General features: G+C 34.9%; 5 protein-coding genes across 16 annotated transcripts; 1 reads left to right on the top strand and 4 right to left on the bottom strand.

Moving 5' to 3' along the window:
- Positions 1-10,586: 10,586 nt before the first annotated feature.
- On the top strand, positions 10,587-16,671 carry LOC143436426 (olfactory receptor 10P1-like). Of its 5 annotated transcripts, none has more exons than XM_076920790.1 (4): positions 10,611-10,678; positions 11,762-11,893; positions 12,721-12,845; positions 14,838-16,671. In XM_076920790.1, exons 3-4 carry the CDS (start codon positions 12,755-12,757, stop codon positions 15,794-15,796), a joined length of 1,050 nt encoding a protein of 349 aa, XP_076776905.1. In that variant the 5' UTR covers positions 10,611-10,678; positions 11,762-11,893; positions 12,721-12,754; the 3' UTR covers positions 15,797-16,671. The 5 variants fall into 5 exon arrangements, with proteins under 5 accessions (XP_076776902.1, XP_076776905.1, XP_076776903.1 ...); XM_076920788.1 differs by having other exon boundaries at positions 12,677-12,845; XM_076920789.1 differs by lacking the exon at positions 10,611-10,678 and adding an exon at positions 10,691-11,057 and having other exon boundaries at positions 12,677-12,845.
- Positions 16,672-30,133: 13,462 nt separating this feature from the next.
- On the bottom strand, positions 30,134-35,850 carry LOC143436425 (olfactory receptor 6C2-like). The gene is made up of 3 exons (XM_076920785.1): positions 35,579-35,850; positions 35,205-35,377; positions 30,134-31,900 (listed from the first exon to the last, which is right to left on the bottom strand). The coding sequence occupies exon 3, from the start codon at positions 31,850-31,852 to the stop codon at positions 30,890-30,892; it is 963 nt and encodes a 320-aa protein (XP_076776900.1). The 5' UTR covers positions 31,853-31,900; positions 35,205-35,377; positions 35,579-35,850; the 3' UTR covers positions 30,134-30,889.
- Positions 35,851-42,010: 6,160 nt separating this feature from the next.
- On the bottom strand, positions 42,011-45,877 carry LOC143436424 (olfactory receptor 6C76-like). The gene is made up of 3 exons (XM_076920784.1): positions 45,748-45,877; positions 45,500-45,557; positions 42,011-44,076 (listed from the first exon to the last, which is right to left on the bottom strand). The coding sequence occupies exon 3, from the start codon at positions 44,052-44,054 to the stop codon at positions 43,119-43,121; it is 936 nt and encodes a 311-aa protein (XP_076776899.1). The 5' UTR covers positions 44,055-44,076; positions 45,500-45,557; positions 45,748-45,877; the 3' UTR covers positions 42,011-43,118.
- Positions 45,878-50,079: 4,202 nt separating this feature from the next.
- Positions 50,080-58,458, bottom strand: LOC143436423 (olfactory receptor 6C2). 8 transcript variants are annotated; one of them, XM_076920777.1, is made up of 5 exons: positions 58,322-58,458; positions 57,611-57,743; positions 56,511-56,595; positions 52,868-53,314; positions 50,080-51,501 (listed from the first exon to the last, which is right to left on the bottom strand). In XM_076920777.1, the coding sequence occupies exons 4-5, from the start codon at positions 52,954-52,956 to the stop codon at positions 50,556-50,558; spliced, it is 1,035 nt and encodes a 344-aa protein (XP_076776892.1). In that variant the 5' UTR covers positions 52,957-53,314; positions 56,511-56,595; positions 57,611-57,743; positions 58,322-58,458; the 3' UTR covers positions 50,080-50,555. The 8 variants fall into 8 exon arrangements, with proteins under 8 accessions (XP_076776892.1, XP_076776890.1, XP_076776893.1 ...); XM_076920775.1 differs by having other exon boundaries at positions 57,611-57,671; XM_076920778.1 differs by having other exon boundaries at positions 57,611-57,770; positions 58,322-58,453.
- Positions 58,459-65,464: 7,006 nt separating this feature from the next.
- Positions 65,465-68,120, bottom strand: LOC143436422 (olfactory receptor 6C75-like). Its single transcript, XM_076920774.1, has one exon. It carries the CDS (start codon positions 68,118-68,120, stop codon positions 67,152-67,154), a length of 969 nt encoding a protein of 322 aa, XP_076776889.1. The 3' UTR covers positions 65,465-67,151.
- Between the last annotated feature and the right edge of the window lie 3,969 nt (positions 68,121-72,089).

Here is a 72,089-nt window from a genome sequence, read left to right as displayed (position 1 = left end):
AAATGCTTTTTGTAACTGCCATTCGTTTTATCTTGAGATGTATCTGAATCCAGAGATAAGTAAGCCAAACCAACTACAGTTTAAATTACAGAATTTATTGTTCTGGACTTACAAGTGGCTGAGAGTGATGAATTGTGAGACTCTCCTTTTTGCTGGTTAGATACCTTCTGAATATAAATGGGGACATGACCTTTATTATATAGACATTGTCAAATATTCACAAAATAACTCCTATGTGTTTCATCTTGAAATTTTCTTTTTTTTTTTTTAGAAATCTAATTTCTACAATCTGAATTCAATTATTTCTGATCAGCATACATACAGGGAACACAACAACTTGCTATAATGCTTGCATGTATGTCACATTTTTGTTGTTATTATTTAATTTTCTCATTATAGGAATGACATATCTTTTTCTACTGGCTGCAATGACCTATGATAATTATGTGGTTATCTGCAAACCTCTGTGCTACAAAGCTATTATAATAATAAAGTGTACAATCATCTTACAATTGCCTCCTAGATGGATGCTTTTCTCATAGACTTTCCTGCCTCCTGGTGGAACTCTGTTACTGTAACATCATCCACCACTTCACCCATGACTCTTTTCACATGTTGCAGATCCATTGCACACACATACAAAGACTGAGAGCAGATGACATTTTTCTTAGCAGCTTTTACTCTTATAATAAGGTTGGCCTTGTTGATTCTCCCAAACACTCATCTTTACAACAATTCTGAAGATGCCTCTGAACAGCAAAGAAAAAAGTCTTTTTCCACTTGTTCCTCCCACAATTGTGTTTTTCTGTCATATTGAAGTTTCATTTTTATATATGTAAAAATATCTGTTATATAATGAATAGCTTTGTTACTCCCATGCCAAGTCTCTTCCTTTACTTCTTAAGGAACCAGTAGGTCAAACAGACACTTAACAGCTTCTCCAAAATAGTGGTCATCCCACACACACTAATCATTCTAAAATATGTGGTTGAAATCAAAGATATGTAATAATAGATAGAAATCCATTCTAGATAGTGGGTATTTACACACATGAGTAAAGAACACCAAGATCCATAAACTTGTAGAGTTTGTTTTTAGGAACAAGATACCCACATTAAACAGCCTTACTAGAAAAAGAAATAACCTAATATGTTGGTAAGTGGTAAATGTTATATAAGAAGAATGTGGATGGAGTGATGAGAGCAATTCAAATTGAGTATTCTGTTGTAACATTTCACATGCACTTTAAAGCTCCGTTATTTTTGAACATTCTAATACATGTTATACCCTTTTTAATTTTTTAATAACTGCAATTTCATTTTATGTTCATCACTTTCACAAATGTCAAGCACTTTGAGATTGTCAATCTTTGTATAAAATAAATAGCACTTGCTTTAAAAGATATACACAAAATAAATCCAGTCTTCATAAATATTAAATTCAGTGGGTGGATTAACTATGCCAGAAGCTTCTCCTGAGTGGCAGGCTTGTAATTCAGAGGAAATTCATTTTGTCACCTTTCATATGTAGGTGTGCTACTACAGGTGACACCATGAATAAGGATGCTCTGAAGACCTGAGATAATTACATGGACAATAATCCCTGGGACCCTTCCACAATCACTGGGTGGGAGACATGTGTGGAGAGATGAAAGTCAGACACTAACACACTAAGAGTTTAAAGCAGCAGAAGCTCAAACTGAGGAGTGAGGTAGCCCGTGGTCCTGACCTGTGGACCCTATGTGAATATGGCAAAGACTGGCAGCCCTGAGACTGTGGTCAGATGACTCTAGAACTCTGTCTCCAGAGTTATGTTCTGCCATGTGTAGTTGACTCCTGGCACTGAAATCTGTGAGCCCATACCCAGCATGATATTTCCTTTCTGTAGCCTCCTCCCTAGTGCAAGGTGGTTCAGCAGGGGAAGCTCTGGGTTGGATTTATTCACCTGCTCCAGGGAGGATCTCAGCTCTCTGTCTCCCTCACTCTCCAGTGCTTTGAGAAACTCCGTGGGATGAATGTTAGCCATTCCACAGTGCAGTCGGACAGCCTCTATAAGTAAGAATCTGCTTAGCCCAGAGACCACACAGATCAGCGTGACTGGCACACACATAAAGGTCACTTTTAAAGTGAATGCAGCTAAAACCGACCACTGTATCTTGACAGGTTTAGGCTCTAAACCAGCCTGAAGGTGAATACAGGGAAAAGAGTAATAAAAGAGCCAAGTTTCAATGCCCTACTCTGTTGATCTGGGGGTGGGGATTGCTTGAGTTTTAATTTTTTTTGTCTTACTGTTTTATTTATTTTAGTATGAGTGTCACTTTATTTTTCCAGTGATTTTAGGATTTAAAAAATTTGTTTTCTTATCTTTTTCTAAGTTTATTTACAAAGACTCATATCCTACAAGAAGATTTTTTTTCTCTCTTTATATTCTTCTTTTTCCATTCCTTCTTATTATATTCATAAATTCCTATTTTAATTTCATTCATTTATTGAAATTACTTTTACTTCAAGTTGCTTTTATGTAATAGCTGATCTGATTCTACATTGTTCTTGCCTCTTACCATAAATCTGCAGATGAGAAAGTTTGTGACTTTAATATTAATTATATTTCTATATATGGTTTGATATAAATATTGCTTTTACTCTCTGAGAAGCCTGAATATTACTTCAAAAAAAGACCAATTCTTCCCCAAAATAAAACTAAATTAGAAACCTATTCCAGTAGTTGCATAAATCACAAAACAGACATGTAAGAGACACGAAAATGCAAAAGAAACAAAGATAAAGAGACCATGGATTTGAAAGGAAAGAAGAAAGTATAAGGGAAGTATTGGAGAGAAGAAGGGGAAGAGAGAAATATATAATTATACTATAATCTCAAAAACATAAAATAACAAATTTTAAAAATAGAACTAGAGAGAACCTAAGATGAGCCATTTCTCACAACCTAACATCAGATGTGCCATCATGTTCTATGATTTTTATCAGTTAGTCATTAATTCTAACCTACTTTCAAAAGGATACTCTACTAAGTTTTCCCTTTTTGTTTAGCCTAAAAAACCAGACTATGGGATTATACTACTCACATTGGGTGTGGCTAGTCCTTCCTCAGTCAAATATCTATGGAAATATACTCGAATATATATAAAATCTTCTGACTATTTACAAATACAGGCTTATTGACAATAAAGATTTGCTTTCTCTACACCCGACCAAACTATGAACTAATATTTTTGTTCCTGTATCAATGGGGCTCAAGCCATTCTATGCCAGACAAAGCTGACTCTGAGTTAAGCCATCAAAGTTCTTCACAAAAGATGGCATTCTCTTCTCCACTGCTTCTCAGACAATATCTTTTTTTCTTTTCACTTCTTTTCTTTGTTGTTATTGTTGCTGTTTTTTGTTTGTTTGTCTTGTTGGTTTTTTCTTAATTGAAAATTTTGTTTTCATACAGTATGTTCTGATTACAGTTTCTCCTCCCCCAACTCCTCCCAGATTGTCCCCATTTCCCAGCCCACTCCAATCCATATTCTTTCTTTCTGTATCTCATGACCCTCCCCTCAGAGATCAAGAAACCATGTGGAAAGAGGGGAGAAAATGGTAGAAGATAGAGAGGATGGAAGACACCAGAATATATCCTGTTAAATCAAATAAGCAGTGTTCACATGGCCTCACAGAGACTGAAGTTGCAAACCTATGGTCTGCATGAGTATTCACCAGGATCCCTCCATATTAGTTTGGGGTTGGTGGAACTCATAACAGTGGGAAGTAATGTATCTCTGATATATCTGGCTCTTTTGCCTGCTTTTGAGACTCTTTTTCTCCTATTGGGATGCTTTTCTCGGCTTTGATACAAGGGCTTTTGCCTGGTCGTATTGTATCATTTTTTGTTCTGTTTGGTTGGCATCTCTTAGGCAACTGCTCATTTCTGAAGAAGAAACGAAGGGGGAGTGGATCTAGGAGAAGAAGGGAAGTGGAGAGGATCTGGGAAGAGTAGAAGGAGAGAAAACTGGTCAGGATATATTGTCTGATATAATATGTATTTTTAATAAAAAATTAACAAGCATCTAATAATAAAATATTTTTAAAAGCAGAATAGGATAAAGCAAACATAAATGGGAAAGAAAAAAGAAAGAAGGAAAGGAAGAAAGAAAGAAGCCAAAGAAAATTGTTCAGAAAAAAAAATTATGAGGAAAAAACTCAAAATATAACATTGAGTTTGTTTTGTGTTGTCCACCCACTGCTGGGCATGGGACTTGCCCTTATATGTTATTTTTATACCTAGCAAGATCCCATTGGAGAAAACTAATTTTTTTCCTTTGCCGACAGTTATCAACTAGAGATTATTTCTGGGTTACTGTTAGGGCTTATTTCTGTGTCTCACCTCACCTCTGGGATCCCACCTGGATCTGTGCATAGTGCCAAGTCTTTGTAAGTTCATATGTGCACCAGTACTGTTGTATCTTGAAAGACTTGTTTTCCATGTCTTCTATTCCCATTTGCTCTTAAAATATTTATGCCTCCTCTCATACAGAGTTTTCTAAACCTGAGGACAGGGATTGGATAGGACACCTCATTAAGGTTGAGTATTCCAAAATCTTTCACTCTGTACATTGTCCTGTTCTAGGTCCCTGTATTTGTTCCCACATAAGGTAGAAGGAACAGACTCTGATGATAACTGAGCAAGACACTGATCTGAGTATAGCAGATGTCATTAGGAATCATGTTTATTGATATGTTCCTTTAACAGAAGAGCGGTATTTGTTTTTTCCCTAATTCTATTTAGTATCAGGTTCTTGACCACCTGGGTAGTGTTCCATCTCAAGGAGTAGGCCTTAATTACAACCAGATTGTGAGTTTTCAGTCAGGTCACTGGTAGAATGCAGAATACATAGCAGTACTATAAACACCAATCAGTAGGTGTGAAGATTCTAGGTAGCACCACATAGTATTATGGACACAATCGGACAATAGTCAGTATTTAATCTGTTATATTGGCTTAAGAGGTTTCTTCTTCCATTATACAAGCTTAAAGTCAAAGGAGGGAAGAACAATATTACTATGGCACTATGCTCATTGAGAATAAAGGCTACTTACTGAAAGAATTCTTTTGTAATTTTTGTACTTTTTAAAGATTTATATTGTGTATACCTCTTCTGTCAAACAAATACATTATACTTCTGAGACTGGTTGTGCAGATTATTTTCCTTGAAGTTGGGTTTTGCTGTGTAGCCTAAACAGGTCTTCAACTCAATGTGTAGCCCAGGTTGAATTCAAATGTGTGACCCAACTACCTCAGCTATCATTGTCAGCTATATAGTTGTGTTAATCATATTACACTTAGGTCATGAAAGTGAGCTCAGATTGCATGCCATCTACTGACTCATAGTCAGGCATTAATTGTCTGCCAAGTAGCAAACAGAAATCTGCTTCTTAAAAATACACTAGCTATCTTTTAAGGTACATATTTATTATGAATACTTTTCCCTTCTGCAATTCTCTTGTGGTCAGGAACTTTCCACAGGCTCAAAATACCAATTCACCCACAGCCACTCTACAGCTTTCAGATCCCTGTACAAGTATAAAATCAAGTAGTAGAGATTTCTCCATTGATCCCTGGACAAACCAAAACCCAAATCTGCTATGGGACCATGGAAAAGCCTGTTTTATGTATTTAGAACTAAATATAAAAAACTAAACATCCAAAATCCCAACTATTTCTTTCTTCAATCTGTTCAGAGCAGTAATGAACAGCAGCTCAAGACACTATCATTGAATTTCATATTTCTATAACACTGTGCTAAGAAGGCACTAATAACATATAAATGACATTAAAGGCTATCATTTTTTGTGACTTCCAATGATATCTGGCTCTCAACATTTTTTTTATTATTATCAAATCATAATTTTTACTTTTTAACACAGGGGTTATAAACATGAAAATGCAGGATGTGGGGAAGGGGATGACACAGGAGCATAGGTGTTCAGGGGGAGTACAGATATCTTTCAGAACAGGGTATCAGCTGGGTGAAGGTTCAGGGGTCAGATCACTATGACTCTGCCTATGATTCACCTGTCCTTATCTAATTTGGCACTATCTGCTAAGGCTGCCTATTTACAAGGTCTATGACTACTCAGGCTGGTAGATTTCCACAAAAGCTGTCTGTTTACAATAGTTTATAGACATCTGTTTCAGTGTTTTTCCATAGAAACCCAAGACTTTGTGTTAGCAGGCATTTATGTCAGGCCTATTGCTGATTTTAGGCTTATGGCTGATTTTAGGCCTTCAGTGTATAAGCAGGGCTGCCCCTGACATCTCCTCCATTCTCTAAGTATAGAAGGGCTGTGGCGATTCTAATCTTGCCAAGGCGGGGATAGAGGCCTGACCTCCAGTAATTAAAGGGGACCTTGTAATGGCTCCAGTCCTCCTGTCGTTGTCCAGTAGACTCTCAACATTTTTAAACGCAGTGTCTTCTAATGATAGATCCTAAATTCCCACCTTGCCAACATATCTAATGCTGAACATTATATCTGTATATCAGCCAAAATTTGGTTGCAAATAAAAAAGTTCTCCCATAACTAATTTATTTAATTATAACATAATATGTTATAAGCATAAATATATTCAATTCATAAAATTAAGTGCTTATAGCACAAAATTAGAGGAAAGACTAGAAGGATGAATTCTCACCTAAGCCTCTAGTCTCACCAGCACTACAAAAAAGGCTTGACAACTAACATTCTACCACTGCCAATGTTAAGAAAATAGAGCAACTATACATCAGAAAGATGATTAATACACAGAATATATAAAGAACTCAAAAGAAGAAAAAATAACTCAGAAATATCTCAAAAGTGCCCATTGTCCATAGCAATTGGGGGGGAGGGGGACAGAGATTTCATCTCACTCCAGTCAGAATGGCACAGATCAACAAAACAACCAACAACAAATTCTGGTGTGAAACCCTTACTTACTATTGGTGGGATTGCAAACTACCACATCCATCTAAAAATCAGTGTGAAGAACTCTGAGTATACTAAAAGTAAATCTCCCCCAGGACCAAGCTATATCACTCGTTAGTATATGTCAAATGTCTCACACCTAAAAATGCATCTGTTACATTACGTATCTATACTTCTGGACACATGCAAAAAAGTACTCAGCATCATACTCTTCAGATACTTGCTCAGCCATGTTCATTGCTGCTCTATACCCAATAGCTAGAAAACCCTAAATTACCTTTGACTGATGAAACATGATGAAATTGTGGCACACATACACTATGGAGTGCTATTCAGCTGTAAATAAATATGAAACCATGAACACTGGAAGTAATTGGTAGAATCTAAAAGATTGTATTGAGTGAGGTAAATCAGAACCAGAATGATAAATGTTGCATCTTCTCTTTCATTGGAGGCTCCTATCTCCAGATCTTCATATCTGGGAACAACTGTAGAAAACAGTAGGATCCTTTGCCAGGGTAGAGATTGTTGGGAAGCAACATAGAGGAAAATAGCAAAGTTAAAAGCATAACCAGGGAAGTTGAAAAAAGGTGGTTTCTCTTCCTAGGGAAGAATGAGGAACATAAATACACAAGAATGAGGCACGATGGTGAAATAACAGTAAGGACATCATGAAAGCTCATAAGAATTATCTACTATTAATTATCTACTGAAAATCAAACATTCATAATTCAGTGTATAAATATACTTGTATAATTTAAAGTATTTTTCTCATCTAGGTTGATGATACTCTCTTCAAGAGTCGAAGATCACCTAAGAAAAACTGCAACACCAGGTTTAAAAAGCCATCTTTTGAGTTTTTACTCAAAGTTGTTCAAAAGGTGCCAAAAAAATTGCAGTCTCCTGCTCTTGCTCTTGGTTGTCCTCCAGTGGTAGAAGTTTACATACCTTTCAGAAAGATACCATGCACTTCAGAGAGAGGACCCAAAGATCCCTCAGTTATAACTGACCTGAATACCTCCTCCCTAAGGATTAGTGTTTAGGGTGCCAGAAGGTAGCATGTAAGATTCCAAAGGCAGGAGGCAATCATTAGGTTTACCTAGCTATGATGCCTATAAACCATAACTACCATCATGGCACAAAAAGCCTAAGGGTACAATACTGGTGCCTTGGTGATAACTAAGTGCCTTCTCATTAGACTTAAGACTGCTCAACAAGAGGAAACCAATAGCCAACTATTCAAAGCTAGTATTATGATGGGTCTTTGAGGAGTACCTACAAACATGATTTACTAAACCAGTATAACCTGTAAGCACTTATCCTTAAACCCACAGATAAGAGCAGTCCTCACACCTTATTAAGGAAACTTTTTTTTTTTTTTGCAACAGATGGATACCATTATAGAGAACTACAATGAATCATAATGCATAGTTGTGGATCCCTGCACCAATGGATACATCTACAAAACACTCCTATTTTAAGGCTCAGGGAACACATGGAAGAGGGGGTCAAAAGATTTTAAGAGCCAGAGGATTAGGGAGTTTGCTGTGAAACTATGACTCCTAGTAATGTCAGAATCTATACCCATGAAGTCTCACTAAATGTCTGAACAAAGACAATAGTCATGTCAGAGGGATGTGGAAAGATCATGAGGTTTCAAACACACATACACACATACACACACACACACACACGACAGGCAAATAAATGCTGAGAATGAAAGAAATAGTCTTCCCTAAGGAAGAGCATACCAATTTATTATCCAATGGTTATCCCTGAAAACATACATATAAGTAATATACAGACTGAGGAGGTTATAGTTAGGAATACATTTGTTTATAATTTTTAAATGGCCTTGACTTAAAAGAGTACAAGAAGGGTATAGGAGGAGTTCTGGAGGGATTAAAGGGTAAGGGGAAATGATCTAAACCTATTAAAATATCAAAACAGAAAAGAAAAAATTAATAAAGAGTAGGAGACACTGTTCCTATTATCATCTCCAAATCCATGTCACTGATGTCTTTACACATGCCTAGAAAATCGTATGTGTAGAAAATCCTAACTTGTGTTTTCACCCCATATGCTGTCAGCTCTGTCACCAGAAAAATCAGAGCTAAACTTTGGAGGGAAATAACACAAGCAAGAGAATCTTCTGCCTCACTTCTGCCTCCCATCACTCCTGCAAGAGTTTCAATATGGCAGAGGCATAACATATGGAGAACCTGAGATATGACCCAGCTTGGAAAACGTACATTTTAGCTTTCTAAATTCTAGAAGATATAAAAGCAGGTGTCAGTATGAGTTGGAATAGAATTAAATGAGAAATCTGCAATTTATGTGAAAACAAGCGATGTACTAGTCTTTCAACCCTAAAGTAATCACTATAAATAAAGAAAAACCTGTTTCTTGTAGTAGAAAAGAGCTGCACTAAACACCCAAATAAAAAGTAAGTATGATCATTAATTGGAGATGTGTGAAAATAACATTATGAAATAAGGTAGTCATGGTGTGTTCAAGGTCTTTTCATTTATTTGGGGGGGGGTTGTTGGTTATTTTATTTACTTACATTTCAAATGTTGTCCTCCTTCCTGGTCTCCCCTCTGCAAGCCCCCTATTCTATCCCCCTTACCCTTTACCTCTAAGAGGGTGCTCTTCCCACCCCCACTACCAACTCACCCCTCTAGCATCCCCCTAAGCTGAGGAATCAAGATCTGTTTAAATAAGCAGAATTTCAACTAAGACTTCAGTAATTAAAATTCATGTATGCATGCAATAACATCTAGTTAAAAGGACATATCAATTTGAAGAAGAAGAGGAGGAGGAGTATAGAGGAAACCTTGGAGGTAGGAAAGGAAATGGATACGTATAACTAAATTATAATTTCAAAAATAATAAAAAATATTTTAAAAATTGAAAAGAAAGGTCATGTAAAAATGGAGCTCCAACTCAATTCATTATAAGACATTTGGGGCAGAACTAAAATTGCTAAGTAGTTCAATACCAGGAAAGACATTAATTAAAAGTATTAGTCATATTTTGTCTAAACAATTGGGTGTAAATTGTACATCTACTTGGTGGAAAGCATGGGAGGGAAATAAGAATTATTAGAAACAGAGTAACTTTGGGATACATCTAAACCATCTAAGGTAAGATACTCAGTTGTATATATAATGAGAATCCAGGACCAGGACTTAAGTGTGGAAACATTGAAGAAAGTACTTCAGAAAAATCAGGCAACAAGTGTTACCCATATTAAGTAAAATGAAGATTTAAAAGTCACAGGTAGGCAGTGAAGGGCTGGTCGGTGATTTCAAAAAGAGATTTTATAAACATAAATGAATATACCAGTGGAGAGTCCATATATGAGGCAGGAAGGCCCTAAAATTTTATGTCATTTATGACCAAGTAAACACAAAAAAGAAAGCCATGACATCAGGAGAAGGAGCAGGAGAGAAGAGAGCAGGGGCAGCAATTAGAAAACATTTTAAGAAAAAGATGGATAGCTGACATTGGAGACACAGACACAATTATCTCATCCATGAAACTACCATAGCTCAGGGCCTCCGAGGTCCTCTGGGAATGAAAGCACTATACCAACCTCAAAATAGTTGAGGTCACTATAGAAATAAATACTTTGAAGAGGAGGAAGGAAAGGGTAGCCTCCCCTGTGCCCAGAAATCTTGCCCTAACTGGGGGACCATTTCTACATATCCTGGGTAAGGGCCCAACGCAATGCAGTATATACTTTGGACTTTTGTCTGATAAAGCTAGACACCATCAGAAACAGAAAGAGAAGGCAAAGGGAAAATTAGGACCTACTTGAGTCTTAGAACCCTGTGTTTGTAGACCAATAACTGTTCCTGAGCATAGGAGAAAAGAATCTTAGAGGGGTTTTCTGAGCCTTAACTATTTTCTTCACAGATGTGTGATTCAGAGGTCACCATACTTGCTTGGGCAGGGAGAATATCTTGAAAGGATATATAGAAAAGTGGGGAATTTCTTCCAGATAAAATTGCACATAGGAGAGAAAGGCATATATATATATATGCACACACACACACATACATACAGGGATGCAAACCTTTGAGGTATAAGGTAAGCAAATATACTATAGTTGGAAAGATACATCTAAACCTTGTGATGTGTTATAATTATATTCTGTGTATATTTGTGCTGTGTAGGGTGAAACAATGAAGTGTAGATGGGTTTGAAAATTTCTATGTGGCCTGTCAGGTGGTAATCATAGCTTCTATATTTCTATGACTAACATATTTCAGGGATCTCCTAATGGTCTCTATCTCAGGATATACAGATAGATTCTTATTCTACTTTGCTGTCCTACATCTGCCCTGATGTGTGTGTGCGCGTGCGTGCACACACACACACACACACACACACACACACACACACACAGTGCATGCACATGAATGCATACAAACAAGCTCACTTTACAGGTATAGTCACTATTGATATTTTAGGCAAAAAGTAAAATCAAAACCTGATAGACCAAAGAAGAAATGTCTTGCAGTGCTCCTAGCCCTTGTTGATCCATAAATGCTGTGTCCCTCTTATATCCACATTCCCAACTATTCTGCAGAACATCCTTTTCTTTGTACTCAAGATGCCCAACCTCACCTTCTAAGACCCTCAGTGTCTACATTCAGATGTAACAGGTCTACCAGATATCCACCCAGTCAGAAACACTGAGTTTTCACTAGCTGATCAAATTATCTGGCTGGTTGTGTTGATGAGAGGTTTTTGGTTTTGGTTTTTATGTTTGTTTGTTTGTTTGTTTTGAGGTACTGTGGAAATTTAAAGTGAAGAATTGTTGGTGGGTACAGTATTTTAGTTTTAAAAGATGAAAAATTTTAGAGATTTATTATAGAGAAATTCAACTCTACTCAACAATCCTGAAATATGAACATTGCATGGTAAGTTTTATGTGTTTACCAAAATCATAAGTAAAACTTTAAAACTCAGATAGGAAACTAATGATTTCATATAATGCATAGTAAGATCTTCTCTTCAAAACCAAAATAAACAAGTTAAAAAAGTAATCCTCACCTCTGTCTGTGGTTCAGAGTGTAGTAATTCTTTATCACATCTGGTTTTCTGTGGGAAATTTTGAAAAGTGGCCTCAATGCCAGAATCTATGTGGAGACTGCCTTACCATGTCAGAGAAAAGGTAGTTAAAACAAGCTTAAGAGACAATAAACACTCAAGTTTAAGAATTAAGCATTAAGAATGAGGCAGAGATGTAGAGAAGGGAAAGCTGAGGATTTGGAAAAAACCCTGGTATCCACCACCTTTTAGATGACATATTGAGGTAAAATATAGTTATAGGATTGAGAGTGAAGAAATAATTCAGTGTGACAAAATTGACAAAGGAGAAGAAAGACAGGTTTCCTCAGATTTCCTCAGGAACTTTGGGATTGCTTCCAGCAAATCTTTAGAAGTTTTTAAAAATATATAATACAGAAATAAAAAATCTATATTCAACCAATATATCAAGTTCTGGAAATTTACCCTACAAAAATATGTAAACAGAAATAAATAGAGATACATACAAAGATATTGTTTGTATCACATATATTATGCACAAAAGAGAACAGTTTGAATTGAAAAAGTATGCAAAGAGTTTGTTAAATGTTTTTTAGAGAAAACCAATACAGTACTATAAGAACAATGTCTTTATTCTTATTTTGTTTTTTAAGGGCCATTTAAATCACTGTGTAATTTTGTGATAAAATGTCTACAGAAAATATTGTCAGTGATTGGAAGAAGACAAGATAATGTGGATACTACAGTTACAAGCATGTATCAGGTGTTCTGTGGAACAAGGGCTTGAGAAAAAATTATATGGAGGAAAGAAATCCAGCAAAGGTGATCAAAATTCTTTATTACAAATATTTTAAAATATTTTATTTGAAAAAATAACATGAATATTCTGAAAAGGGGGGTTTATTACATATTATCCATGTGAATTTGGGTACTGGAAGGGTTTGTGATAACTGAGACTGGATACCCCTGTTTAAATGTACTCATTCGTTTTTCCAAAGTACATGGCTTAAATATACAATCCTGTTTCTGCCACCCACTATGTGAGCCTATATGTGTAGTTTAAACCTTGGAGGCTTTTGTTCCTTTTCTACTTGACAATTAGATTAGTGTCCATGTTTTTAATAAACAAATAATAAACCATAAAATTCCTAGCATGTATAAATCTCAAATTGTAGGTTTTAAGCAAAATGTATAGTAAAAGAACAAAGGGTGCTGCAAAGGTTAGATACATGAGTGATGGCAGAAACTATAGCCTCTTGCCTGAGTAAGAAAGTAAGTAAGCAAATAGTTGGACTAAACTCATGTAGGTGATGACCATAGGAAATGAATGACTGGTAAATCTTAGGACCTAGGCTTCTGGAAACTGGGGCACAATGTTTCATCTTTTCCTAACTAGTTACCTAACTTTAAATAAGTCACTTAATCTTTCTGTTCATGTGTTCTCTTCTATATAACTGGGATTCTTTAATTCATCTTGCATATGTCTGGGGTAGATATGATATGTTTCAAGTACTTCCTTAGTTGAATTAACCTCTGTGATATTTGATAACTTAGTGGCTATGAAGTTAGAAAATACAGACTCTAAAGTTAGAAAGACTTGAACTTGAGCCCAATCTTTCTCAGTAGGTAAATTGCTTGAGGGACATTACTAAAGCTGTCTAGAATTCCATTCCCTCATTTTCAAAACAGTAAGAAAAAGGGGGGCTCTGTGTTGTATCATGATTTGATAAATACTAAGCCCTAAGCAGAATACACTGCAGCAACGAGGCACTCAGGAAATGTTAGCAACCTCTCCCCACCTTTTCCTTTAGGGTCTCGCATTAGAAGCAACACTAAAAAATCCTGGGTCTGTGGCCATCTGGGTCTATCTCATGAAAGTATGGATAAAAATGAAAGCTTTGCTTCAAAAAGTATGTTCTTCAAATAGTTGAGGACTGTCGAGTAAAAGGGAGGTTAGGAGTTCAATAAGCTACTAAATGTTGTCCACACAAACTGTAATTGAGATTTTTCCTATAGGCTGAGGAGGCTAGTGCTCAGAGGTACTGCTTTATCCCATAGTGAGTCCCCTGTCATCATTCCTATGACACTCCTATGTTCAAATACACCAAACAACACCTTTCTAAATTGTTTCACATAAAATGTTAGTGTCATTCATACAAATATTTACCCCTTCATGTTTCCTTTAATCCTGAAATGCCATGGATAAATATTTCTCAGTATAGGGAATACACATGCAGCCATAGAACTTGAACTGAAGCTTGGAGGGTGATTGAAATTTCAAAAAAAATATTCATAGAGTATTCTAGGGCAGTGTACCTTGTATAGCTGATCACAGAGAACCAGACAAAAAGGCAAAAAAGAAATCATGGCAGGTAACAGAATCCTAATTATGATTTGTCTATACTGTTATATAACAAATATTCACATTATTATGGGGCATCCTAATTCTAGGCACATTGTGGTTATCATTAGACACTACCTTGGGCCTCACCCTGGTGTGATCATTTGAGTTTCAGTTTCAGTGTGTTGAGTACAAAGGTCACAACTGCTCTATCTAAAGTTCTCTATATGGAAGGTGAGACAAAGAGAGTGAAAGTGGCAGATACATAGACTGTATAGTCAAACGGCCTGGGTCAAGTAAAAGCCATACTATCTCCTCATTATTAGTCCAGCTGAGTTCAATCTCTGGAAATTTTGACTCATTTGAAAATGACTCATTGATTTGAGACTCTTGTTTTGAGAAGAGGCTGTATGCAAAGTGTTTTACTGCATTACAGAAATATTGGTTATTTCAAAACTATTTCTCTTTCTTAGCTGTGCAAAGCTTGTGCCCTGGAGTAATGGCTGAAGAAAACCAAACTACAATACCTCAGTTTCTCCTACTGGGGTTCTCTGACCTCAAAGCCCTTCAGGGGCCACTGTTCTGGTTGGTACTTCTGGTCTACCTGATAACCTTGCTGGGCAACTCACTGATCATCTTTCTTACACAAACCAGTCCTGTGCTGCACTCCCCAATGTACTTCTTCCTGCGCCATCTCTCCATGGTAGAGCTTCTCTACACCACAGACATTGTGCCCAGAGTCCTGGCTGATTTGACCTCCTTACATCCTCAGGCCATCTCCTTTGGTAGCTGTGCAGCCCAGATGTACTTCTTCATTGTCCTGGGTATCTCAGAGTGCTGTCTGCTCACAGCCATGGCCTATGACCGTTACGCAGCCATCTGTCAGCCTCTTCATTACTCCACCCTAATGAACCACCGGGCCTGTGTAGCCATGGTGGGAACCTCATGGATCATGGGCATCATCACAGCTACCACTCACACTTCCCTCATCTTCACTTTGCCTTTCCCCAACTGCCCCATCATCCCACACTTCCTCTGTGACATTCTGCCAGTATTGAGGCTAGCAAGCACTGGGAAGCACAGGAGTGAAATTTCTGTAATGACAGCCACAGTGGTCTTTATCATGATCCCCTTCTCTCTGATAATTAGTTCTTATGCCCGCATCCTGGGAGCCATTCTGGCGATTGCTTCCAGCCAGAGCCGCCGCAAGGTCTTCTCCACCTGCTCCTCCCACTTGCTTGTGGTCTCCCTCTTCTTTGGAACAGCCAGTATCACATATATCAGACCCAGAGCAGGCTCTTCTGTCACCACAGACCGCATTCTTAGTCTCTTCTACACAGTGGTCACACCCATGCTCAACCCCATTATCTATACCCTCCGCAACAAGGAGGTGATAGGGGCCCTAAAACACATGAGAAGGCAGGTTCCCTAACCCTAAAGGGGAACTGAGGTGTTTCTACTTGTTTACTGTTCCTGCTCTGAGCATTCAGGTGTTCAAATTAAACTTCAACCTTACTGGATCCATAAAGAAACCTCAAGTAAGTAAGTCCTCCTGGTAGAAGATGCTGGAATTGGGACATGGATGACCTGTGTCTTACCTCTTATTCCATATCCCAGATTCACTATCAAAGTGGGGTTTACTAAGAAGCATCAGAATAGAAGAGATCCTTGACTTAGGAATGAAATATCCTCTATATTGTCTGGATCCTGGGCAAGGTGACTGCTTTTGGCCATATCAGTAGCCAGAGAACCATGTAAGTCATGAAACTGACCCTTAGAACCCAAAGAGGAATTTACTAGCTTTTGGTTACATTTATTTCCATTTATCTATTTTGTGATGCGTTTGCTCTGCTGAGCCCTTCAAGAAGAAGAGTGTCTGAGGATACTAGTCACATTATTCCCTCTCCCAAAATACCTCTGTGAAGGGAAGACAGGTTAGTGTATGGGGGACTAGGGTTTGAGAAACAACTTTCAAGAGACCCTTCCAACAGCCCTTCTGCCTCATAGACATTGCCCTCTGGAAGAATAACTTAACCAGAAGAATCCTCTGTATGCTCACCTGTCTCCTATTCTAAGTTTATTTCCAGAATCTCCTATCCCCACAAATCTTCTTCTGTGCCTTCTCAAAAGCAATTGTTTCAAAATTTAGCCATATACATCTTAGCCATCATGTCCACTTAGCAAGTTTTCATTCATCCTGTAATGCTCACCTCAATATTCCTCCTTCAAATTTGTTGCCTCGATGTATCTAATTACTCTTATCATCCCGCAACCATTATAAACATTTTTCAATAAATTAAAATTATATTTTGTGTTTCTTTCCTTACTACATATGGAAAATGCTGATATTTGAATGTCACTTAAGGGAAAACTTAAATAGCTTTTAAGATCCAGTACATTCTTTTGCTTTATAATTATAAGTAAAATAAAATACACAATAATAATAGAGAAATCTTTTAATGATTTTATGTAAAACTTCCCCCAAAAGCTTGCCCCTGTTTTGTATGATATTTTGTACTTCAAAATTGTAAAAAAATCACTTCTTTGGTATATTCTTAAGTGACTAGGTCAGCATATCTCAAAGAGATACCTGTACATGTGTTTATTGTTACACTATCCATAATAGATACAAATCAATTGAGGTATACATCAACAAGTGAATGGATAAATAAAATATGATACATACACACACACATAATGGAGTTTTACTTAGACATAAAGAATAAAATTGTGCTATTTGCAGGAAAACAGATATTACTGGGGATCACCATGTTAAGGAAAATAAGCAAATTTCAGATAAATACATACTTTCACATACAGAATATGACCTGTATAAGTAAGACATTAAAATAAAGATATAACCATTTGGAAGGAGAAAAGGTACCATCAGTTGGGAGAGACAACAGACAGTAATAGAAAAAGTAAATATGATTAAAGCACATTATACACATATTTAAAAATGTTATAATGAAACCAATTTTATATAAAAATGATAATTAAAAAATAAAACATGTTAAGAGAAAAAATTAGTATGTTTAAAATATAAGGACTACTTGCAAGGTCTTAAGAAGTTCCTTCTTACTTCCAAGAACATGAATATTGTGATTTATTACTGCCAATTATTACTCTTGCATTCTGCATGCCTCTCCTGATTTGCTTTTTGACCTACCAGGATTTTTGTTTCCTTCTGTCCATAAAGACAGTCCTCTTGTATATAATAAGTAATACAGTTCCCTGCGGACTCCATGCTATTTTAAAATAGTTCTTGCTTTTAATTTTAAATTTGATGGGAGTTATCTTGAGATATGCAAGAAACTGAATTTAAGGTGCATATTTGCTAGGTTTGGATATATGTATACATTCAGCATCATCACAATCAAGTTGATAATAATATTCATAAGCTTCAAAACTCACTACATGGCTCCCATTTTCCTTGTTTTATAATTTAGAAAGAATATTTAACATGAAATATACAAAATGTTAGCTTAACCAAATGATCCAACCATTAGCCAGAAATGTACAATTTCTCTAATTCCTCATATCTGGCAACTACCATTCTACCCTCTGCTCTTAGCTGGATGCAGTGACTCCTGCATTACTTGTCAGTCTGTCCCAGGATTGTTCTGTTTAGAAACGTCTTCAAGTTTGTGTGTTGCATACGTCAAGACTTCCTTATATCTTAAGGCTGAATAATATTCCGCTTTATGTATTTCATACATTGTCTTTTCAAATTGCTTCTTTTTTATATTACACTATGATTTTTTTCACTAATCTGCAAATAGACATTTAGGCTACTTCTATATCTGCCTAGTGTAAATGATGATGAAATATGCATGTATAAAAATACCTGTTGAAGGTCATTGTTTCAGTTCTTTTGCAAATATATCTAAAGTGATGTTTCTGGGTCATATGGTATTTCTGTTTTTATCTTCCCATTAACAGTGTATATGTTATTAGTAATTGTTTGCTTGTTGTCATTATTGTTGCTGAGACAAAGTCAAACTGTATCTTCAGGCTGGCTTGGAACTTATGCTCCTCCAGCATCAGCCGCCCCAAAATCTGAGGTAACACCTATGAGCATTGTACCACCACCACATCCATGCTTCTAATTTGTATTTTCCCAATGACTGATATTATAAACTGTCCCCAAAGAGAGGTGACTCTCTAAGTATATTCAAGTCCACTGCCTGTGTTATCAATCGAAATGTTTTATCCTATTACATTGTTATGGTTCCTTGAATATTCTGGAAAACACAGCTCACCTATTATGTATTTGAGTATTCTTTCATTTCATAAGTTGACTTTTTGTCAATTGTTTGATTTAACACAGAGAATCTTTTCAGTTTTTGTTTATGCATTTGTATTTTTTGCTATCCTTATATATAACAAACTAAACACTAGTAAAATGTTTACTTTTATGAAGCTTTCTTCATGTATTTTTTTGTTTGTTTGTTTTTGGTTTTTCGAGACAGGTTTCTCTGTATAGCCCTGGCTGTCCTGGAACTCACTCTGTAGACCAGGCTGGCCTCGAACTCAGAAATCCCCCTGCCTCTGCCTCCCAAGTGCTGGGATTAAAGGCGTGCGCCACCACCGCCTGGCTCTTCGTGTATTTTCTCCTAGAAATTTCCATTTATGTGCTATGTTTAAGTCTTCCATCTATTTTACAGGAGGAGATTGTGCAGAGACAGACTCTGCACCCTGTTGCAGTACTCTTTTCATCACATTTATATATCCCTTGATTTGTGCCTAATTTTAATTTACATATTATATTATTTAGTTATTTATTTACTTAATATAATTTACTTCTCAGTTTTATTGTAATTTAAAATGTAGGCTAGATACCCATTTTCATTTTTCTCAACTCAACTTGTCATAAAAACTAACCCTTCTAATTGTGGGTTCTTGGTACCTTGTCAAAGATCAGTTTCCTGTGCATTCATGAACTTACTTATGTGTTCTCCAGTTTATACAATTGATTTACATATTGGTCTCTATGCTAATACCACACTGTGTTAGCTACAGTAGATTTCACATGTATTTTGAAATCAGGACACCTAATACCTTCAACTGTGTTATTCTTTCTGAAGATTGATTTAATAATTCTAAATTTAACTATTCTACATACCATTTTTCTTTCTATTCTGACTGTACAAAGTATATTGCATAAAATAAGCAATGAAACATTATCAAGTCAAGTTAAATCCATCTGTTTTATAACTCATTAATCAATAGTCTCACCAACAGACCATCCATCTTCTCATTTAAGTTTATTTTATTCTTTTCATATTATTGTAAATGAGTATGTATTTGATTTTTTACAAAGATTTTTGTTTTTATGTCTTGATGATTTATTGAGTTCGTTTATTATTTATAACAAATTGTGTGTGTGTGTGTGAGAGAGAGAGATAGACAGAGAGAGAAAGAGAGAGACAGAGAGATTCTCCTCCTGTGACCACATAAGTGACCACTTAGAAACAGACACTGAACCTGAAACTATGTGAAAGAACACAGAAAGCCTCTGCATTACATCCACAGAAATGGTTGCAGAGAGGCAGGTTCTTCATTTTGACCAGTGCTTTTTAGTCACATTATGTATTCTTTGTTTTATACTTAAACTTAAATTTTCATACTATGTTTCATACTATGTATACATGTTGACTTGTCATGTTTGATCTCATCTTTTTTGACATCGTCTTCTTCTTCATCATTGTCTTTGTCTTCATCTTTCTATATTAGAATCCCCAAAGGGTACAATTGCCCCAGCCTCAGCCTTACATGTTCTAGTATTACAAGATGTCTTTGTGTGTTTCTCTTTCTCTTAGCAGTCTTTATTTGGTGAGTCTACCTTATCTCATCCTTTCATTGTTCCCCTATCCGCTCATCTGCTTTTTTCTCTTGCTATAATACTGATCCCTAGTCTTACTTGTCAATAACCATAAAAGGACAAGTTAATAACTAGCAGGTGATCTTTCTTAGATGGTCTGCTTCGGATTATAGCACAATCTGCAATTGATTCGCTCTTATTAGGCAAGGCTATAAGATAATTCATTTTAGGAAAGATTCTTAATGGGGAAAGGGGGTGGCATCTGAAATGTAAATAAATAAAATATCCAATAAAAAAGGCTCAAAGTTTAATATTCAGCACTTTGTGTGTGTATATATATATGTGTATATATATATAAAGCCTATGGAACCTGTCCTTTGTTTCAGCTGTATTATGTTGCAAGGCGATCTCAGTGGGAAGTCTATTTTTCTAAGTTCCTGTAGGAAGTTATAAGTGCAGCCAGGGCTGATAACTCCACCTAGGTCCTATTGTAGCAAGGTCTATTGTGGTAAAACTAGGTCTTTTCAGCCTGCTCAAGGCTGGGGAAGGGCACAAGAGCAGAACAAAAAAAATTCTGCAATTTATTCTGTAGTCAGTATAGCTAAGCTCTAGATTCTGAAAGGTCTGAAGATACAAAGAACAGGAGCTACTAATATATCAAATATATGGATACTGTTCTATTTTATTCTTGGTATACAATTTAACTAGATGTGTTCAACAAGAAGACAGAAATGATGCAACTCATTTAATCTCAAAATTGAAGAAATAATTAGAAAATGAAAAACGGTATATTGTGTGATAGAAAAAGTGGTGAACTAGTTATCTTTAAATTGAGAGTTTGTAGCCAAAGTTGTTAGAGCTGGAAATAATCAACCTCTATTTTATAAGTTAAAACATGTTTTGTTCCCACTTTGAAAGTTACCTGTCATATATTTTTGATGACAGAATTTGGAAATTATTACTTTTCTAAGTTGTTACCTTTTTTAAAGTTAGCTATGAAATATAGTCTTGAAGTTGGTATCAAATATTTCTGATCTATGCTCTGACCAACTGAGGACTATCTATGCAGAAACACTGATGCAAGAATTGACAAAAATGTAACCATGGATGTAGCAGAATGGTTTCCTGCTGCTGCTACTTTGTTTGCAGTGGAGTGACTGGGGAGGAGCTAATGTGGGAGGAGTGATGAGAGAGAAGGAGAGGAAGAGGAAAAGGAGGGAAGGAGAAGAGAGAGGAGGAGGACAGAAGATGGTGGAGGATGTCTGAATGTCTCTAGCAGAGGTAGTTATTAATATCAAGATTAGGCAATTGGGTTACAACTCGAATTGTGTGGGCTTCCTGTTAATTGAGCATTTCTAAATATATAAAACCAGTGGATACCATTAAGCTTTAAGATTCTCATTTCTACTGGGTACTGTGGGGATAGAGAAATAGTTTGGGCTCAGCCAAACATTGTAGACAGCATGGTAGATTGGCGGAGCCAGCTGCCACTGGTGTCTCATGGGTGCCAGTGCCAGTGCTTCTGGCTGGCCAGAGCTGTGGTCTGAGCCGAGCAACAGCGAGAGCCACCTCTGGCCACCTCTGGCCACTTCTAGTCGGGAAGATGGTGGCCCTTAAGAACAAGCCGGACCAGGCACTGCATTTTTAAATATTACCTGCAACACATGAAATAATAAAACAAGCTGAGTTCTTGATTTAGAAAAATAAGTACCAGTGTACATGGAACTAGATACTCAGCTTCATCTTCTTCCAGGCATAATTTCAACTTACTTTGCTGATTATCTGTAATAAAGGAAATTTTCTGTTTTAGGTGAGAGATATGTTACTTTTATCAGGCTTTAAATTTTAAAATTTTAAAAGTTATTCAACTATTGAAAATTAAGCATAATAAGGTTCTTGTTTAATATAAATTATCTTTCTAATCTAAACTCCAATTAGTAAGAATGAAAAAATTGAGTTACCATACTTACAAATTTTTTGTTGTATAATTTAAATGCTGTGTATATTGTGACTTCTCTGGTACTTTTAGTTGTACAGGCTTTCTAAAGTCTCCTTGAAAGCCTTGGACTCATTTTTCCTCTTGGAATACAATACAGGCAGAAACTATGAAAGGAAAACAGAGCATACCTGTCCCCAGAGACAGAAAAACAAATGCATGTCTGACTAATTACTTTTGGCAACCCTCTACTCTAGTTCCCTTGGGAGACATTTTGTATTGTGAATATGTAGAATGCCATCTGTGACATTAGGCTTCTGATGAAGCAAAGAAAAAAAATGGACAGATGGCTTGCTGATAAATTGTCTTCTCAATTATTATTTTTATGGAAAAGACACTCACTTTGGTACTTTAGTAGTTCTCAAGAAGAAAAAATGATATTTGTGGCTGGAAATGTAACTCTTTCTTTTAAAATTTCCACCTGGAAAATCCATACTATAAATAAAAACAAAGACATAATTTTTCAGGGCAAACGTGAAGGACCTTGGGAAAGAACATGAGTTCTGGTTGAGAGAATTTGATAAGTAGTAAAGATTCTCTCACAGTAAATCCAGAGCAGCTAAGGATTTGGAGAAGGTACATTAGAAGTCTGACAAGATTCATCCTCGGGGATACTGAAATGACCTGTTGTTCTAGCTCCCTGACTCACCTGACCCTGTTTCCAGAGATTTGCTCCCAGAACAGCCTCAGAAATAGCTGCTGGTTCCTAATGACCTTAGTTCTCATCCAGCTTTTCAGACGGGTCCAGTCAGAACTTCAGTTAAGCCTTGAACTTTCAAAGGATACAGAGACTGGGTAACAAATGCTAAAGCTAACTTTCTTAAGTCTAATCAGTTTTTCCAATTTTTCTACCCCTCCCCCATATACATATTCACTGATTCAATTCAGCAGGAAGAAACTATGGAGAGTCATCATCCCAGTTCCTTGGTTTGGTGTATATGGTTATGGTTATTTTATAAATTATAGATAGGTTGTCATTTTAAGAGATAATTTTGAAATGGTCATAATTTTGGATGGGAGAAACTTAAGTAGAGACCTTAGACTCAGGGATTTCTATCTTTCCTCTTCTCTATCCTTTCTTTCTTAGAAAAAGAGAAGGGGGTTGAAAAGAAAAAGGGGGATAGACTAATATTATGAGAAATTAGATACGTGGGAATGGATTACTAAATTTACTCTTAAAACATTTTATAACCATAATCTTATTTTGGTAGAAATTTTAAAATTTGAAGCAGAATTGAAGTTATATTTTCTTATGTTGGTACAGAATTTGTATTTTGTTACAGGTTTAAGGTTTTCATTGGCATAAATCTTTGTATATGGTTACAAAATTTAAAATTAATATTGTTACTCTTAGGTAGGCATTGTGCCTATGCAACTCATTTAAGAAAACAAGACTTAGTCTCAGTCCTTCTAATAGCTGCTATTACATACTGTTTAAGATGATTAAGTATTACAAGTTAAAGGTCAGATATAAACTCATGGTAATATTAGATTCTGACTTAATTACAATAAAGTGTTTTCAAGATTATTCAAATAGTAAATATCTAAGAATAATCTATATTTAACAATTTATTTATATATAAATGGTCTTCAAAAACATCAGAGATCCACAGAATATGGCATTTAAAATCATTTCATTATTAATAGATCTTTTGACTAGGAGGCATGTCTGATCCTTACAGAACCCCCCTCCCACTTCAAGGAAGACGTTGAGCATCCTCAACTGCTAAATTCTGCCAAGACAGGGTAAGCTGATCCTTCGTAATTCCTGCTTCACTTAAGATCTGTTTGATGGCTCTGGACAAGAAGGCTGAAGACAGTTGTTCCAATGTTCTAAAAAATTAGGGGACTGTCCAGGCTCTCAACTGTCTCTACAAATTGTGTACATTCTGGAAGATATATCTTTGTGTTTCTTACATCTTTAAGTGATACTTAATTCCTTCTAAGATCTCTGATGGAGTTAAAGACTAATTATAGTCTCATAATCAAACTTAAGCTGTTTAGCATTAAAGAAAATTCTCTAGATTTGAAAGGATGGTTTTCAGATGGTATTGCAAGTTAAATTCAAACATAATTCAGGTTCAGAATTGTAAGTTAGGATAGATAATAGAGTAATTTATCTAGATAGATAAATATGATGGACTAGATGTTATAAGTGTATTTTATACCTTACAATTTACATTATTGTTATAATGATGTTCAATGTATGTCTGAGAGGAAAAGTCCTTTTTAATTAGATAAAAAGGGGGAAATGTAGCTGCTTGTATTATGAATACTAATTCTGTTCCCCAAAACTGCTCAAACGAGTGTCTGCATGTAAGACACTGCTGGACCCTGCCCTCATTTGGTTTTGATTGGTAAATAAAGATGCCAGCACTCAATGGCTGGGCAGGGAAGACAGAGGCTGGAGTTGAGAAATTCCTGGGCTTGGGACAGAGAGAAGTAGAGAGAGAAGGAGATCCACCAAGCTGAAGAGGTAGAGGAGGAGAGATGCATGACAGGAAGGCATAACTGCTATGTAGGACCCAGGAGAATGTGGCCCAATAGGACTGCCTAACTGGGACCAGGGCACCCAAGGTAGAATATGAAATTTAGTAAGTGATAACTCAGGATTATCAGTGAGATTCAGATTAACCACATGGAGGTTAGAAAGTGGCCCAGCTATTGTGCTTTTTAAGGCATATTAAAATATAAAGGCTGTGTGTGTGTGTGTGTGTGTGTGTGTGTGTGTGTGTGTGTGTGTCTTTCATTTGGGAACAAGGACATGGAAGTGGATAGCATGCAACATGCCGCCAGGATTTATATATAAAGATATTGCTACAAACATATAAGGAGTTTATGCAAATACAGAGAAGCAAATTAGTCTATTGACTACGTTTAATGTTTACTTAGTAACCTAACATAGTATATTTATTGTTTATTAGAAAGCAGACAGAGGAACTATTCATTACAAAGCCTCTCATAAAGTAAAGTGAAGGTCATGTATGGGTATGAGTATGTGTGCCTGTATTCCTGCACATTCAGGATTGTTGTCTCCTTAGGGAATGTCTGTGAGGGTGACATTTTTCCCAAGATAATGGTTGGTTTTTTTTTTTTTTTTTTTTGGTTTTTTTGTGACAGGGTTTCTTTGTGTAGCCCTGGCTGTCCTGGAACTCACTCTGTAGACCAGGCTGGCCTTGAACTCAGAAATCTGCCTGTCTCTGCCTCCCAAGTGCTAGGATTAAAGGTGTGCTGCCCGGTGATAGGTGATAATGTTGTTTCTATCAAGCCTCTTTGATTCTCTTGAGTACTCATGTCTTTAAACAAAACAGAATCCTTATTTGCATATGTAGATTTTCGGTGTGTATGGTGGGGGAGGGGAAAGAGGAGAGAGACACAGAGAGATAAAGGGAGAGAGAGAATCAGACAGAAAAAGAGAGAGAAAACACACACTAGGTAATGATACTTTGTGTAATAGAAATGCACACTGTTCTACAATATTTTTAGAGCAAGAGCCAGAGACTGGGAAGCCTACTTGTATCTTGTAGAAATTATAAAGAAGCTCCTTTTGACATATGTCTACATTTTGTAAGCAATCCCCTATTTAGTACTATGAATGTTCAATCCCTAAGATTTTGAAAACATTTTTTTTTAATTTTCATTTGAGTAACTCTACTACTGATCTTACCAATCAGTGCCAGGGGCCAACCCCAGCTGTTCTTCTTTCCTCTTGGTTCCTCTTGAGGCAGTGGAAAGGAAAGGGCACTGGTGGGGGCAAGACATGGTCTTGCAAGATATTTATGGTTTGTGTTTGATAATAAAACGTTTACCTATCTTAAGTCTAAGTCACTTTGCTACTGTAGCTGACCTGCCTAAGTCCCTTTGAGGTCAAAAACCACACTCTCTGGCATTTAGCACTTCATCATAAAAGAGCAGGGGATTAAGTAAGAGATTAATTACTAGAATCTTTTCCCTCTTGTCTAGATGCCTCTTACTTGTCATGCTGGGGGAGGTTTGGAGCAATAAACTTCTATTGAACCAGAAGAAGAGAGTCACACTAGTAGAAAGAAAACTTTTATACAAGCAAATATGGATCAACTTATATAAATTCATATACAAATTCATGCTTAAGTATTTTTACATCTCCATTCAAACCAGTTGAGAGCCCAGCTTACATACTTATCTCATAATCGCATACTTAAACACACACATCCATACATACATACGTGTATGGAGCAAAAGACCAAGCGCCAGTATAGAAAGGACTCACTCATTCTGGATGAAAAATGGGCTCCAATATTTATTACATAAAGAAAGAAAAAAATTTTCATATTGGTGAGTCGCTTAACTTAAGATGGTCTTGTCCAAAGAGCATTTGTTGCATGTAAGTCCAGGACAAACTGCACTCCTGATGTCTTAAGCCATGCAGCAGTTTGGAAACACTAAGTATGAAAAGTACACTGCATCTGTGCATGTGAGCCATCTGAGCCAAGTGTCTGGCAAAAAGAAGTAGAGTTAAAAGGTCATGGAGAAGATGGAGGCTGGTTTTGAACTATGCATATATAGCTTGGTTAAATTGTTGTTTTTTTTCAGAGTATGTAGGATATGGTTCAAGACTTTCAAGACTTCATGGGAATTGGTAGGCTACACATAGTTCTCTTCTTTTGATAACTAAACGTGACTTCCTTATTTGCTACAAAATGTTGATGTAGTTTGAATTTCACTGTTGGGGTGAGATCTAGGCAAACAGATTATCTTTTTCCAATTCTTTCCAAATCTATTTTCAAGTGTATTCAGGTTGTCATGAAGGAACATAGAAAGATTAATTGAGATTTTTTTTTCAGCAACCTGACAACCTTAGGAGCTGCTACCTAGCACTGTCAGGGTGATGTGGAAGGTATGGCTTATATCTCACTTCCTCCTAAAGGATGAAAAATCATTAGAAAGCAAAGGAAAATCCCATACCAAAGGTAGGTAGAACATTTTGTTCCTACAAAATACTATTTATTAGTAAATATTTTGTGCCTCTTCCATGAATCTCTGTGTTACAACTATTGGATTCTGTTGCTAAAAACCACCATGGGAACTACGAATATGGACATGTTTCATTAATACTTTGTTTATAAGAATATGTAGTAGATGGATATTTTCCTTCAAGCTTGAGTTTACTAACTTTGCCCAAGGATGTGCCCCTTACTTGCCAATGTGATTTTCTCTAGTGTTCAAGCTAGAAGCCTATGGTTTGCAGAGATAAAAATGTCTTTGCCCTCTGCCTAAGTGAGTGAACTTCTGCTTACAGATTATTTGGTTCTAGCATTTTACTCAACACTCAGCCTTTAATTTATGGTAATCGAATTACTCTCTGCATCCATGTATTTAGTCAATTTCCTAGTAAGCATATTTAGGTACAGCACCCAGATGCTGTCATAATCAGATCCCTTCTCCATGTGTTTAGCCAATTTCCTGGTAAGCATATTGGAATACAAGACACACAGATGCTGGCATACCGAGCACCCTCCTACATGTGGCCTTACTTGTAGGTACAACCCTTTATCATGACTTGCCAACTTTGCTCAGACACAATGTCATGGCTGACTTTAGCCCTTACATCAATGTATGGATTTCAGAGTGCTACCTGTGGCCTCATTTGAGTTTATTGCCAAAAATTTCCTTGTACAGGGAGGGTAAAATGACTGACCTAGTGTACTCTGCTCAAGCCTGTAATTTATCTAAGTGTGGAAAAGGGAACCAATTACACAAAAATTGTCTTTTAACCTCCAAACACATGTGTGACATACATGTCATTCATGGATACATACACATACACACCAAATACACACACATTCACCCATACACAGAAATAATAATAAAATAAAAACATTTTTTATACAGTTAATTCAGTTGTAATGTTATTTAAGGCAAAATATAAACTCATCTCTATTACTCTAACAGGAGTGAGAGAAAAATTTTTTTATGGTTTGTATTCTTGTTTCATTTTTATGACCATATATGTACATATACAAGTATATCCATACTGTTGTCAAGCATATTCTGGCTCAAATTCTTTGCATATCATTTTTTCATACTTTTAGCATTGGTTCTTTCTCTTTTGTTAAAATATATGACATAATCTTACTTATTTGACTGCTTTGCGATTTTTATTGTAAGTTTTAAAAAATTAATACCCCAAATAAGATGCAATATTTCTTAGTATATTTCATATGTTTTTAGAATATTTACATGTCTCTACAATAGTGGCTAGCCCCACACCCATGTATATATGGTCAGTTATAACTGAACTCAAGGTAATAATAATAATAATAATAATAGCAGTAGTAGTAGTAATGAAAAGACCACAAAATCTGAAAAAAATGTGGGATGAGCCAGAAGTATCTGAAAGTTAGTAGGAATATATATGATCAAAATACATTGCATACATGTATGACTATTTCAAAGAAAAATAAAAATACTACTAAAAATAAAATTATCAAACTTTTTGAATGTTTTATGTTTAAGTAAAATTAAAAAAAAAAGTTTGGCAAGATCATTGTTCCAAAAATTTCTCAGGAGTTATAAATATTCTTTGTCAAATTATACAATAGTTTTGAAAAATGTGGAAAAAGACAAACAAGAAACAGTTTGTTCTCCCTAGAAATGAATTTCCACATTTTTTTAATAATTAAAGACAATTTTGACTAAGATTAACGAGAAAAAAAATTGTCTAAGTGTGCCAGGGACCAGCCCCAGTGGGTCTTCTTTTTCATTGGTTCTTCTTGAAGCAGAGGAAGAGGAAGATCATCAGCAGGGTAAGACTTGGCTTTAGTTTTTTAGGGTAGCTGTTAATAATAAAAAATGTTTACATATCTAAGTCATTTGAGGCCAGAAACTGCAGTCTCTGTCATTTAGCAACTCATCTTAAAACAGAATGATATTAAGTAAAGGATTAATTGCTAGAGTTTCCTTTTGTCCAGATGCTTCTTGTTTGTCAGGCTAGGAGTAAGTTTGGACCAACAGCCTTCTATTGGACTAAGAGAAGAGAATCACACTCACAGAAGGAAAAACTTTTACATAAGCAAAAATGCATAAACACATAAATTTATATACAGATTCATGCATGCATATTTATACATTTCCATTCAAAACAGTTGGGCTCAGCTTTCATACTATCTCATAATTGTTTACTTACACACACACATACACACACACACATACACACACACACATACACACACCTCTATACTTATATAAGTATATGGAGCAAAAAAGCAAGCACCAGTGCAAAAAGAATTCACTCATTTTGGATGAAAAATGAGGTCCAATATTTATTTCACTGAGAAAGTAAAAACCTCTACCCTTTTATTGCTAATGAATTATACCTAAGTCTGTAAGAAGATAGCTTTATTCTCTAAGGAGGACTAAGCCTGCCTTGCTATTAAGAAAAGACCTGTTCTGTCTTATGGTAAGGAGAAGCCTGCTTACTCCTTTTGTACTCTCTGCAGCGTCTTCTTTTTTCCTCTTTCCCTTTGCATTCTGCATACTTTTCTTAGTTTTTTAAGTTGCCTTAGGGTTTCTAATGTTATTCCAATCTGCATTCTCTTTCTAATCTTTCTTCTTCTCCTACTCTAAAGTCACAATAATGCCCTTATTCTCAGTGCCTTTTCTCCCAATGCTATGCCTCTACTTCTAAGTTCTTCTTGAGTTCAGTTCTGTCTAAAAGTTGTTCTGTCTAAAAAGTTCTTCTCAGCTCAGTTCAGTTTTATCTTGAGTTCCATCTAAAAAATTCTCCTCGGGTTATCTCTGTTTAAAAGCTATTTTGTCTAAAAAAGCTGTCCTCAACTCAGTCCTGTTTCCTCTCTTTTTCCTCAGCACTTATACATCTTTCAGAATACATGATCACATGGTAAAAAGTTCATCACAAATCTCCACATAAATTCAAATCATAAATCAAATAAAAAGTTTACAGCACAGAATGTTTACAATCCATTTAATGCATATCCATTAGGAGTAATTATCTGGCTAAACATTCATCATCTGTCACAGCTCCACAGGTTCATATAGAGTTTAAAAACATAACTAAGTTACTGGTTCTATATAGTTAAACCCAGTCAATATTTTATCTTCAGTCCTAGCATCTATAGCAAATTGTAGTTCCCTTTGGCTAATGGTTTTACAACCTCTTGGAATGTGCTTTGAGTGGTAGAAACCTACTTACTATCTCAGAAGCAATTAAATCATGACACAAGAGACTGGCAGAGTTCTCTATACAGTTTGATTATCATAACGAATTTAATAGTAATATTATTAAAAGAGCTTAATAATTACAACAAGTTTAGAAATTCTTATAGGATCACCATTAAGGAAACCATTTATTTGTCTATATAGCATCATTACAAGACAGTACATCTTTGTTGTTCTGCAGAGATCTGTTCAAAACGATGGGCTAATACCTCATGATTGTTATATATGTTTAATAATAACAGGAAAAGCATATTAATAGCAGGACAATTTTCTTAAATGAGTTTCTTCTGTGCCTTGCCTACTGGAGCAAATCCATCATGGATTATATTCCACGGTAGACTCATCTCAGGAAAACCATCTGCTAGTTATTAGATTATCCTACATTGGCTCCTGACAGAAGTGGGTTTCCAAATTAAGATGTAAAGAACTATGAAAAAGTTAACCTGGCTGGAATAGTTAAAACTTCCAGAAAAATGAAATCAAGCCAACTAACTGCTTAAATCCAACATGTTCTTATTTGTGTAAGAGATATGCAATTTTTTTACTGTGTCATTCAAAGCTTGTTTCACTTGCTTATTTCTCAAAGTATAAATAAATGGATTTAACAAAGGGGCAACAGATGTATTAAGCACAGATATTCCTTTATTGATGTATACCTGTTCTTTGGCAGAAGGTGTCACATAGATAAAAATGCAGCTGCCATACATGATGGAAACCACAATCATGTGAGAAGAGCAGGTGGAAAATGCTTTCTTCCTCTGATGAGCAGAAGGGAATCTGAGAATTGTTTGGATAATGTATATGTAAGAAAGAATCACGACTATCAGTGTAATGATGAAAGTCAGCACTGCACAAACAATGACAGTCTGCTCCAAAAACCACGTATCTGAGCATGAGATTTTGAAAAGAGGTGATGCATCACAGAAGAAGTGATCCATGGTATTGGAGTCACAGAATTCCAGCTGGAGGACCATGCCAAGGGGTGTGATAATGACCAGAAGCCCAGAAGTCCAGCAACAGAGGACAAGGATAGCACACACTTTGTTGTCCATGATGGTCATATAGTGTAGGGGCTTACAAATGGCCACATAGCGGTCATAGGACATAGCTGCCAGCAGAAAAAACTCTGTGGCTCCAAAGAGTCCAACAAAAAATATTTGACTGGCACAAGCGTTATATGTTATGGTATTATCCCCCGTTGATATACTGTACAGGAATCTAGGAATACAGACTGTTGTGAATGAGATTTCTAAGAAGGAGAAGTTTCGGAGAAAAAAATACATGGGTGTATTAAGATGGGAGTCAATCAGGGTGAGAATGATAATTGTCAGGTTCCCCATTATGCTCAGAATATATGTCAGAAATAAAATGACAAAAAACAGAACTTGGAGCCCTGGATCATCTGTAAGTCCCAGTAAGATGAATGTTGTTATTACTGTGTGGTTTCTCATAACTACTTTTGGTGCTTTAGGCAATCTGCATGTAAATAGTCAAATTATCTAAGCATAAGAAATGAAATAAAAAATAAAATGAGTAGAATGTATAAGTTTTTAATAAGATTTATACAAATTAATGAAATAAAATCTAGACATACCAAAAGAAGCAATGATAAAGACCAGAAATCAATAAAATGGAAAACAAAAAAACCAAGAAAGAATATTTTAGTAAAATTAAAATATGATTTTGAAAAGGAGAATTAATGATAAACTCTTAACCAGGCATACAGAGTAAAAGCAGAAACAATAATAACAAGGTAAGCCCAAACAATACACCAAGATAAAGAAAACACATGTATTTGTCAAGAACTAAAGAGAGAAAATTACCATAGATCCCTCATGAATGTAAACCAAAACTAGAATATGACATCATTTGACCATAGATGAAATGACTACTATCAGATACCAGCAACAACAATAGTAAATAATTACTGGTGAGTAGGTAGAGGTAGACAAAGAAGTCACTTTTATATGGGTAAATAACTATAGCCATTATGAACAGCAGTATAAAGATTCCTCAACAAACAAACAAACTGAACCTGAAATAAATCTTATCATATGATCTATCCCAGACCTGGATATGTAAGGAAGAAAAATTAAGTCAGCATACTGAAGAGATTCATGCTTGCCAATAAATGGATGAACAGAGGAAAATGTATTTGTGCATACAGGAATATTATTTAGCCAAAGAGAAAAAAGAAATAGTGTCAGTTTCAGCAAAATGAATGGAAATAGAAAACATTATCTTTAGTGAAATAAGCCAAATGTAGGAAGTCGTAAACCACATTTTCTTTTTGAAACATGGAAGCAAAGACCAGTATGTATGAATGTACAAGAATGATTTCTTCATATTGGGAAGGATGGATAAGAGGGTGGACAAAAGCACACTTGCTTTGATTGTGTACATTATATGTTATATAAAGTCAATTTTTAAATTATAAAACTTATATAAACACTGACATTTGGCCATTTCATCTAGCTCTCTAATGTTCTTTATTTTATATAATTTACTACTAATAATAATAACAGTTCTTTATTTTATATCATTTACTAATATTTAACACACAAACTATTTTTATATACAAACAGTAATTGCAGTGTGAGGAAATATTTGTAATGATTAATATCAATTGATGTCACAAATGTTAATATATACTCAGTTGAAGGCCATGATATTTAAATAAACATTCAAGTAATAGTTCACACACACACACACACACACACACACACACTCACACACACACATACACTGACAAGCTCACACACACACTCACACACTCACACAAACACACAAATCTGGATCTCTATCCTTTGACATGGCTGTAGTTATTCTGGTTGTTATATGCTAAAATACTTATTCAATAGTTCACAATTGCTAATTTTAACCAACCTGTTATTATCATTTTCAGTGCCATATCCAACAGTGCCTAGACATTTTCCAGGTCATCTATCTGATTCGCGTCAGTTGCATTATGTTTTTAGACTATATTATAACAATACTGAATAAATTATTAATACATCTTATTTTTGATTCCATGCTTCTACACCATATTTACAACTCAATGTTTCTGATTTGCCTTATACTGACAACCATTCTCTGGCAGACTTCATATCTCATATTCCAAATAATGTTTAAAAAGTTTCCTTGGTGCATTTGGCATAACTTCTAAGCTACCATCTCAGTTCCCTCGAGAATGGCCAAGTACACTCCCATTGCAAGTCTAGGATTAATGTCTCCTTCTCAGGTCTGTTTCATATTGCTCATTTCTTATTCTTCCTCCCTAAGCTATGACATTTATTTTACTTAAAATTTAATTATATTTCTTCCCCCTTACCTTTTCTCCTTCCAGCCCCTCCCATATCACCTCCAGTCAGTCCCTTCCAACAACTGATGGTCTCTATTTCTTTGATCATTATTGTTACATATATAAACATTCTCTCACATACATCATGCATATATACATACGCAAATAAAATCTACTGAGTCATTTTTCATTGCTTCTATGTATATGATTTCGAGATACAATTTATTGGATAAACAAATAAGAGTCTTGTCCTTGAGAAAGCCTACTTCTCCCTCTAACAGTAGTCACTATTTACATATAATTCTTTATTTAGGAGTGGAACCCCATGAGGTTTCCTGCCTACCATGTCTATTGATATTGCCATTATGCAAGTCTTGTTCAGGTTACCATTTCTAGGAGATAAAGTCTCCCAGAAGACTTCTAGATCCTCTGGCTCTTACAATCTCCCAGCAAACTATGACATTCTTGAGATAAGTGCTTGTCTTATTTTACACTTACATAATGCATATCTTATTCTCACATCATGGAATATAATATTTTCTTGGGGTATGAGTAAACACATCACTTGAGAGGCAGACACTGAATATTTATAGATGCTTATTCTTTAAAGTTTCAACTTGAAAAAACAAGGTGTTTTAATTGTGTCCTTCACAGTGAAGGCACTATACTTAAACCAAAGGTGCTTCCTTACATAAAAGGTAATGCTGGGTTTTCCAGATGCTATTGTACAGTTGTTGAGCAACCTATGAGTCATTCAAACGAGGCATTGTGTCAGCAAAATAACTTATATCTCCACAGGACATTTCACTTAAATTCTATTACAGATCATGTGAAAGTAATCAATAAAAACTAACTGTGGGTAAATTGGAGGTCTCCATCAGATCTCTCCCCTGGGAGCTCTGGGAATCTCTCCAAAGAGGGGGCAGAAAGATTGTAGGAGTCAGATGTCATGGAGGTCACCAGGAGAACACAGCCCATTGAATCAACTAAGCAGGGTACATAAAGGTTCACACATACAAAAAAAGTTGTAGATATTTATTAGCGATAACTTTTCTGTTATTATGTTTAGCTAGTGGCTTCATAATAGTGTGGGGATACTTGTATATTTCACCATTAATCAGTACAATTAGTTACATTAAAACTATAGATATTGCATGCTATTTAAATGTGATGATTTTATTGACTATATAGATTGAAATTTATAAAGTAGGAAATTTATACAAGGCTTTGTAGACTTGTTAATTTGTATATATAATCAATACCCTCTCAAAAGAAATGACACTGCAGACATAAAATTAAATCTTATATATTTATGTGCTGTACAAGCTAAATATACATGTATGTATTTACACACATCTGTATTATCTTTATCTATAGTGAAAGCAATGGGAAATATTTTATTGTATCAAATTTGACAAAAAAATTGCCAGAAGAAATAAAAAGATACTTACATTTTAACAATTTCCACAAAAAATAGTCATAAAAAATAAGAAAATACTTACATTTTAATTTGTCTTCCAGGCATTAGGGTTTTTTTTTTTAACCTGAACTGAGAAGTGAAATTTACAGTTAAACTTGGTCTAACAGCACAAGAGTGTGGGCTCAGTCACTTGCGAGACTATGGAAGGACTTGATCTACAGAGTGAGATTTAGATCAGCTTGGAAAACAATATTTCTACAAATAAAAGATGAAAACCACAGTGATAATCTAGGATGTGGTATAGCTCTTGTACTCATATACAGAAACCCAATGTTGAATTCTCAGCCCTAAAAATATAAAATCACAACAAAGAAAAAATCATTAGTTGTGACATGAGTATGATTTAGTCATGTCACAACTAATAAGATAGCAATCTGAATGCATAAAAAAACTTACTTTAGATTTGTATCTGTGTACCTAATGGTCATTAGTCTGAATTTTAAAATGAATGATTTTTTTTGCCTAATCTGAGTAGTTCAATACAGTTAGGCTAAACACAGGGATTCTTTTTCTTTTCTTCTTCTTCTTTTTTTAATGTTAAGGCTCTTGCCTCTAATGCAGAATAGGTTTCATAAGAGTTTTATCATGAACATGATCGAGGATATTTTCATATGGCCAACCTGCAACAGGGAAACCAGCTAAGTTAAGAAAGCACAATGTCTCTGTTAACCCTGATTCAGAGCCACTAATTGAAAGTAAAATGCAATTTATGGTCTTGATAAACCGAAACAAAAGCTTACTAATGCACGGGGGAGTTAGGATGGTATCCTGAGGGAATGGAAGATACATTAATAGTATTAAGGGTGATCTTTGCCAAAATTAATGGCCCAAATGATATTTTGTTATTTTTCTTCAAGCTATTTCTATAACCAAAACTTTAAACACAGTGCTTAGCAAACAAACATTAATAAGCATGAAACAACTAAGGGGAAATAAGCCACTGTCTTCTGTCTTTGGGCTTCCCTGGAACCCTACCATACCTACCCCAGTTCAAAGAAAGGGCTGTAAAATATACTTTATGGATAGTTCTCCTTTCTCTATGTCTTATTTTCTATACTACATTTACAGAAAGATGTACTTATAGTATAGGATGAGCCGGACTTTATTTTCTTACCTCCCCTTCAATAATTATTTTTTCTTCACACTACAAAAACCCCACAATTTTGTTACTTATCCTGTCTTCCTCAATTACTGTAATATTTGAAATGGAATTATGAAAAGTTATAGGGTACCAAAGTGGCTGTTCAAAACACTCATGTCAGTGATGCTTCCTTTATTTAAGGTACTACCAACTGTAGTTATCTTTTAAAGCCACATTTTCCACAAAATTTTACTTTAAACTTTTAGCATTTTCTTCCTAACAAAGTATAAGTCTTAAAGGATGTAAAAGGATTTATAAAATTTATAAATAAGCAGTATATATTTTATGTGGTACCATTTACTAGGAGTATAGGGAATTGATAATGATAATGTATAAATTCAAATTAACAGATTAAACAAGTAAATAAAATAGTTCATTTATTGTGTAAACTATCATAAGTTAAACTATTTTATCATATTTTAAACTAATTAATTTTTTAGACTTGTTTTCAGTTTTAAGACATAGGTATAATGATTTTAAAAAGAATTTGTTTGCTTTATACTGAACATTATTTAGTAATAAATATGGACTATATAATATAATTTGGAAGGCTGCCCTCCGTATTCTAATGTTCCTAACTGATCCAATACTAATCTTCATGAACACTGTACATTCGTGTCAAAACTAATTCAGATTTCATTCAATAATTAATTTCTGGGACAAAGGGTAGGTTTTTTTTCTTTCAATGTGCTTACACTTTTAAAGAACTTACTGATTTTTGCTCAGGTGTAATAAACACTTGTCTGTATTTTCTCATGATGATTTTCAGATTAATTAGATGCTGTGGTAGCACCACAAAGCCACAGACTCCTAACATCTCACTAGAAGCTCAAATTCCAGAGTCTAAGAACTGATGCTTCTGGAACTGATCATTGATTAAAATAGGGGATGGATAGCCTCTTTTTTTTTTTATGAAGTTCCTTTTCCTTTTGCAACTATGGTGATGCTTCAAGACCTTGAATACTTTATTTACTACATTATATTACAGTATCTTTAGTATTTATTCATTTTTCTTTCCCTTAATAGATCATTGCTTTAGTATTGAAGTGAAGTTTTTAAAAGTCTTTTGTTCTCTGTATATAAATAACTGTATTATAATTGTTTCATAAAGTTTATTTTCTCTATATATTCATCTCCACATCTGTATTCATAACCATATTCATACATCTATACTGTAGTGATGTAGATTGTTTTTATACAATTGTAGATGGCATTGGCGTTACAATGGTTCAATTAACTACTTCTTAGTTTACAACAGTGTGGAAATACTAAGTATAAAGTAGAACAATATTTCAAATTTGTCTTTTGACTTAACTGTTGTGATATGTGCTAAGATTCTGTCTGAGCACTGGACTGCAGCAGGAGTCAGACATATAACCTTGAGGATAAGAGTCTATACTCAGAACTCTAGATTGAGTTGTTTCTAAGCTATGGTGCTATGTAGACTCTGGGTACTAACTGCTCTTGGATGGATTCATGATATTTTCAATTTGTAGTGAATTTGTGAGGACAAAACTCCACTATAAGTCAAGGAATACCTGTATTTCTCAGAATAGTTATTCTGTTTGGTCTCTGTTTTGCAAATTTGGCCTTTAATTAGTTCCCAATCATTCTGAAAATTTCCATTGTTTTTGAATGCATTGAATGCAACAGTGTAAAGATACTTTATTTATCAAAGGACAAAGCTCAGGGGAAATAAGAAATCATTACTTAAACTCATGTCTTCTATATGATGTGCCTACTACCAACAGATATATCTACAATGCAACACCCGTACATAAGGCTCAGGAAAATTCATGGAAGGGATTGTAGAAGGAATGTAACAACTAGAGGAGCAAGGTGCATGTTGCTAAGTGTCTTCTAGACATGAAAGGGAAGATTCCTCTATCAAACCCCAAGAATATGTTTTTAAACCAAGGAAAGTATAATGATAAGAGCAATTGACATGTGAAGACAAATGGGGAAATTTCACAGTGTCCAACTTCTAGATAAAAGCCACATGCAATTGATTGCTGGTAAGAGAGGGAAAAATCAGTGATTATCTAGTCCTCAATGGTCAACTCTAAATACATAAGCAATATTAAATAAAAGCAGTAAGTCATATATATTTATATATACATAGGTATATGTGTGTAGTGATATAATCAAAGAAAGGGTTATTAATTGAGGAGTAGTGGGAAGCATTAAACAATTGAAAAAGTGAGAGAGATGCTGAAATGGCATAAAAACAATACCCAGATATGAAATTCTCAAAAAAGTAACTTAAATTACAAAGGTTACTTGTGATTATGCAGTTTTATTTAATGAAAAATATTGTACATTATTCATATGCCAGACATCTGGCATTAATTATTTATTATTTTCTTAACTAATATCTTTTGCCTATCAATCTTATATCAATCAACTATCTTTCCACTGGAAATATATTTTTCTTCAATGGAAATATGATATAATGTTTTTGGAAATAAAATGTTAATTCTAAACCTGTCTACATAATTTCTGAACTGTCATCAGGGCACATAACACTCAAGATTTTCAACAGCAATAAAGTTCATGGTTACACTTCCTTAAAATATTATTTTGATCACATTAAGTAAGATTTACATAACAATTAGCAAAGTGCTTCGTGCAAAGTAAGTATTATAATAATTATCAATATTTTTTAGAAAGCTCAAATTTAGGTGTTTAACTTCCTTTCCTGCAGAAAATGGTCAAAAATTCATTTTTAAATTAAACTATGAGGAAGTTATATTTTTCTTAGTATTGAACATGAAAACTTCTAAAAAAAAAAGTAAGTGTAACATTTGGGGCAGTTTGTACTAGTGACAGCATCATGTTGGGAATAAGAATATATCTATTAGGGACGTTCTCCAACAGAAATTACCTTGATAGTCCCTAAAAAGTAATTTTTTTTCTGTGATGGTACACATGTAATTTTTTATGCAAAGTAAATGTCTAGTTGGTTGCAATGTCTCCATGGTTATCTTGAAATGATAGTGGTATCAATGACAATAACAGAGATGATGGTGGCAGTTGTCTTAATTACTGTTCTATTGTGTGACAAGACACCATGTCCAAGGCAACTTATAAAAGGAAGCATTTTATTACTAGGGGCTTGCTTATAGTTTGAGAGTTAGTTCATGATGATCATGATGGGGAGCATGGGAGCAGGCAGGCAAGCAGGCAGAGTGTTGGAGCAGTTGCTGAGAATTGATATCTGATCTGTGATATGGGGGCAGAGAGCAAGACTGGGCCTAGTGTGGACTTTTGAAACATTTAGAGCCCACCACCAGAGACACACTTCCTCCAACAAGGTTATACCTCCTAATCTATCCAAAATAGTCCATTAACTGGGAATCAAACATTCAAACATATGAGCATACAGGAGTCATCCTCATTTAAAGAACTATGATGTTGTTACTAATAATGATGATAATTTTTTTGAGATAGTATCACTCTATGTAGCTCTATCTAGCCTAGAACATATTACTTATCTTAGGATGTTTATTTCCCATGCTGGACTCCAACTCCCAATTCTCCTGCCTCCAGCTTATCATTTCTGAATTGTAGGTTATTACATTTTGCTGAAATTATAATTTTTGATGCAACAAACTCCGTATTAGTATTTTATGTCATAATGCTTACAACAATAAATGTTGTTTTGACATTATATCCTATCCTACCACTGTATTAGTAATCCTGGTTCAACCTTCTAAGTGCTGGGATTTAGGAATGAGCCACTAAACCCAGCTGTAATAAACTAGACTATAAAGTCAAAAGACCTAAACTAACTACCAGAAAAAAATCTGTTCTGAGAGAGTGACAAGCAACCAAAGAGACTAGAGAGAGAAAAGCTAGTACGATTTCTGCCTTGTTTCTAATATAATCAACATACTTAGGAGCCATTGTCTATTGTGGGAATATAGAATGCCATCTTTGGTATTAAGCTTCCCATGAAGCTAAGACAAAGCCTGATTATGGACAGGTAGCTTGCTGATAAATTGTCCTCTCTATTAGTATTTTTAGGGAAAAGACACCCACTTTGGTTCTTTAGTAGTTTTCAATAGGAAAATGTGAGTTTAAGGCTTGACACATAGCTCTGTCATAAAACAATTTCCAACTAGACAAATCATACCACAGGTCAAAGTGAAGAGAGATGTTTTCAGAGTGTGAAGGACCTTGGGAAAAAGCATGAGTTCTGGTTGAGAGAATTTGAGAAGTAGTAAAGACTTCTGAAGGTAAATCTGGAGCAGATGAGGATTTAGAAAGAGTACGTGAAAAGTCTGATGGGTGACTTCATAGTAATTTATTTGCATCATATATTCTGAGTTTTTAACAACCAGGGGCATCCATCTTATGGAAATGCCAGCCTGTCCTTCATGCTTTGCAATGACAATCAAAGAGAAAACAATACTCAATAGTTGGGATAAGTTGGGATAACAGGAGTGTTTGTGGAGATGAGATCATAGTATCAGACACATGAATCATGTGAGGCTGAGTTTAGCTGGAGAAGCCGTGGCACATGTATTAATCACAAAATCCTAAACTTTGGGCAGTAAATGCATTATTAACCTTCAATCTTTTTTTTTAATTTTCTCTATAAACATATAATATTTATACACAAAATAATAATAATAATAATACTATGTCATTTTCATACAGATGTCTAATGTAATTTGATCACTTTCCTTTCTTATTATCCTCTTTTTTCTACTTTACTCTCTACTGTTCCTATCCCCTTTCCCAAATAGTTCTTCTACTGTCAAGTCTCAGCTAAAACAAAACAAAACTAGAATCCGTATATATGAGAGAATATGGGATTCCTGTCATTTTGAGCCTGAATCATTTCATTTAATTTGGGGACACCCAGTTCTATCAATTTCCCCACAAATATTTCAATACTTACTTCTGGCTAAATAATACTCCTTCATGTATATATGCCATCTTTTTCCTTATTTATCTGTTGAAGAACATCTAGGCTGTATCTGTCACTTTATAATAGTTAATAGCCCACAGATATTCTGAGATTCCTGTTGTATGTTAATTTGGGTTCTTTCAGATAAGTACCCAGGCATTGTATATCTGAATCCTATACTAGCTCAAATTCTGGGGGGGGGGGGTTGAATGTCCATATTAATTTTATAGCAGCAGAACTAATTTATATTCCCATGAAATATGTAAAAATTCTTTCTACTTTACCTCTGCCACTATTTGCTGCTTTTCATTTTCTGGGTGTCGGCTTTTTTATTTTTTTAATTAAGATAAATCCAAAGAAAGTAAATCAACTAAAGCTCTAAGAAAATGTTCACTTGAGAACATGGCATTCACTAAGTATTTTACTTGTGATAAACAGTATAATACCAAATAAGCAGACTCAAGGATCAGTTGCCAAACTGAAGGAATCATTACTCTAGAAAACTTGACAGAGCCAAAAATTTTTGTTTTCTGGTTTGATCTTTTCTTTTTGCTTGTCTGTCTGTTTGTAAGATGCAATTGCTCTATTATATAGTCCTAGCTGTCCTGGAACTCACTGTGTAGATAAATCAGTCTGGTCTCCAACTGAGAAAGATCTACCTGACTCTGCTGCCTGAAGGCCGGGATAAAATTTTAATGCCACTATGCTTAGGTCTGAATCAATATTCTAAACTCTAGAATCTAATTTTTAAAAAGATCTAGAAAAAAGCCAATAAGGAAAAAGCAGCTAAGTTTTTATTATGAAAATAGTTGCATGTCTCTTATCTCATTCCCCTTCAATTGACATTGAATACATTTCTCAATAAAATTGTCTGGAGAGATTTATACCTATTTTTATTTGTTGATTATTGACATAGGCTTTATGGTAAATTTTCTGTAGTTTGCCTTGAAAGTGTATACATACAAGTAATATTGTACAGACTGAGCAGGTTGGTTTTGACACACACACTCCTAACAACCTTTCTTGGAATGGTGCATATTAGTGAATACAGCAAACATTCTTAGCCCCACATTCTCCAAAGTATATAAAAAGTCAATGGTATAAAAAGGCTAAACAATAGAAATATTAGAAAACAACTTAAATTGACATGAGTATGACAGGAATTTTGAGAACTGCCTGGGACACAGAACAAATATTACTTTTCACTATCAGAAAATGAACACCTAGAGTCTCTTTCCAAGGAAATTTTAGGTAAGCTCAAAGTTTGACATTACCAAATCAACAAAAACTATTCGATATGCTTAATGGTCAAGGTTTGGGAGTCTGATGGAAATAACATGGTAATTTTTAAAGCAACTTTTAGAAATTGACACTAAAATCCATTAAGCACCATGCATTATGATAATAAATGACAGAACACACAGCAAAGACATAACACCTATGCATTGCACTGCACGGGTCACTATTTAAAATGACTAGACTTAGGAAATACAGCAAAAAATAGCTTCACAGCAGAGGTTGGGGACATTGGCTCATTGAAGATCTCAATTTAAAAGTGCCTATACAGTAGGAAATAATTTTTCAGAGTTGCTCGTCGCTCTTTGATTAGCTTTTGCTTGTTACTCAATGGATAAATTCGTGGAAAATAAATTCATTCTTTTAAACTGTAATTCTAACTTTGATGACATCAAATCAGTCACACTCAGAAAATTTTAAGGTCTGTTAAAACTTTAAAATGACAACTGTCTCAAGTAAAGCTGACATGGAAAATATAAAGACATTCAGCTATATTGAACAGCACACTAAATGGGAAATACAATAATGTAAATACGCATTGCATATAATGTTCCTTTTTAAAAAATGAAGCAATGAATTTATCATTATATTTTATTTGAAATACATTTTTTGATCAAGGTCTTAAAGGATTCTTTTACTTGTTTGTTTCTAAGAGTGTAAATAAAAGGATTCAGCATTGGAGCAACAGAAGTGTTGAGCACTGCTATACCCTTAGTCAAAGTCACTCCTTCCTTTGCTGAAGTTTTGACATACATGAATATACAGCTTCCATAGGATATGGACACAACAATAATGTGTGAGGAACAGGTAGAAAAGGCCTTTTTCCTTTGCTCAGCAGAGGGGATTCTAAGAATTGTCCTAAGGATGAATGAATAGGATAGAATCACTAATGATAAGGTTACCATGAGAGTAAATACTGCTAGGAAGAATGCAAAAATCTCCAGGAAGGCTGTGTCTGTGCAAGAGATGGACAGAATGGGTGATGAGTCACAAGTGAAATGGTCAATGATGTTGGAGTCACAGAAATCCAGTTGAAGTCCCATGATCACAGGTGGAAAGATGATGAGAAATCCAGCCAGCCAAGAGCTAGCTATGAGCTGCATGCAGACCCTGCTGCTCATTATTGTGGCGTAATGCAAGGGCTTACAGATAGCCACATAGCGATCATAGGACATAGCAGTCAGAAGAAAAAATTCAGTTGCGCCCAGGAGTATGAAGAAAAACTCCTGAGCCATGCAAGAGTTATAGGAGATGGTCATATCCCCTGTTACAATGCTCACAAGGAACCGAGGAATGGAAACTGTGGTAAATGAGATTTCTAGGAAAGAGAAATTTCGAAGGAAGAAATACATGGGTGTCTTGAGGTGTGAATCTATCAGAGTGAGGGTAATAATGGTCAGATTTCCAGTAATGCTCAAAATGTAAGTGAAAAATAAAAATATAAAAATCAAAATGTTTAGCTTTGGGTCATTTGTTAATCCCAAAAGAATAAACTCAGTCACAGATGTTCGATTTTTCATTTCTTCCTATGTTATTCCATGTCTGTAATTGTAAAATGAATTAGAGAGTCAAGATAAGTATAAAATATCCTGGTAGTTAAACATCCCCAATTCATCACACCATACAATAATTGAAACAATATACAAACTGAAACATTAAATCATTCACCAAATTATGCTGTTTTAAAAGTGAACATTAACTGTCACAAAACTATTATGTATCTGTTGACTGCCTTGGGTCTATAGATGTTTAGTATCAAGATAATCACTTGGTAGTTCTACTAAATACATTGGTAGATAAAATCAATACCATGACATGTCTTTGCTGTAATACATGAGCAGAAATATTTGAAAAATAGATAAAATACTTTAAAATGAAAAATTTTATATATAATTTTATTCTGAAAACTATCTCAACAAAGGAATATATTTCTTTGTAAATCAAACATTTAAATGTTATTTGTCAATGGTAAAAAATGTGCAAAACTATTCTGTCTGAGGAATTAAAAATTTAACAAGCAAGTCAGGACCATCAAAAATCAACATTTGTATAACCCTCAGGAAACAAACTCTGAAATCTCCAAATTTCAAAAACACCTATGGTGTTTATTATTTTTATTATATAGAAAAAATTTTAACAGCCAAATAAGGAACTTTAGGCACAAAATAAGTAGAAAAAAGAAAAATGAATAATAGAACTATAAAACATAACTACAGAACAGAACATAGACTTGCAATTGTGTAATGCCAAGTGGTCTTAGCTGAATAGCTCAAACCCAAAAGCTCGGTAGGTTTTCAACCAACTGTCAGTGTTTGATACCTTGTTTTGGACCATTGTTCACACTTTTCACCTATATTTACACTTTGTGATTTTCATACATAACAAACTTATAATACGTGTAGCTAAATTTTCGAGAGGTAATTGAGCTATATGCAGTAACAGAAACATGCTATGGGGTGAATTCAAGGAAAATTTCCAAAGTAGACATCTGATGGGTGATATGATCAAGTGTTGGTAGAAACTGCTAAAAGCCAAACCCTCCAAAGTAATTCATTCTAAAATTTCTAGTTTAAGAAAGTTGAGAAAATCCTAGGTCCCAATGAGCAGCAATTTTCTCAGTGGGAACCCCAAGGTCAGTGCACACTACTTATAAAAGTATCAAAGCAAAAAGCCTTGTTTGTTTGCATGCTTGCTTGTTTGTTTGTTTATACTGAGTAAAAATGTCTGTAGCTGCAACTTATAATTTAATAGTAAATCTAAAGGTTGTGGAAACAGAAAAGGGAAGCTGACAAACAGAACAGGAATTCAGAGCCAGAAGTTATCCTATCTTGGAATGTAGCTAAGACCCTCAATAAGGATGGGGAAGGAGAAGGATTGGGAAGAGAGAAAGGAAGAATGGAACACAATGAAGAAAAAAAGGGGAAGAAGGCAGCCACATTGTCATGATATTTGAGACAATACTTACATTTGAGAGGCAATAAAACTGTATATTTGGTTTGCTCCCTAGGTGAAATTCTTCATTGCTAAAGGAGAAAAGACACAACGCATGAGTAAGAATCAAGAATCAACATCCGTGGGAGATGGAGAGCTACATGACCTATGAGAAGAAATTGTTGAGATAGAACATCACCTGAAATTCTTAGTTATAACCCTAACAGCCAGTACCTGGTATCTCTTGTTTACTCAAAGTCCAAGAAATAACTAAGTCCTTACCATGAATATTATGAATTTCAAGAAATAACATATTTTTCTCTTTGGCTTCCAGTAACTCTTGGGAAAGAATGATGGCCTAAAATTATAAATTCTCCTTTTTACACCATTGTTAGAAAATGGTTTCTGTAAATATTCTTTCCAGAAGAAGCATTTCCATTTTATGTTTTTACCTACTCCTTGAAACAGACACAAGGGATTCTTCCAACAAAGCAGAGTTAAACTGTCTCTCTTGAGAGATGGTGTTGATGAGTGTGCCCTAAAGCTAAGCTGAATAATTAGGTGAATTACAGAAATTATCTTTTGAAACATCAATTGTTGAAGAAACATAGAATGCAAAGAGTACTGAAGAAATAACACTGTGTTTATATTTCATAGAGCTAATTTTTTATTACCAAAAACTTATAAATGTAATATAATCTAATTTCATATTAATATGTAACAAAGCACAAAATAGCAAGAGGAAATATCCACTGGGACATGCTATGTGCCATATAATTATTTTCTTTGATAATGAAAGCATACTGAATACTTCATGCAAGATATAGTTAATGGATATGCATATTGCCAAGAACTACAGGCAGTATTTTTACAACTCACAAAATTAGTTCTCAAAAATATTTTCTTATCTAATTCATGTTAGAAAATAAGTTTACATTTTTTTCCATTAAAGTTCTCTGTTTTTTTTTTTTTTTCTCTGTTAGACAATTTGGGGTCTGCTTAATTGCTGTGAGGCACTAGACTTTTTAATTTATGTTTGTTTGGTATGGATGCTGAATTTGAATTGGTTTTTTTTTTCATAAAATTCCATTTATACTTATTTACACTAAAAGCTGCTAACTCCATATAACCACAGCTTCAGCATAATTTTTTGCTACAATGAAATGGATGTTGTTCCTTTTCTTTATAAGGATAACAAAAGCTACTTATTGAAATTCTGCCCATCTTTGAAAATTATTAAGATATAAAGATCTGCAAAAATCTGAAGGCATACTGAACACTTAACAAGTTTATTCAAAATAGAGAAGCAAATTAGTCTATTGACTAGGTTTAATGTGTGCTTAGTAACCTACCATTGTATATTCAATGATCTATTCTCATCTCCTTGTACAAAGCTCAAGTCCAAGTGGATCAAGGACTTCCACAAAAACCAGATGCTGAATCTAATGGAAGAGAAAGTGGGGAAGAGCCTCTCAAACACATCAACTCAGAGGGAAATTTCCTGAACAGAACACCAAAAGCTAATGCTCTAAGATCAACAATTGACAAATAGGATCTCATAGAATTGAAATTTTTCTGTAAGGCAAAGGACACTGTCAATAGGACAAAACAGCAACCTACAGACTTGGAAAAGATCTTTACCAACCCTATATCTGATAGAGGGCTAATATCCAGTATACCCAAGGATTTAGACTCCAATGAACAAAATAACCTCATTAAAAAATGGGGAACAGAGATAAACAGAGAATTCTCAACTAAGGAATCCTGAGTGGCTGAAAGCACTTAAAGAAATGTTCAGCATCCTTAGTCATCAGGGAAATGAAAATCAAAACAACCCTGAGATTCCACCTCACACCAATCAGAATGGCTAAGATCAAAAACACAGGTGACTTCGGTTGATGGAGAAGATGTGGAGAAAGAGGAATACTTCCATTGTTGGTGGGACTGTGAGTTGGTAAAACCACTTTGGAAATCAATCTGTTGGTTCCTCCCTAAATTGGAACTAGGGGGAGGGGGAGGGGGAGAGGGAGAGGGAGAGGGAGAGGGAGAGGGAGAGGGAGAGGGAGAGGGAGAGGGAGAGGGAGAGGGAGAGGGAGAGGGAGAGGGAGAGGGAGAGGGAGAGGGAGAGGGAGAGGGGGAGGGGGAGGGAGAGGGAGAGGGAGGAGAGGGAGAGGGAGAGGGAGAGGGAGGAGAGGGAGAATTAGGTAATGATACTTTGTGTAATAGAAACACCAAATGCTCTACAATATTTTTAGAACAAGAGCTAGAGACTGGGAAACATACTTATGTCTTGAAGAAATTACAAAGACGCTAGATGCTAAACAGGGTATTTTTTTTTTTTAATGATTTAGCTCATTAACTGCATGTGTTGAACTAACCCTGTGTTTCAGGGATAAAGCTATCTTGATTATGGTGGATAATCTTTTAAATATATATCTATATTCTGTATACAGATAGATGCTCTTCTCTCTCTCTCTCTCTCTCTCTCTCTCTCTCTGTGTGTGTGTGTGTGTGTGTGTGTGTGTGTGTGTGTGTGTGTGTATCTGTGTTTATGTATGTTTTGTCTTTACCTGGTTTTGGTAAAGAGTGATAGATTAGCATGGTGCTAGCCTCATAGAAGAAGCTTAGAGTGCTACTTCTGTTTCTATTTGTTTGCATAATTAAAGAACGATTATCTATAGATATTCACTTAATTTCTGGAAGATTTTGCTATGAATTATAAGGTTAATTACTCTGATAGTAATGTCTTCTTGACTAACTCATTTTTTGATTACAATGAAGTGTCTCTATTTCTTCTGGTCAGTTTTAGATGGGAGTCTATTTAGTCAGATATGAGAATATCAATGCTGACTTGCTTTGTAGTTCCATTTAATAGAGTACATTTGTCCAACTATTACTCTAAAGCAATACCTATCTTTAAAAGTTTTATTTCTTGTAGACCTCAGGCAAATGAATTTTTCTTCTTGATTCATTTAGTCATCATCTGTGTTTTAATTTGAGAATCAAGGCAATTGATATTTAAAGTTATTAGTGAGATATATGTTTTAATTGTAATCATTGTTTATTAATTTTTGGTGGTGTTTATGTTCTTGGTAGTATTTTGTATTTTAGTAGTTATGGTTTTTTAGTTCTTTCTACAGTTTCTCAGCTATGTGTATTCCTCTAGTCATCTCAAAATAGTACTTCTTTATGTTTGTTTTGTTGGATATAATTTTTTTCTTAGGATGTCTATGTCATGAAAAGTTTTTCCTTATCTTTTAATTATGGCAGACAGTTTTACTAGGTATATTGATCTAGGTTAGCCCCCATAGTCTTTTAGAATTTTGACCAAAGGAGGAAAAGGAATACAAATTGGAAGGAAAGAAGTCAAGATATCACTACTTGGAGATGATATGATAGTATACTTAAGTGACCCTGGAAATTCCATCAGTGGACTCCTACAGCTGATAAACAACTTCAGCAAAGTGGCTGGATACAAAATTAACTCAAACCACTGGTTTCTTAGTAAACTTTAAAAGCCAGAAGATCAATGAGTTATTATCATGTAGAGTTCTTTTGTTAGTTCTGTTTGACATGGACAGGGTAGGTTGGAGTAGAGGAATGGATGTGTGAGCTTGTTTGGATCAAGCCAGTTGTTGAATAAGTCTTAAATAGAATGAAATCAGGTGAACATCATGAACTGGTCTGATGTGCAGGTTATGTATCTTAGTCCACACCTTAAGTATTGTGGTTAATATGGGCTTAGGAGGGATTATAGAAGAGAGGATTAAGCATCATCAATCTGATAGCCTCTGAAATAGAATGTGTGAAACCTGGCTTCAAAACCCTACACATTGGTTGCAGCACAGGCATGATTAGTAGACTACTTCACTGTATGTGGGGCCATGGCTAGGTCTGAGGGCTTCGGAATGGGTCATGGAGGATCATAAGAATTCCCCTGAGTAGATCCTTGAGAAGCATCAAAATTATAAGATTTAACCCTATAAATATTTTCTCCCTTTGTTCCCTTGGTCATAATCTCATTTACTGACATAAATTTAAATTCTTATTTTTGTTATTTGTGGCATTTGGTGTCTTTGAAATTATTCACATCTCTTGTGTTGATAAAATCTGTCTTATTTTTTTGGCATTTAAGATTTGTATTTTTTTTAATTCCATTTACTTTGTTTTATGTAATATATACTATATATGATATATATTTCTGTACTATATATTTCTATTACATATATATATATTCATATTCCTCTTCCCTGCCTCTTATTCACCAAATTTCATATTCTTCTCTTTCTCTCTTCCTTAATTCCTTCAAACAAAAACAAAAGCAAACAATATACTATATACAAAACCAAACAATACAAAAAAAGCAAAAAGCACACGTGAAACTTTTAGATGTGTTAGGTATGTATCCATCTCATAGAGTGTGCCTTAAATCCAATTTTAAAAAAAAAATGGTTGGTTACTTCCATAACATTTGTACCACTTTTGTACATCTTGAGGCACATTGCTATTATAGGTCATAAGATTTGTAGATATTGTTGATTAGTTTTCTTTTTGGTAGCGTGCAGAATACCTTTCAGAACTATAAATGTTAGTAAGGAGGAATGAAGCTTTTAGTGTGTTACTAGCTTTATTTCAGCATATCCAATGACATAAGTAAGTTGTATCTTTAGCAATAGGACCTTACAATCAGGTTGTTGGGGGTAACCAACAGACTTGTCAATAGCCTATGATGTTGAGGGGGTGAATTATGGAACACCCTTTTAAAAGATTCAACAAGATATAACTCATTCCTGGCACTGGAGGTTTTATTTAGTAGCATAATGTGTCTACCTGGGGTATTGTCTCCCTCATTATTTGGTATTCCATTTAAATTCCTTTCATATATATATAATCTAGGAAGCTTCTACAGTGGTAGGTTTCCATATGACATGCCACCTTCTTAAACATTTAATCTTATTCTTGTTTCCCATTTATCTCTTTACAATGCTAAAAATGAGTTTCATAAGGATAATATCTGGGTGAAATATTGGATGTCAATGCAAAGATTAAATCTTAAAGGAGATAATAGAGAATCTGTTTTATCACAACTTCTAGCTCTTAGATATAAATGCAATTCTCTTTACAGAGTCACTGAATGCCTGTTTCACTTGCTTGTTCCTTAAGGTATAAATGAAGGGATTCAATAGAGGTGCAACAGAAGTAGTGAGGACTGAAACTCCTTTATTTATAGCCACTTCATCCTTAGCTGATGGCTTGATGTAGATGAAGATGCAGCTTCCATAAGTGATGGAAACCACAATCATGTGAGATGAGCAGGTAGAAAAGGCCTTTTTTCTTTGCTGTGCAGAAGGAAATCTCAGAATTGTTCTGATGATGTATGTATAGGACAGAATCACACAGATTAGGGTAATAATGAGTGCAAAGACAGCCACAAGTATAACCATCTGTTCTATTACCCATGTGTCTGAGCATGAGATCTTTAGAAGGGGACCTGCATCACAGCTGAAATGATCAATGACATTGGAGTCACAAAAGTCAAGTTGGAGGCCTAAGCTTAGGGGTGGAATAATAATCATTAAGCCAGACACCCAACATGTAATGACTAGTAAGGTACACACCCTGGGGTTCATGATGGCCGTATAATGAAGTGGTTTACAGATGGCCACATAGCGATCATAGGACATAGCTGCCAAGAGAAAAAATTCAGTTGCTCCAAAAAGAATAACAAAGAATATCTGACTTGCACAAGCATTATAGCTAATGGTATTGTCTCCACTTGATATACTGTATAGAAATCTAGGAATACAGACTGTGGTAAAGGAAACTTCTAGGAAAGAAAAATTTCTGAGGAAAAAGTACATGGGTGTTTTAAGATGGGGACCCACCAAGGTGAGGGTGATGATAATCAAGTTTCCTGTCACACTCAGCATGTATGTGAGAAATAGGAAGATAAAAAGCAGAACTTGAAGTTGTGGGTCATCTGTTAGTCCCAGCAGGATGAAAGTTGTTATTGTCGAGTGATTTCTCATTACTGACCTTTGAAATCAAGATTTTATAAAGTCACCGTTAGTGAAAGTCTAACAAAGGGCTGTAGATTCAGAGGCCAGCAAGCCAGCCTATATTTATTTTCTAACTATTGTCTGGGTTTCCAAATGAGCAGTGAGAATTTTCTTGAGGACTCAATGTTATTGTAAAAGAACCATTTCTAAAGAAATATCTGTTACTCTAAAGGATGTCCAAGTGTAGTTAATCCTTATGTAGATAGGACTAATAAATAATGCCACCCAACAGGCACACAGATCATTATATTAAGACAAATTCTGGGTATCAGATGCATAAATATATCTAAGAACATGAATTTGTTTCAACTGTACCTACCTGGATAAGTATAAGATGCTTCTCTCCTAGAAAAAAAATTAAGCAACAGAGATGACAGCGTATTTCTTTGCACTTGCATCTATTTTTATCTATAGTGAAAATGCTATTTTAAATACACTGTGGAAGAAAAATATTCATGTGCTTTTGTTATATATTTCTATTAGTGGATTGTGGTCATTCACTTCAAATAGCTAAAAGTAACAGTGCATTTTACTATCATTTATTAGATATTCAAAATTTTTCAAATTTTTGAAATAAAACTGATCTGATGAGGTAAAAGTATAACATGGAGCTCCTTAGAAAGGAGAGGTAACTGGATAAAATAACAATATGGATCCCTAAAAAACTACAAGGTATCATATTATTAGCTACTTACCTAAAAACCATAATGAAAGTACTTCAGTTTACAAATATACAAACATAGTTTAAATAAACTTATCTCAACTGGGCTAACAGTGCTCTCCATGAGTCAAAGATCACATAACAAAAATTTTCAAACCATATATAAGATGCCTCTTTTAAGTTGTTGACAAGGGCTCTCTAAGGAACTTCAAAAACATAAAGCTTATTGCTATTGCCTTGGCCCCAGAGATGGAAAGTAAGTACTCCCTATTTCTGAAGATACCATAAGCTTCAGAACTAGGCCCAGAAGCCCTGAGCTGGAACTGACATAAACCCACCTTCCTAAGGACTAGCATGTAGGATACCAAAAGGCACCATACAAGCTTTCAAAAGAAGGAGGCAAATAACAATCCTACTCTGCCATGATGCCTATAAATCACATAGCACAATAGCCCTGTGGGCACAGTACTGACACACATATCTTGGCAATGAGCAACTACTTTCTAAATGAACTTAAGATCCATTCAACAAGAGAGATACCATGCATGATATTGGTAACCTAGCTGAATGCACAGTGCTAGTGAAATCATGGTTAGTTATTGGTGGAGATTCTAAAACCACTAGTTTACTAAACCAGCTTAATCTCCAATAACAATCTATAAGCATTTGTTCATATACTCACAGATAAATGCAGTCTTCGCCACGCATCAAGGAAACGTCTCTTTGCAATAGGTGGAGACCATTACAGAAAAATACAACCAATAAGTACATAGAGTTGTGGAACCCGGTCCCAGTAGATATATCTGCAAAGCACTCCCACTTCTAAGGCTCATGGAACATTGCAGAAGAGTGGGTGGAAAGATTTTAAGAATCAGAGGATCTGGCACTTTGCTATGAGGTTGTGTCTCCTGGTAACATCAGAAGCTACCTATCTCACAAACATGACTGATGAAGCATGAGCTGAACAAGGATGACACCAGTGAACATGTCAAACTACATGGAGTCAATCTCATAAGACTTCAACCCTACACAAAGAACTATAGGCAACGTGGTAAAGCTGGGAGCAGCAGAGGTGAAGCTCCATGAGGAAAAGCACACCAATTTGTTGTCCATTGCCAAATTCTCAGCTCTGAGAACATATACAAGTAACATAATATGAATCCAACAGGTTATATTTAGGAATACTATGTATACACAAATATTTATACATTCAGTTACACTTGATGAAAATATAGGCAGTGATCTGAAAGAATGTTATAATTAAAATATATCTCAAAAATAAACAACCAATCCCCAAAAAGACAGTGTCCTGTTATATTACTACTATTTATCAGGATTGAACTATCTTTGAATTCCAACTCTGGAATTTAGTGGGTTTTTAGGAGCCACTAAATCTTCATTTGTTTTGAAGCTCAGTGACACATCTAATCTTTGTCTTGCCTGCCATTGCCACATCATTAAAAGAGAAAGCTTTATGGTTCTTTAATTGATCCCGTGTCCTTCGAATTTTCTTGTAGCTTTAGATCTCTATTTTTACTGATTTAAGTTATCCTTTCCCTATTAATGTGTAAAATGCTTATGATTAGATCTCTTGGTTTAATTTTCAGTTTTATTAAAATTCCTAACACCAGATCTAGTCATCTTATGAACTCTTGCTCACCATGTAGATCTACACAGGATCCTCTTACAGATATTATTTTCCTCTGTACTAACTGGATGTTTCTCAGATACTCAATAATCGTGTTCTTTAAGTGAAGGCATCCTCCTTCCACCTCTGACCTTCTTCTGACATTAACTGCTTTTTTATTGGATATTTTATTTATTTACATTTCAACTGCTATCTCCTTTCCCAATTTCCCTTCTGAAAACACCCTCTCCCACCCCTCCTCCCCCTGCTTTTATGAGGGTGCTCCCCAAACCACTCCCACCTCACCACCCTAGCATTCCTCTACACCTTCACAGGACCAAGGGCCTCCCCTCCCATTGATGCCAGTCTCTTTTATTTAGTGTTGAAGGATCTTTATGGAAAGCTCCTTTTAGTTTTCATCACTTACCATGTTTTTTGTTACTGCTGTTTGATTTTTTTTGGTAGTTTGTTTTTTTGTTTGTTTGTTTGTTTTTTACTTTTTTCCTATATGCCTTCAATTTCACTAGCATTAAGCACTTGCAGTTCTTGATATTTTTACATGTTCTTGCCTCTATACTTATGTGTGTGTGTGTGTGTGTGTGTGTGTGTGTGCGTGCGTGCCTGCGCACATGTGTGTGCACCAGTGCACATGCACACACGCACATACACCATAATTTGACAGACTGACTCCTATTAGTTCTTCAAGGCTCCTCTAGGATATTAAATCCTTAATAGATACTTTATGTACCCACCTAGAGAATGTAAATTTTTCTATGTGTATGGTTTCAAGGTTGACCACTTTCTGTATAGACAACAAATAAAGGCTTATCCTTAGAAGAGATATTTCTCTTTCTCCTAGAGTTCAGTAAAAGCTCCCTCTTTACAGCAAGTGAAAACCATCACAAAAAAAAAACCAAAAAGCTTAACACAATGTAGACATCAACTAAGAGATCTTGGTGTAGCCCAGCTCCACTGGATAGATACATTACCACAGCTCCTACAATTACAGCTCAGAGAATATCATGGAAAAGGAAATACAAATATTGTAAGAGAAAGAATACCAGAAAGTCTTCTATAAAAAAAAATGTTTTTTTCTGAAAATGTCTGCACAAATAAGACTGAAACAATGATAATATCTATGGGCATGTTAACTTGGAAGGGGAAAAACTTTCTAGAGTAAACAGTTAGACAAAGGACTACATGCTCTATCTTTAGATGCTCTTGAAACTACTTAATTCAGAGAACACACTTCATAATTTTATTAATTGCATGAGTGACTAAAACTTAAATTTTACTTTAAACGTTTGGAAGTATATTCAAATACTCCTTTAAGCTAAAAGGCTCCTACTACAATGTTAGGAAAATTTGAGCTGATGTTAAATCCAAGTTAGTGTTTTTGAAAAAAAGGAAACTGTTTCATTTACCTACCTATTTTTTAAACCATAATACTCTCTGTCATACTGATACTCACACCACATTCATTATTACAATCAGAAAGTGATTAGTTAAACGGACTTTTCAGAGAGTATTGATTCTATTTTTTTATGTCAGTATTAGAATGTCACTTAACTGTCCATTTTTTCATTATTTGATAATGACCTCAGTGATTAGGGTTTCTAGACATAAAAATTCTTTACATAGAGATAAGTAAACATTTTGAGTAATAGAAAATGTCATCTTGTACAAATAGTTAAAAAAGGAATAGATTCTGAAAAGTTGTTATTCAATATTCTGTTACCTTATTTTACCTCACCACTATAAACTAGTAATGCATCAAAAGTATTAGTATAGTCTAAACATTCCACTATCTATCACTCTTTAAGGGTAAAGTCATGATCCTGCTATGTTAGTGAATCACTTCCTTCTGCAGTAAGTGGGAATCACTTACAGCATTCACTATGTGATTACTTGGTAAGAAAAGTTTAGCTTTTAAGAAAGGTTATTTAAGTACTTTTTTGGCTTCTTTGGTGCACCTGGTACCACTTAAGAATCATACTTAGATCGTACTTAAATATGTTGCTATCCAGGATAGATTAGATATTTGGAATCAGACAGTAAAATTATATTCTAGTGACTAGTTAGATTTCTATCAACTAATGTTATATGTGTAGAATTAGTTCTTTGTTATCTGAAATGGAAAAATTAACAAAGAATAATAATTCTCAGAATTTGTGCTGAAGAAAGCAACCTATGAGATGGGAGAGACATTTTCAGAGCACACATCGAAAAGAACTAATCTCCAGTAGTCAAACACTCAGCAATTCATTTTGACAATGGACAAAAACCATGAGTAGACATTTCTCCAAAGAGATATAAAAAATGCCCCAACATACATGTGAGGAGTTCATCATTAGTAATTACCAAAAAAACACAAGTCAAAATATGATGGGATGTAACTTCATACTTATTAAGGTATTATTAACAATACAAATACACACTATCTTGTGAGTATGTAAAACTTGAAACCTTATACAATGTTAATAGAAATCAACTTCAGGAAATATCATAAAAAGTCCTCAAAAACCAAAGCTAGGATACAATCGAGCAATACATTTTTTTGCCAAATATTCAAAAGATTGAATTAGTTATCAAGTAAATGTCTGACCTCTGTGAGCATTGTAGTGTAATACACAAAAGACAAGCTACAGAAATGACCCAAGTATACCCCAACAGAAAAATACTTTAAAATGTAGCATACCTACAATGGAGGAGTATGAGATCTGGAAATCCTACAATATGCAATAAAGATGGACCTGAAGGGCATTTGAATGGGAATTATCCAGCTAGAGAAGAATGAATAAATCTATGTAAATGAGTTATCTGGAATATTCAAACACACAAACTCAGAGGAGAGAGAGAATGCTTTGAATGGCAATGACCCCAGACATTTGAATATTGGCAAGTGTTTGGATATTGGCGTGTTGTTCAACAGCTTTAAAATTTTAGAACAAAGAGAGTAAGTTATGATCTGCTGTACTATAATGGCCCATGATTTATAATTTCTTACTATACACTGAAAACATTAGGAGCAATGCTATCATGTTAAGCTGAATTATAGAATACTAAACAAAGAAAAACAAGACCAATGAAGAAATACAAAGAAACTTTTTTAAAAGATGCATATGTGTTGTCTTCATCATCATGGTAGTTTCATGGGAATTTATAAGTGTCCAAGCTCAACAAAATGAGTCATATCTATGAAATTATCTGTCTGTCTGTCTGTCTGTCTGCCTGCCTGCCTATCTATAGTATTTTATTAAAGATGTTCAAACATAAAGTACATATCAATCTGTCTGTCTGCCTATCTATAGTACTTTATTAAAGATGTTCAAACATAAAGTACATATCAAACACCATAGCACTATTAAAGTGAACTGTAACTTCTTAATTCTTTACAGGTTGTGGCAGATTCTGCTCAGTGGCATCAGTTGCTACATACACTGCTCTCTGTCTCTTGTCAATAAGCTGTTTTTCAATCCTATCTGCTATTATCAGCATCATTTAGAAAATTTGTATGCTACTTATTCTGAATTTCCCCCAAAATAGATTTGGCTATTTAAATTACTCCCCCCTTTCTATTTGATTCTGTCCCAAACTTTAAGTTTAACAAACTTTCTACCTACTTTTCTTCTTTGAAAAAATTATTTTTAGTATGTGTATTTTTTGTATATGAGAACACATTGTTCCTTTATCAGAAGACAGAGTCCTCCAATTTTCCTATTTTGCAAGAATTTTATCTTCTCAGAGATCTTTTTGTAAGTACAGGATAGGAAAAGTTGTGGTAAGGGCCATGCTTACCTTGTAGCCTCTGTTCTCCATGGTCTTCTTCCTTAACTCCAAAATTCCTTTTGCCCAGCTTCTGAGGCATAATGATGGTGTATATTTGTTACATGGAATGCACCAATCTGACGCCCTCTTGGCTCTAGTATTTCTGAGGAGTGAAGAAATTTCTATCCTCCTTACATTAGAAGATATTGTTTTATTTTATGTTGTTTTTCCCTCTTTTAACAGTTGGAATATATGAATCAATTTCAAATTAGTTATCTACTGTGGTTTCTACTTCTTGACTAACAGTTGGTTAGACTTCACATCTTAAAATCTGTCAGTAATTTTATTTATTGCTTGACCATTAGCTTCCAGGTATGTCTGTAGTTGACTAAGTTTTTAAACATGTGTAATTCTGTAAATAATATTATCAAAATACTTCTCATAGATGTTGATTCTACAGAATCTCTCAGCATCCCTATATTTTTGCAAGGAAATAGAAGAGTAACTTTTGATAGTAATGAAAAATTAGAAACTAGAATATTTGAAGTATCATTCGCGAGAGTATCACAAAATATTAAAGTATGAAAATCACTTAGGAAAGAAAATATTTGCTGTTTAACCATAACATATCACCCGTGTCTTTCATCACTGCATTCTTATGTCAAAAGTAGTCATCTAAATTACTTGTATTCATTATAATTGAGACACAGATGAAGAACTATTATTTGTTGCTCCTTTTACCTGCATTAAATTTCTCATTTTGTTGATGTCATTTTTACTCATGGATCTTTTTCACCAAAAGAAAAGGCCGAACTTCTGATCATGGAATAATACCCCTCATCCAGCATTAATTATTTATAGTGATAGTTATAAACAACACAAACATTTATATAACCTGCAAGCACAGTCTCCAGGGTTCTTACTATATATCTTCATCGTTGAATCAAATGATCATGGCCCCCAGGAGAAAACAATTAGTTTGTTGTACAAATGATGTTTTACTTATTATACACTTAAAATATTTCTGCAAATAATGTCAGCCCTCTGGGTGTGGAAAAACAAAATATTCCTTCCTAGACACACGAGTCTTATAAATCCCATAGGGAACATATAGAACAGCTCGGTTCCTTTTCAAAGGATCATCCCAGGAAAGTGGACACTTACAGAAAACTTGGGGGATTGTTGCTGATCTGGTAGAACTTGTACTAACGTGCTGGCCAAGCAGACCAGCCAATGTCACAAACTACAGCTTCCCAAGGGTTTTCAAAAAAAATCCAAATAGAAGTTTTTATTTTGAATAATTCTTAGTTCCCTTAGGAATGATTTTAGTGGTAATCCATCATATTTGACAATTGTATTTTGTCATTATTAGTTATAATTTCATTGCATTAAATCATGCTTGCTAAGAGTACATTTAGCTATCTTTTCCTTGTGTGCCGGTAGACACTGGTGCTTTTATGTTCTGTAAAATTTTGCCTTTTTCAGAATATTATCCAACTTGAATAATACATTGTCTTTCAGGTATGCATTCATAACTTAGCAGTCTTTCTTCAAGGATCATTTATGTATTTTACTTAATTTCTTATTTGCTTTTACTTACAGAAAAAAATAGCTTTGTATGCTCCTAGCACTTATTTTTTATCCACCCATCTATTAATGAGCATACTAAATGCTTGAAGTTGGGGTAAGTGCAAATAATGCTTTTATAAACCTGGACATACTAAGGTAGCATGTGTGTGGGCTTGATGCCCCCCCACACACACACACACATCTGTGGCAGTCCTAAGAGCAGGTGCCTAGAGTCATAAGAGCAAGTGAGGTGGCTCTTCCCCTCACTAACTGCACTACTTGAGGGAGCAGGCATTAGGCAGCACAGCAGAGCTGGCCTTGGTTGAAGGAGTGTGGGTGAGTCAGTGTTATGGGTGTGAGTGTGACAGAGCTGGCTCCACCATGAGGTAGAGTGGGGAGTTGATACTATGCCCCCTTGTCCTTTGCCATCTGAGGTAGTCAAGAGAGCTAGCCCTGATGTCATGAGAATAGGAAGAGCTAGCTCTGTCTATGACTAGCTGTAGCATTCAGGAGAGTGGACCCTTCGCCTAGCCAGGACAACATAAAGGAGCTGGCCTTGATGGTGAATGTGAACCATCCCTGAGGGTGTGAGAGTAGATCTGGCCAGATCCAGGGCTTTGAATTGGCCTATCCTAAAATCTACATCATCTCTGAACTGTTGGAGCACTTGAAAGAATTAGTCCTGTTGGTGCCAAGCTGAGGCAAATCCATGACACGGGGCAACAATAGGATAACCAAGAGGTAGTTCAATGAGGATCCAATATTAATGGTGTTACAGAATCCAGAGATCTAGAACCAGACCAATGACTCAATGAGATGAACATTTATTTGCAAGTGAAGATGTGAAGACAGAGTTATACTGTGGGACACACTGTGACACACTACAGCTTCCACAACAAGATGTTTTCTATATTTTGTTTTGTTTAATTTTTTGTTTGTGTTTTTTATCTTCTTCTGGAGGAGAGGTTACAAAAGTGGAGAGCAGATATGAGGGAACTGGGAGATTAGTGGGACTGGGGTGCATGATGTAAAACTCCCAAAGAATCAATCAAAAGTAAAAAAAAAAAAACAAAACAATAAGAACAAAAGCAAAAACCTGGGTATATAGCTCTTGTGTAGGCAAAGGTTTTATTATTTTTAATAATTTTTAAATTAAATATAACTTTCTATGTTATTAGAACTCCCAGTCTCTCCTGCTCCCTCTCAAATTCACAATCTGTTACTCTTTACTCATACACATACATATTATGCACATGTAAATAAATATGTAAATACGCCCTGCTGAATCCACATTCACACACATCTTCACACACATACACACACATATATACACACATACACAGACACACATACACACACATACAGATACTGCATATGACAAAATATATAGTATTCATCTTTCTGAATCTGTAATATTTTATTTATTAGATGAGTACTATAATCCTCTCATTTTTCTTTAAATGACAGAATTTTGTTTTAATTTGTGGAAGAATACATACAACTCCATTAAATTTATAAAAGTTTTTTTCATTTTTTGTTGGTTATTTTATTTACATTTCAAATGTTATCCCTCTTCCCAGTTTCCCCTCCACAAATCCCCTATCTCCTTCCCCCTCCCCAACCTGCCCACCCACTGCTGCCTCAGCACTCTAGCATGCCCCTACCCTGGGTCATGGAGCCTCCACAGGACCAAGGCGCTCCCCTCCCAGTGATGCTCGATAAGGCAATCCTCTGCTACATATGCAGCTGGAGCCATGGTCTTCCCCCCCCCCATATGTACTCTGGTTGGTGGTTTACTACCTGGGAGCTTTGGAGGTCAGAGGGTATTCCAATAGTTGCAGTAAAGGGCTTTAGTGCTTCTCTGGGCGGATCACACTTTCAGTCACAGGACAAAGCCCTCTAGATTTACAAATATCACACACACACACACACACACACACACACACACACACACACACACATGCTTGAGCACGGGGGCCAGTTAATTTTAAATGCCTTGACTCGCTCAAAGGCTGGGCAGTTCTAATCCTTCCTGCTGCTATCAAACACTCCCCTCCAGTCCTTCTCTGTAATGGCCTGTTCTGACCCTTGCTTGGGGGGCCACTATGTTGCTGTCCACACTGCCCCATGCTTTGGGGCTAAGTGCTCTGGTCAAGAGAGAGAGAGTGGGGCTGCAGTGGCAAGAGATGCAAAGAATGGAGACAAACCAGAGTGTGTGGTTGTCTCATTTACTGTCTTCCATTATATATATATATATATATATATAATCTTATTATATATATATATTATATATATATTATATATATATAATATATATATATATATATTATATATATATTATATATATATAATCTTATTGCAAGGAAATTCTGGGTATTTATAAGCACAAGCAGGGAAACACAGCTGAAGACACTTTACCATGTGTGCTAGGGTCACTAAACAGCAAAACAAGATATGGGGATAAACAAGATGTTTGTCAGAGTGTGCTCAGCTGTTGTAGGCTGTTGAAAAACAAATCTCTTATCAGGGTATATGGCTCCAGATGGCTGCAAAGTTGATAGCTGCTTTCTGCTAAAAGTCAGCTCCCAACAGGTCCCCCTTATTAATTTTTTTTTCCCAAAAGGGAAGGCTGGGAAAACTTACGGAAACCATGCCTGCCTTAGGTCGGAACGAATGACCCCAGCCTCCCTTTCTTGTCCTTGGATATTCAACAGCCATTGGTTGAGCTCCTGTCTTAGGATGGTGAGGTCTCCCACGGTTAGGGGCAAGGGTCTTGAAATGTTCTCTTACCTGTCATTGACTATCCGGCTTAGCACATAAGTTAGGGGTTAACTCTCGTCAGTCTTGATGACAGGGGTTTCAGAGACCCCTACTTCCAGCCTGTAATAATGGACCTGTATGGGTTTCATTTGAATAGCATCTATCTGTTGCCATACAAAAGCCATCAGTCTGTTGAACAGCATGAACCCAAGAGTCTTTATGCCTAAACAGTTGGGATAAAAGCAACACTCTTTTTTAAGTCAACACACAACTCCCCTGTTGGAGATAATATGAGTTTTTAATTCCCTTTTAATCTCAGTCTTTTAATTGATATGGGCAAATTACTTACATTTAAAGTAATTTTTATATAATTCAGATAATATCTCCTCCTATATTTGTAATTTTTATACTTATTTTTAATATTTTACATTCTTAATAATAAATTTATTTGGTTATCTTTTACCACTCATCCTAATATATCATATATATGTATAAATATATATATATATGTGTGTGTATATATACATATGTATATCACTTTTTAAATAGTTATTAAAGAGTTCTAACATACAGTATAAATCTATGCCAACTTCAAACTATACTCTACCTACTTGTGTAGAATGGCATCTTATGACAATATGCTCTGACTTCTATGACAATGATGTCATACATTTTTTATATTCACAATGTTGTTGTTAATAAGTTGATAATACTATATATTTGAACAGGTATTTGTTTTTCTGGTTCATTAAAAATACTTGATTGGAATATGACTCAGTGGTTAACAGCACTTATTGCTTTTGTAGAGGACCAGGGTTGGAGTTCCATGGTGGTTCACAACCATATAACTCCAGTTCCAGAGTATCTGGTGTCCTCCTTTGACCTTTTAGGCCTGAGGCATATATGTGTACATACATACATTTGGAGAAAACACTCACACATAAAATAAGGTGGCTATATATTATAAAACATTTCAAAGAACTTACTTAACTTGATTTAAATTTACTTGTTCATTATTCAGCTACCTCTCTTCTTTAGAATGAAGTCTCTGACCTATATAATTTTCCTTCTGCTAGAAGAACTTCTTATAGCATTTTTGCTAGATCAACTCCATTGATAACAAATCTATCCAAAGTCTGTATTTTCCATCCCTTTGAAGAATAAATAATAGAACTTAGTGAACTTTCTTTTCTGACTTAACATTTTCTTTCCTATGTATTTTCTCATTAAAATATGCTTTGAATTTACCTTTTTTAAACCAGTCATTCTTGTATCTGGATTTTAATTTTAATCTGTGGGTTTTCCCACCCATTCATAAGTTCCCTGAAATAACAACTCTGAGACTTCTATATATTAGTACATGCTGAGGTCAATAGCTTTGGCTCTGTTCCCCATCTAGCACACATCTTAATTACCTTAATTAATTAAATAGATTAATTAATTAAAAAGGAAATTTATTTTATTCTATGTTCTTCCCTGTGGCTAATTACTGGTTGTCAGTTTCATACAATACAAATTTTATATATTTTATCTTTTTTGTTTTTCTGAATTTGAATATGACACTCATTATTGTAATTAAACTATATCCACTTTTCTGTGTGCTCTACTCTAAGTTTCTTGAATATATGTTTCAATTTTTGTCATAAATTAAAGTTTTTTATTGGCATTGTTTTTGTAAATTTCCCCCTTCTCATATTGAAACATTTGAAATTCTTTAATTTCTTCATCAATATGGTAATTTAATTATTTATACACATGTGTCATACTGAAAAATAGATCCACAAGGTCTGTCCTTAGAAAAAATTTTAAGTGAGAAAATAAATGCCAAATAATCTCAAAACTGTCATCGATGCTGCAAAACTGGTTATGGTTGATTTCTGTCTCTTCCCACCTCCAAAGTCATACTGGGAACCTAATACCTGAAACCTGAGCATGGGACTGGGAAATCCTTTAATTTTTGGAAGTTCTGCTTTGTTAATTAAACATTTCTTTTTTGTTTAAAAATACTGTTTAGTAGGTTTCTTCTGCACTCCGCTTTAGGAATTACTGACCCATTGCTTTCTGCATCTGATAAACAGTGTGTCTATCAAAGGCATTCTTCACTTTTAATTTATTTTAATTTCTAGGATCTCTATTTGCTTCCTTCTTTTGGTTTTCATTTCTCTACTTAAAATAGTTAGCAGTTAATTGCATGCTATCTGCTTTTCCCACCAGAGCCCCTGCCATATTAAGCATTCAATATATTGAGCTACTAATCATAGTTTTAAATTGCCAATCAAAAAGCTCCAATTCCTAAGGTATGTATGGCTCTAGTGATGATATCTTTTGTAATGCTTGTGATTGTTTTGTTGAAATCAGAACATGTTTTATTAGTTATTGTATTTGGTGATCTAGTAGCAAGGGGAATAAGGTACCAGACAGTTTGATATAATCCAGTTCTTTCTTCTGTCTCTCTTTTTGACTTGGCTTCTGTAAGAAGACTTTTTCAGCATAAATAAGTCTGTTTTTACTTTACAGGTATAACTTGTCATTATATTATAGTATTGTTGGTGTGGTGGCTGATGACAGTAGGTTTTTTTAATGATAAAAATCTGAAGAGGTTTGCAACCCCATAGGGAGAACAACAATATCAACCAACCAGACGCCCCAGAGTTCCCAGGGACTAAACCACCAACCAAAAAAATACACATGGAGGAATCTCTGCATATGTAGCAGAGGATGGCCTTGTCAACATCAATGGGAGGGGAGGCCCTTGGTCCTGTGAAGCCTTAATGACCCAGCATAGGGTAATGCTAGGATACTGAGGCAGGAGTGGGGGGTTGTGAAGGAAGAACCCTCACAGAGGCAGAGGGGAGGGGATGGGTTAGGGGATTTGTGGAGGGAAAATGGGGAAGGGGGATAACATTTGAAATGTAAATAATTTTTTTTAAAGTAAAAGATCACTTTTACTACAATAATAAATTACTGGAATAGTCTACTACTTGTAGAGGGAAAATTAGACATTTTAGGGATATTTGTCAATACTTGTGCGTACCAAAGTGGCCACACAACAGAAATCATTACACAATCACAAAATGGACTATATCAATTTTATGCATCTTTGTGTTTTCTTGTATTTTCCTTCTCTTTGAATGGAGCCACAATGTGCCCTCTAAGTGCATGTACATATAAACTTCGATAACTTTATGTGTAACTTATTATTTTATCTGTATTTATTTCAGAAAGTGATAAAACAGACTAGCATCTAAATATATTTAGGGATGTACAGAACTGTATTCCTTGTGATCATAACAGGGTATTTGACTGAAAATAAAAGGTTATAATCATTAAGATCTAAATGATAATGGAATATAAGTAAAAACCACACAAGAAATATTACTCAAAATTTTATCAGTATCTCCAAGATAAGCATATTATCTGAAACATTTCTGTATTAAATTGTTATAAATCTTTAAAGAGAAAATAATAGAAAAAAGGAAATATTTTTGTATAAATAAACCCAGACAGTTTTATCTCATGAAGATCAGCAGTTTGTCTGTGTTTTGCCCCCATTTTCCTAAATTAGAGTTGAAATCTTCAGATAAGCTTTGCTAATCAAGAGGATAAATTTGCCCTTAGTCTCTTATTTTCCATTTATCTTCTTCTTCCTGTTTGCCTACAGTTTATATTCATTCATTCATTAAATACTGTAAATATACAGTCTTTACAGTTTTTTCACACTTTGAATTTTCATTTTATCTTTCTGCTTACTTTATTCTACAAAGTCAACTTACATAGTTTCATTTTTATCAATTGACTCAGTAAAGAATTTATAATCAAATGAATTATATAATTTCTGTTCTATAATGACGCTAGTACTTGAATGCTGTGCATATCATTCTGTGTGAGCACAGTGAAAATAATCAGAGCTTCAGATTGTTCTGGTTCATGAGAATAATTATTTCTTTATCTCACATAGGAATTACATAGAGATCATCACATTGACCTGTGATTTCGATCAAGCTAAAACTAAGAAACTAAACATCTAATTCCTAATCCAGTACCTAGTCAGACTCATAACTTCTCTCTCGAGGCAATTAATCTTCTTAATGAAACACAGGAGTTAAGGGACTCATTAACTACAGTACCAACCTTTGTTGAGGTCCACACTAGCCCCACGTTGGGGCGGCCAAAAAATGTCTCCGTCTGAGCAAAATGTTGAGGCCTGGGCCGACCCACGTTTGGGCGGCCACTGTATCCGCGCCCAAGCTGCTGCTCCGGTCTGCAGGTCAGGGTTCAGCAAGAGCGAGGGTGAGGGCAGATTCTACCTAATGTCTGATGTGTATGAATCTCTCTCTCTGGTCTGATGTCTGGTTCTGTCTTTTATAGTCTGATTCTAAGCCACGCCTCTAAGTTACACCTTTAATCATGCCCTTAGGTCTTGTCTCTAACTCTGATCTCTATACTTCTAAATCACACACCTTTAATCTCACACACCTTTAATCTCACGCACCTTTAATCTCAAGGTATCTAAACCAAGATTATCGGAGTGTTCTCAGCTGTTGTAGGCTATTGTAATTCAAGTCTCATGTCAGGGTATATGGCTCAAGATGGCTGCAAAGCTGATAGCCGCTTTCTGCTAAAAGTCGGCCCCCAACAAACCTTGAAACACTATTTTCATTTTCTTGGCTACTTCCAAAAGTCATTATCTTGGCTATGAGTGTGGGGAAGCAAGCCTCTGTAAAGGAGACAATGGAAAGATGAAAGACAGCATTGTGTGTTCAATAATACAAAATATCAAAAACATTAGTAACTAGGATTCACAGTTTCCAGGATAATAAACAGGAAGTCAGCACTCCATCACTCTGCTCATGCCAACACTTTCTGTTCCTTTGGTAGCATGTTTAATAGGAATTACAATAGTGCTAGTAGAAATAATCTGAACCTAAAATCAGGTCAACAAGGGACCCTTAGAGATCATGATTTTCTACTTAAAATATGATTAGTAAAAATAAAACATTTTCATTTGAATAATCTGTTATTTAAGAAATAGTACCAAAGAATAAAATAAATTTCCTACTTTATATTTTCCTTAGAAAAATAAATTTAGAAATGTCAATATATATCATCTGATATTTCTCTTTATTCTCTCTTTTCTGTCTATAAGTATAAAACGTTTTAATAGATGTTGAGAAAGAGTCTATGAGGAGAAGGGCAGAGATTTTCATTCAGCTCTGCCTTCAGAGGTCCACTTTCCTTATGATCATGTTAATTTCTTTGAAGAAAAGAGGGTCCTCTGGATCATGGTTTTGAAGGCTTGCTTCACTTGCTGGTTCCTCAGTGTATAGATGAAGGGGTTCAGGAGAGGAGCCACTGAAGTGTTGAGCACAGCTACTCCTTTGCTTAAAGTCACCCTCTCCCTTGCAGAAGGCTTAATGTACATGAAGATGCAGCTGCCATAGGAGAGGGAGACAACTATCATATGGGAGGAACAAGTTGAAAAGGCCTTTTTTCTTTGATTTGTAGAAGGAATTCTCAGAATTGTCCGGATAATATTTGTGTAGGAAAGAATAATTAATGTCAAGGTGACCATGAGTGTTACCACAGCTAACAAAAATGCCATGAGTTCTAGAAAGTGAGTGTTTGAACAAGAAAGCTGCAAAATTGGAGAAGAGTCACAAGTAAAGTGGTCAATTATGTTGGAGGCACAGAAGTCTAACTGTGACAGAAGAATAATTGGTGGAAAGATAATCAGGAATCCTGCAAACCATGAGCTAAAGACAAGAAGAATGCACACACGGTTGCTCATGATTGTTGTGTAGTGTAGAGGTTTACAGATGGCCACATAACGATCATAGGACATGGCAGCCAGAAGGTAAAATTCTGTCACTCCCAAGAAAATGAAAAAGAATAGCTGAGCCACACAACCATTGTAGGAAATAGTTCTGTCTCCTGTCACAATAGTAACAAGGAATCTGGGGATGCAGACAGATGTGTATGATATTTCTAGGAGGGAGAAATTGCGAAGAAAGAAATACATGGGTGCCATCAGATGGGCATCTGAGAGAGTGAGGATGATAATGATGAGGTTGCCAGTCACACTTAGCATGTAGGTAACAAGAAGAAATGTGAAAACCACAATCTGCCACTGTGGATCATCTGTCAGTCCAAGAAGAATAAAATCTGTCACTGCTGTGGAATTTCTCATAATAGTGTCTGCTTCTAAAGGCATTTCCTAAATAGATAAATAGAAAAACAACTTTGCTAGTAAAGAAATGAGCTTGTTACCTCTGTCTGGTTTATTTTACTTAGCATACTGTCCTTCAGATACATCTATGATGTCATAGATGTTAAGATGGCTATGTCTTCTTTGTAAAGCTGGATATTATACAATGTATACATGAACAGAAATAGCACTATACATTATTTTATATTTGTAACATAGTCAATGTAATCCTAATATTTTCAGAGTATAAATGTGTAGTCATATAGAATAAATAAATTTAGATAACTAATGGGTAATCTGTATATTAACTACAGCATAATTAATACTGTTGTATACTTTACTAAATTTACTTTGGCAGAGACTTTATGACTCTTGCAGCAAAAAGAAAAGCAATAACTAGAAAATGATGGAAAAATAAATTTCCTTGTTGAAGTAATCATTTTACTATATATAAATATCAAGACATACTTGTAGTCTTATATATCTAGTTATATATAATATATAATATATTACTATATTATATTATGTTATGTTATTATATATAATATTATATATTATAATATATAATATATTATATATTAGTAATTATATATCTAATGAATAAAATACCTGGTTAAACAAATATACTTTAAAATTATTATTGCCATAATAATTTAAAATTGATTTTGTGGTAAATCAAACAAAAATACTTTAAAACACTCTGTTATTATTCATTTCATAATCACAACTTTGTTTTCTTCACCATGTCCTCATATATATAGTCACGAGTCTACGTCTACTGAATAGTTCCTGAAACAAGAAAATGCCCAAAAACTCATTTTCAGTATAGTATAGTAAAGTTCTCTAAAAGATTTTCATTTATAATGATTTCCTCTACATTTTAAAAATTCTCTGCCTTATTTTACTTTTCCTCTTTTTAAAACTTTATACTTCTTGGAGATAATTCTGTGATTTGGAGAAATGTGTTCTGGTGTGCACAAGTCTAATAGATGAAAGACACTTGAGTCTAATTCCAATGTTTATGTAGCAGGACATTTCCTATCTGCTATAATGTTGTTTGTAGAAATCTAATTACTCCATTATTAGATACGTTTAATTTACCACATTTCTATCTTGAAACTACACCATGACATATAAAATAATACTTACAAAAATGACCTTCTGACTTTGATTTCAAAATCTCATGTCTCAGCGCCATGATCTCTGAGACCACAGATGTGAACTGCTACTCCTGGCTCTAATTTTATTTTTGTGAACTATAAGAGTTCTTACCTTATTCGCTTTTGTAAATAATAAATGACATAGGTCAACAGTCAATGTAACTTTTCAGGAGAGAAAGATTATTTTCTTTCTTCATTATTTTGCATCTGCCATCACTTTTGATGTCATAGAGATTTTTTTTATTTTTTTAACCTGTTCATCCATGCATGAAGTTATTTCAAAGTTTTAGTTTTGTCCCTATGTCCAGGCAACTTGCTCCAGTCTCCTCTGTTCTCTGCAACCTTTACAAGTATTACTGCTGTGAAACAGAATAGTATTTTCTCAGCATTAGTAGATTAGTTTTAAAGGTCAATAAATTTACCTCAAATTTTTACCTATAAGTTTTCTGACAAATGAGGTAGTCTCACTTTCTGTCATCTGTTCTTTGTGATCACATATGGCCGGTCTACAGTTTCTTGTCTTCCGGTTTTACATGGTGGATCCTAATCTTCTCAATCCATGTTACAAAAATCCATGAGCAAAGCCAAAATAAAGGATACCTTCTTAGTATAGCAAGTGACTGCTTTCACTTTTGTACAAACTGATCCCATGGTTTCCATAAACTAAAAAGTATTGCAAGCTGGTAAGATTAGTAGAACGTGGAAAAATATTTAATCCTATAACTTAGTTTTTCTACAATGTAAACATTTCATTGCAGCACTAAATTTTTCTTTTATTTATATTTGTAATTGAAATTGTGTTGTTTAGCTATATATTGCTTATACAGAACACAAACACATACTTGATAAGCAAAAATTATCTTCCTGAAGAGACATACTTACTTTTTACTACATATTACTGAAATAGTCACTGTCATATCTAATGATTTATTAGTTTGTTTTAGTAACTTTTAGCACTTTAAAAAAGTTTTGTAAGTGATTTATCCTCTGTTATCTTGTGCTTGAAATAAAATCTCCAAAATATCAATAATAAAATAATTAAATACATAAATAAAATCCTAAGAATTCTTTTTTAAAAGACACATATAAACTCATTTCTCCTCATGAATCCAAGAACAATTAAGAACCTATGGTCCAGATTATTGTATCTCTGTATCTAAAGAAATAATACCTTGATAGTTAAAAATAAATTATCATTAAAAAGGTTAATATAATTTCTTTACTAGCTTGATAAGTGAGATGATAGATTGATTCTAGAGCACTGCTATTCACGCTAGTCCTAATTTTATCTATTATATTTAGCTTGGACCCAAGGGGAATAGTTGAATGAGTAAACAGAAGACACCATGGAGAATAGATCCTCAGGATACTTAGCAGTAACGTGTCCAAGTTACTGAACATAATTTAGAATAGATTAGGTATAAATGACCTGAAATCAAACAGAAGAATATAAAATGATTTATGTTTTATAACTAACTATAACTTTATAAAGAGAAAAATAGAAATTAGAAGCTGGAGAGATGGTTTAGCAGTTAAGAACACTTGATGCTCTTGTTGAAGAAAACCATTTGGTTTTCAACAACTCATAAGAGGTTTACACCATATACAATTCTAATTCCAGGAAATCTGACACCCTCTTCTGACTTCTATTGTCACCGGAATATATGTGGTCTACATACATACATTCATGTAAAACACATATATGTAAAAAAACAAATATAAAAAACAGAGATCAATGGTGTCCAAATGACAACATATTAAACTATGAATGAGTAGGATTTTTCTATTTTAGTGGCAAATGATAGTTAATTATGGGGTTTTAGAATGATTTGAGGTGCTCATTATTCTGCATGATAAAAGATATTAGACTTTTCTTTATGGTTTTACATCTTTTGACAACTTGTGATTATAGTCACTACTACTTGTTCATTCAATAATTATTTTTGAAAATCCATCCTGTTTTGAGTTCTTATGCCTTAGAATTTTTCATGCCTTTGAGTCTATATGCCTGTACTGGCTAATTTTGTGTGTCAACTTGGTAAAAGCTGGAGTTATCACAGAGAAAGGAACCTTCCTTGAGGAAATGCCTCCATGAGATCCAGCTGTAAGGCCTTCTCTCAATTAGTGATCAAGGGCTCCATTGTGAGTGGTGCCATCCCTAAGCTAGTAGTCCTGGGTTCTATAATAAAGTAAGCTGAGCAAGTCAGGGGAAGCAATCCAGTAAGCAGCATTCCTCCATGGCCTCTGCATCAGCTCCTACATCCAAGTTCCTTCCCTGTGTGAGTTTCTGTCCTGACTTCCTTTGGTGATGATCAGTAATGTGGAAGTGTAAGCTTGATAAACCCTTTCCTCCATAACTTGCTTCTTGGTCATGATGTTTTGTACAGGAATATAAACCCTGACAAAGACAATACCTTAGATTCTAGGCATACAGAAATAATAAAGGTAGCACTCATTTGAATTTTATTTTCATAAAATAGAGTAAAAATTAGACATAATTTTGGAATCTGTCCCTTCTTCAAGTCCAATCCTAATAACATTCTTCCTGCACACATACCATCTTTTAAAATTTTTGATATTATAACACAATTATAAAATTTCTTCCCTCTCTTTCCTATCTCTAAACCTTTCCATGTACTCTGCTTCTCTCTGTTTCAACTCTCTGGCCTCTTTGTCTTACATTCTTCACACACACACACACACACACACACACACCTCAATATATAAATATAACCTTCTCAGTCTATGTAATATTATTTTTATGTATATGTTTCAGATATGACCATTTGGTATTGGATATCCAATTGGCATGCTC

This window comes from Arvicanthis niloticus, chromosome 22 (genome assembly GCF_011762505.2).
Source record: "Arvicanthis niloticus isolate mArvNil1 chromosome 22, mArvNil1.pat.X, whole genome shotgun sequence".
NCBI classification, from domain to species: domain Eukaryota; kingdom Metazoa; phylum Chordata; class Mammalia; order Rodentia; family Muridae; genus Arvicanthis; species Arvicanthis niloticus.
The sequence above is the reverse complement of the archived record's forward strand: the minus strand, read 5'-3'. Positions and strand labels throughout refer to the sequence as shown.

Bases quoted from the DNA above. Each gene is read 5' to 3' on its own strand.
- LOC143436426 (XM_076920787.1), top strand. From the start codon at position 12,755: ATGTGGATACTACAGTTACAAGCATGTATCAGGTGTTCTGTGGAACAA. The intron at 12,846-14,837 runs GTGATCAAAATT...TCTCTTTCTTAG, and splicing joins AGGAAAGAAATCCAGCAAAG to CTGTGCAAAGCTTGTGCCCT.
- LOC143436425 (XM_076920785.1), bottom strand. From the start codon at position 31,852: ATGAGAAACCACACAGTAATAACAACATTCATCTTACTGGGACTTACA.
- LOC143436424 (XM_076920784.1), bottom strand. From the start codon at position 44,054: ATGAAAAATCGAACATCTGTGACTGAGTTTATTCTTTTGGGATTAACA.
- LOC143436423 (XM_076920777.1), bottom strand. From the start codon at position 52,956: ATGTACTTATTGGTTGTATTTTTCTGTAATGGTCTCCACCTATTGCAA. The intron at 51,502-52,867 runs GTGAGTATATGA...TTGATTTCAAAG, and splicing joins GGCGAAGACTGCATTTATCT to GTCAGTAATGAGAAATCACT.
- LOC143436422 (XM_076920774.1), bottom strand. From the start codon at position 68,120: ATGCCTTTAGAAGCAGACACTATTATGAGAAATTCCACAGCAGTGACA.